At 38.1% G+C, this 72,089-nt stretch overlaps 2 protein-coding genes and 1 long non-coding RNA gene across 3 annotated transcripts; 2 read left to right on the top strand and 1 right to left on the bottom strand.

Moving 5' to 3' along the window:
* Window positions 1-21,125: 21,125 nt before the first annotated feature.
* Window positions 21,126-35,438, top strand: twf1b (twinfilin actin-binding protein 1b). Its single transcript, XM_065284971.2, has 9 exons — window positions 21,126-21,249; window positions 22,400-22,477; window positions 22,844-23,022; window positions 24,722-24,817; window positions 24,906-25,010; window positions 27,891-28,016; window positions 30,295-30,445; window positions 32,875-32,996; window positions 34,673-35,438. The coding sequence occupies exons 1-9, from the start codon at window positions 21,165-21,167 to the stop codon at window positions 34,838-34,840; spliced, it is 1,110 nt and encodes a 369-aa protein (XP_065141043.1). The 5' UTR covers window positions 21,126-21,164; the 3' UTR covers window positions 34,841-35,438.
* Window positions 35,439-37,517: 2,079 nt separating this feature from the next.
* On the top strand, window positions 37,518-44,919 carry pus7l (pseudouridine synthase 7 like). Its single transcript, XM_065284972.2, has 8 exons — window positions 37,518-38,576; window positions 38,665-38,824; window positions 41,612-41,807; window positions 41,885-41,983; window positions 42,879-42,960; window positions 43,103-43,398; window positions 43,488-43,541; window positions 43,615-44,919. The coding sequence occupies exons 1-8, from the start codon at window positions 37,817-37,819 to the stop codon at window positions 43,918-43,920; spliced, it is 1,953 nt and encodes a 650-aa protein (XP_065141044.2). The 5' UTR covers window positions 37,518-37,816; the 3' UTR covers window positions 43,921-44,919.
* Window positions 44,111-53,968, bottom strand: LOC135779125 (uncharacterized). The gene is made up of 3 exons (XR_010544691.1): window positions 52,992-53,968; window positions 46,183-46,351; window positions 44,111-44,236 (listed from the first exon to the last, which is right to left on the bottom strand). It is a non-coding gene; the product is annotated as an uncharacterized lncRNA (long non-coding RNA).
* Window positions 53,969-72,089: the final 18,121 nt, after the last annotated feature.

Raw genomic sequence — 72,089 nt, 5'->3', positions numbered from 1 at the left:
AGATGTCAAATAAATCTTTGGTGTCCCCAGAGTACGCATGTGAAGTTTAAGCTCAAAAAATATAACATGTTAAAATTGACACTTTGTAGGTGTGAGCAAAAATGTGCCGTTTTGGGTGTGTCTTCTTAAATGCAATTACTGATAACAATAATGGTGGTATTGTTGAAACTGAAACTCAATTGTGCTGTCAGTATTTTTATTTTTTAATTATTTTTCTCTTTGCACTAAATGGCCGTGCCGTGGTTGAATAGTGCAGATTAAGGATTGGAAATATTATAATAAGATCCCCTTCTGACATCACAAGGGGAGCCAAGTTTCAATTAGCAATTTTTTTCACTGCAGAGAATGGTTTACCAAAACTAATTTACTGGGTCGATCATTTTCAGATTTTCTTGGTGATAGAAGCACATGAAAAAAGTCAGAGTTTTCATCATATGTCCCCTTTAAAGGGTTAGTTAACCCCAAAATGACAATTTTATTATAAATCACTTACCCTTCTTCGATTGTCTTCAGAACACACTTTTAGATATTTTTTATGAAAACTGAGAAGCTTGTGACTGTACGTTGTGACTGCTTGTGACTATTCAGTAAAAATATCTAAAAATTCTTGAATTAAGATGCTTTTTCTTGGTGAGCAAAACAACCCAAGAAAATAAGTCTAGTTTTTAAAACAAAAAATCAAAATTAAGTGATTTTGTGCATAAAACAAGCAAAACAATCTGCATGGGGTAAGCAAAAAAATCTTGAAAATTTTTCTTATACACTAAATTCAAGAATTATTATTTTTTTGCTTGTTTTAAGTACAAATTTGATTACATTTGATATGTTTTGTCTAAAAACTAGACTTATTTTCTTAGGTCATTTGCTCATCAAGAAAATACATCTTGATTTAAGAATTTTTAGATATTTCTACTGAAAACAAGACAAAAATACTAAGTAAGAAAGTCATTTTTTGCAAAAAAAAATCTGCCAATGGGGTAAGCAAAAAAATCTTGAACATTTTTCTTATACACTAAATTCAAGATTTTTTTTTTTTTTTGCTTGTTTTAAGTACAAATTTGATTACATTTGGTATGTCTAAAAACTAGACTTATTTTCTTAGGTCATTTGCTCATCAAGAAAATACATCTTGATTTAAGAATTTTTAGATATTTCTACTAAAAACAAGACAAAAATACTAGGGGCCCCATCTAATCTACACAGATGCAACAGTCATTTTTGCAAATCATAAATTGTTACACTTAAAAATATTAATACACGAGATAAGGGGAATCATAGTGGTGAGCATTGTGGTGATAGTTTTTATTTATTGTGTGGCTGCGTTAAAAAATTCTCATGCAAATAACGATTAAAATATTTTCATAAGTTTGTTGTGTGGCTGTATTACGTTTGTTTCATGTAAATAATAATTAAAATGTTTTCATAAGAAACCTTAATGTATATGAACTTGATTTGTAAGAGTACTTTGGGGTTGGACCTTGCTTGCGTTTCTTGGGTTCGATTTCAAAGCCCCCAAACCCTTTCAGCTGTGAGGGTGGACGCAGCGATGTCCTCTGCTGGCGTCTGTGTAGAGGCAGATCCACCTCCCGTTACACGGCGTGCCCGATTAATGCTGGCGCAATGATGGGGATGCCAGCTGATGAGACAATTGTGGCTATTTCCTCTCACGCCTGTTTAACCGACGCTGATTTGGGCGGGTTTCTCCCATCCCCATACAAAACAACTTCTCTGTCTTTGACTGCTCTTACAAGAACGTGGGTCTCCTCGGCTGTAAACCGCTCCTGGCGTGCGCCTGGTAAATCCGTCATAATAATAGCAACCCGCCATGGAACTTGCGCCCTTGCGTTTAAAGGGAATGTTGGATAGCGTTCTGATTGGTTTATTTGACGTTACGCCCAAACCACACCTATGAATAATGAACCTACTTCAGACCAACCCCTTATTGATTTGCGCCCAGCGCATGAGTTATTTCTCACGCCGGGAAAATAGCAACAGCGCCCAAGATCTGCCCACAAACTCACTTGCGCGTTGCGCTTCGCACTTGCGTTTCGGATCGTTAAAATAGGGCCCTAAGTAAGAAAGTCATTTTTTGCACTGCACAACACTGCCATTTAGTGCAGAGAGAAAAAGAAAAAATAATTTGACAGCACATTTGAGTTTCAATTTTAACAATCCAGCATCATTGCGATCAGTGTTCGCATTTCATCAGCTCATTTGCATTTTAAAGGACACACCCAAAAATTAAAAAATTTTATGGGAATTTTAACATGCTATAATTAATTATCTGTGGGGTACTTTAATCTAAAACTTCACTAAGCACTCTGGGGACACCAAAGACTTATTTTACATCTTAAATTTTTTTTATAATATATGACCCCTTGAAATAGTACGGTAGGTTATTTTACTTATCTCTACATTTTAAAATTGGAAAAGAGGAAAAATTAGGCATATTTAATTTGAAGTTCTTAACATTTTCTAATTACTTTTATGTTGACTAACATCTCCGTATCATTTTCTCGCCCATATATTGCCACTTTACATTTCAAAGAAACTGAGATATACAGAATATATTTACCACTTGACTTGAGCCGTGCTTGTGGGTCATCAAGCTCATTTACAGCTTGTTCGGCGGATCTATGTGGGTGTGGGATATTTACAAGCCAGCCCAGTGCTGAATACTGTGCAAGTTATTGCCATCATTTCCCTCGAACATTAATGGCGCTCGCTGGATATCAGCCGTAACAAGAGCTAAATGATTGTCTCTAGATACAAATTCTCTCAGCGCCTTGTCATTTTATTGCATATCAAAATATCAAGAGCAGCCCCCACACGCGTCACATGGGCCAGCACTGTCTGTTCCTTACAGATTGAATCTGTTTTCTTGTATCTTCTTTCCCCACTCGCGATCGCAAATTGAGGCAGGAAATTGAGAAAGAGAGGAAAAGGGAAAATGAAAAGCACCTCGCTGCTGGACCTCCTGCATATTTCCTTTTGTTAAATGGTTTTTGGCTTCTCTCCGCGGGAAATATTCTCCTCTCCACTTGCTTCCAACACAGCTCATTAGACCTGAAGATGCCCATCGTCTGTCAAACCCACAGCAGCTCGAGAACTTCTGCATCCTCAACCTGTCCCTCCCTGGAGACAAAGGACCACTTCTGTGTTATCTTTCCAGTGCAGGTGTTTGTTATAACACAGTTATGATTTAATATTTTTGTTTTTTATAGAAAATCTTTTTGGGGTCCTATGAATCATTTTTAATGCACGGCGCAGAGCCGGATTGTGATCAAATCTTTTTGCTGTGGACTGAGTATTTCTTTTAGAAACCATTCAACTTCATAGATACAATGTAATTGTGAGACTCAAAGACTTAAGGTGACAAGGGTCACCTACTGTATAGACGGTTTATGGGACACACGCGCGTTGTCATGGTTACGTGCCTGCCCGAAGCACCTATTGTCCGATTTCCTTTGATGTGTAAGTGTGTATTAGTACATGTTAACGATATGCAAAAGGTACAAACCCCAAAGTAAACAATGGCATGAGTTATCATCTCCAACGTAAATCTCTTTTCTTGGATTACAACAAACACACGGATTGTAGGCAACAGTTTACTTCCTGGGTGGGTTGATGTGGACACGACGGTCATTATCATAATTCCTCCCACTTCAGGCTCACAGCCTGAAAGATAGCTCCTGTTTGCATCTTTTCCTACTCTCTTCCGAACGCGCTTTCTTAACTTTTCCATCGTCGAGCATCACATCTCAAATTCGCGCGTGTTGTTATTGCTGCAAGAACCGACAGCCGGTTGACGTCAAAGTACAGCGAGAATGATCCGAGAAATCATACGAAGTGAAATTTTGTCTCGCTTTCACCGCACTTTGACGTCATCCGTCTGTCAGTTCTAGCGTTCTGTGACGTCGTTGCCGTAAAGTTTCTCGCGAGATTTGTCAGGGGCGCTCCTCTCAAGCTTGCATTGCTGGTTTTTCCAGCGGCGTCCTCCCTGAGCTTCAACAGGAGGATGATTCGCCCTACTATGACCTTGTTTACCACCGAAATAACTTTGAAGCTGTTATATTAAGGTAAAATTACTGCATAGTGGGTCTTTAAAGCGGCCTTGTTTTTTACACACAAAACAGGAACACATGTTATATTGTGCACCATAAACACAATCAAAACTTCGAAAACACCGAAAAAAGGGACCTTTAACTTCCAGTCTTTGTTTGTTTATCGGTCTGGCTAGTAGCTAAACTGACCTCTAAACAAATACCGTGTAAAAATAAAAATAAAATGGTTTCCTAAAGACGAGGAAAGACAGCGAGCATGGATCACTGTGTGTGAAGAGAAATTTACCAGCCAAGAATTCAAGAATATGTAGCTTAAAGGCAGAGTTCACCCACAAATGAAAATAATGTCATTATTGACTCACCCTCATTCCGTTCCAAACTCGGAAGACCTCTGTTCATCTTCGGAACACAGTTTAAGATGTTTTAGATTTAGTCCGAGAGCTTTCTGACCCTCCATTTAAAAACATACAACGCTGCTGACGTGTTAACTGGTGCGCCCCAGCTTTTTTTTGCTCTTGAGCTTCGTTTACAAACTGAGGGAATTTAAAAAAAACGAATTTTCGCAAAACATGTCTGAGGATAGCATGTCAGCAGCGTCATACGTCTGCTAAACCAAAAACACCTTAAACTGTGTTTCCAAAGATAAACGGAGGTTTTACGAGTTTGGAACAACATGAATAACATTATTTTTAATTTTGGGTGAACTATCACTTTAAAGCCGACGTATGGTCCATTTTTTACAGTGCGCGTAACACATTTTTCGTCATCAGAAGAGTGCGCACATACAGTACAATACGTGCACCGATGTTTTTTTTTAAACCTCCGTACATTGTACACTGAAATAAAGTGTTTCCAAAATATAATATCAGAAAAGCCTGCGATGTTTCTGATAAAAGATGCATGATGTATGCAGTTACAAAATATTTTTTATTAATTACTTAACACTAATGCAGTATTTTTGCTTTGTCACTACACTGTAAAAAATGCAGCATGAAGTTAAAACAACTTTGTTTTGCAAGTCAATTAAATCTACTATTTTAAGTTTTGGCTTAAAAAAGTTCACATAACTTACAAAATCAAGTTGAAACTGTATAACTCAATTTTTTTATTTAAAGTAACAAAAATATATGTTAATTTGACAAAAATGCTGCTTTTTTACAGTGCACTGAGTAAAATTCATGTATACAATGTTTACCCCAGATTATAATCTGTTTTTTACATGTACTCAGACGTACACGCACAGCCTTGCAAAGGATAGTTTATTTGAATCGTACGTGTACAAAGACATTCGACGCATGTGCATTGCGACATACAATGCAATGCAGGCAACCTATGCGTTGATAGGTTCATTTATTGTTATTTATTTTGCTTGTTATCAGAAATAATTTACTCGAGAGGATTAGGGGCGAGTTTCAATATTGTTTTCTTTCTAATGATAATGTTTTTGTATGATTTACCTTGTACGATTTTTATGAATTAGCCAATAAAATACGTATGAAAATATTAGCACTTACATTTTTAAGTGTAATCAACTTGGAAGTCATTTCAACTTAAATGTTTTACATTGACTTGAGTGATGAGTTGCTGTTACTTATAAAATAAAGCTGAATTAGCTTAACTCATAGTTGATATTACTTAAAAATGTGCAATTTTTTTACAGTGAATAAACACAAAAAGTGTCTGTTTGCAAACAGAAATGTATCCATGTACTTTAAAAAGATAACTTTTGTTTTCAGGTGAAATAGCAAAAACCTGTCCACTATCTTTCAGACGAAAAGTTGATAATGCTTGCTGTTTTAGGAATATTATTGCCTTGTTTGTAAGCGATATGAAATGCACAAATCACGCAAAAATGAAATGCACAAATCTGTCATCAGCTGTGACCCTCACATGTAGACTTTGAACTTTAAACATTATTTGGTCAATCCATAATTCATTTTTACTGTTTTTTGGTTTATTCATAAAGGCTAAAAATGGTAACAGGCAGAATGTAGGACACCTGTCAGAGCCCGAGGCGTATAAAACACCGGTGTCTTCTGCTTCTAGTGTGGGCTAATCTTTGAACTCCCACTGAGTTTATTTAGCAATGTTGGTTCAGTGGTGCTAATTATGAATTTGTGAGGGCAACAGCATTTGTCGAGCACTAACTGAATCCTCCCGCTGAGCTCTTTCTCATCTCTGACTGCCATCAGAGCGACCCACATTCGTAGTGTCACACTGGCACACTCATGAATATACACAAAAAAAACTCTGAAACGCATTCTGCCCACCTGTGGTGCGAGTCTGTTCAGCGTCTAACACCTGGAGAGATCCGCCCCCCCAACCGATACTCTGGTACAAAAGATGTACGGCACACACATACACATCTGTATCTCAACTGGGATCTCTAACACAGAAACTGATTCATACTTAGGAAAAGATGAAAGATTTCCCATTTTTACTTTTTCTGTAGTAAAGCTGTGCTCAAAACAAGCAAAGAAAATATTTGATGTTCAGACTGATAGAGTCAGAAATGCCATCAGAGCTAGAGAGTGTCTTCTCCGATGCATATTAATATTGCTGCCGCCTTTGTTTCCTAATGATCGTGATTGTGTGACACTCAAGCTTTCGAACGGCCTGTTGGACTCAGGTGTTCTGGATCCACTTATGCCAATATCAGCTGAATCTCTAAACCCCCACAAGGCATCATTACCATACTAAAGCAATGAGAGACTGGCAGATTCAGCCATTCGGCCTCCACTGAGAGGCTACGAGCACCTTTGTGGACCTCATTCGTCATTAGATTACTGTCTGCTTTTGGATTCTCCAATCACAAACCCCCTCAGGCTTTAAAAGTAGCTTGTCTTAAAGGACAAATCACAAATAAGGTCGTATTTTCTCTTGAGAGTCGTACGTATCATGTGGAATGATATTAATTATGTGACCAGAATGATGATTTTTTTTTCACGCACGTATGCAAATTTACCACAGTGCACTTGTACACAACCCTAATTTCTCACACACATACAAATAAACAAATGATTGTAATGTTTTAATCTGGTTACATGACTTTTTAAGAGAATGTGTTTTGAATTAGATTTCTTTTAATTTATTGAAGTTCATGCCTGTCTGCCTCTCTACCCACACAACTACAGATATTTTTATCTTGTCTGTCTGTCTATCTCAGTCTGTTTCTTATATGCCTGCCTGTCTGTCTGTCTGTCTACCTATCTACCTAGCTCAGGTTATTTCTTGTCTGTCTGTCTGTCTGTCTTTTGGTCTGTCTGTCTACCTATCTACCTAGCGCAGGCTATTTTTTGTCTGTCTGTCTGTCTGTCTGTCTGTCTGTCTTTTGGTCTGTCTGTCTACCTATCTACCTAGCACAGGCTATTTTTTGTCTGTCTGTCTGTCTGTCTGTCTGTCTGTCTGTCTGTCTATTGGTATCTACCTAGCGCAGGCTTTTTCTTGTCTTGTCTTGTCCTGTCCTGTCCTGTCCTGTCCTGTCCTGTCCTGTCCTGTCCTGTCCTGTCCTGTCCTGTCCTGTCCTGTCCTGTCTACCTATCTACCTAGCTCAGGTTATTTCTTGTCTGTCTGTCTGTCTGTCTATTGGTCTGTCTGTCTGTCTACCTATCTACCTAGCTCAGGCTATTTTTTGTCTGTCTGTCTGTCTGTTTATTGGTCTGTCTGTCTGTCTGTCTACCTAGATACCTGTCTACCTATCTACCTAGGCTATGTCTTGTCTTGTCTTGTCTTGTCTTGTCTTGTCTTGTCTTGTCTTGTCTTGTCATGTCATGTCATGTCATGTCATGTCATGTCATGTCATGTCATGTCATGTCATGTCATGTCATGTCATGTCATGTCATGTCATGTCATGTCATGTCATGTCTTGTCTTGTCTTGTCTTGTCTTGTCTTGTCTTGTCTTGTCTTGTCTTGTCTTGTCTTGTCTTGTCTTGTCTTGTCTTGTCTGTCTGTCTGTCTGTCTGTCTGTCTGTCTGTCTACCTATCTACCTAGCTCAGGTTATTTCTTGTCTGTCTGTCCATCTGTCTATTGGTCTGTCTGTCTGTCTACCTATCTACCTAGCTCAGGCTATTTTTTGTCTATCTGTCTGTCTGTCTATTGGTCTGTCTGTCTGTCTACCTATATACCTGTCTACCTATCTACCTAGGCTATTTCTTGTCTTGTCTTGTCTTGTCTTTTCTTTTCTTGTCCTGTCTTGTCCTGTCTTGTCTTGTCCTGTCTTGTCCTGTCCTTTCCTGTCTGTCTGTCTGTCTACCTGGCTCAGGCTATTTCTTGTCTGTCTGTCTGTCTATTGGTCTGTCTGTCGGTTTACCTATCTACCTAGCTCAGGCTATTTCTTGTCTTGTCTTGTCTTGTCTTGTCTTGTCTTGTCTTGTCCTGTCTTGTCCTGTCTTGTCCTGTCTTGTCCTGTCTTGTCCTGTCCTGTCCTGTCTGTCTGTCTGTCTACCTGGCTCAGGCTATTTCTTGTCTGTCTGTCTGTCTATTGGTCTGTCTGTCGGTTTACCTATCTACCTAGCTCAGGCTATTTCTTGTCTTGTCTTGTCTTGTCTTGTCTTGTCTTGTCTTGTCTTGTCTTGTCCTGTCTTGTCCTGTCTTGTCCTGTCTTGTCCTGTCTTGTCCTGTCTTGTCCTGTCCTGTCCTGTCTGTCTGTCTGTCTACCTGGCTCAGGCTATTTCTTGTCTGTCTGTCTGTCTATTGGTCTGTCTGTCGGTTTACCTATCTACCTAGCTCAGGCTATTTCTTGTCTTGTCTTGTCTTGTCTTGTCTTGTCTTGTCTTGTCTTGTCTTGTCTTGTCTTGTCTTGTCTTGTCTTGTCCTGTCCTGTCCTGTCCTGTCCTGTCCTGTCCTGTCCTGTCCTGTCCTGTCCTGTCCTGTCCTGTCCTGTCCTGTCCTGTCTTGTCTTGTCTTGTCTTGTCCTGTCCTGTCCTGTCCTGTCCTGTCCTGTCCTGTCCTGTCCTGTCCTGTCTTGTCCTGTCTTGTCTTGTCCTGTCTTGTCCTGTCTTGTCCTGTCTTGTCTTGTCTTGTCCTGTCTTGTCCTGTCTTGTCCTGTCTTGTCCTGTCTTGTCTTGTCCTGTCTTGTCATGTCTTGTCCTGTCCTGTCCTGTCTGTCTGTCTGTCTACCTGGCTCAGGCTATTTCTTGTCTGTCTGTCTGTCTATTGGTCTGTCTGTCGGTTTACCTATCTACCTAGCTCAGGCTATTTCTTGTCTTGTCTTGTCTTGTCTTGTCTTGTCTTGTCTTGTCTTGTCTTGTCTTGTCTTGTCTTGTCTTGTCTTGTCTTGTCTTGTCTTGTCTTGTCTTGTCTTGTCTTGTCTTGTCTTGTCTCTCTATCTGTCTTTCTATCTATCTCTTGTCTGTCTGCCTGCCCTTTTGTTTGTGTATCTCAGTCTGTTTTTTATCTGTCTGCCTGCCTGCCTGCCTGCCTGTCTGTCTGTCTGTCTGTCTGTTTGTTTGTTTATCTCAGCCTATTTCTTATCTGTCTGTCTGTCTGTCTGTCTGTCTGTCTGTCTGCCTGCCTGCCTGCCTGCCTGTCTACCTACCTACCTCAGCTATTTCTTGTCTGTCTGTCTGTCTGTCTCTCTGTCCGTCCGTCTGTCTGTCTCTCTGTCTGTCGGTCTACCTACCTTCCTCTGGCTATTTCTTGTCTGCCTGTCTCTCTGTCTGTCTGTCTGTCTGTCTGTCTGTCTGTCTGTCTGTCTGTCTGTCTCTTGTCTGTCTGTCTGCCAACTTGCCTTTCTTATTTGTCTGTCTACCTACCTCAGCTATTTCTTGTCTGTCTCTCTGTCTGTCTACCTACCTTCCTCGGGCTATTTCTTGTCTACCTGTCTCTCTGTCTGTCTGTCTGTCTGTCTGTCTCTTGTCCGTCCGTCTGTCTGTCTGTCTGTCTTACTACCTTCCTCTGGCTATTTCTTGTCTGTCTGTCTCTCTGTCTGTCTGTCTGCCTGTCTGTCTCTTGTCTGTCTGTCTGCCAAGTTGCCTTTCTTATTTGTCTGTCTACCTACCTCAGCTATTTCTTGTCTGTCTGTCTGTCTGTCTACCTACCTCAGTCTTTTTCTTATCTGCCTGTCTGTCTCTCTGCCTGTCTGTCTGTCTATCTATCTGTCTATCTATCTACAGTACCTACCTACCTCAGTCTACTTTTTATCTGTCTGTCTACCTGCCTGCCTGGCTCTCTGCCCATCTATCTATCTATCTACCTCAGTAATTCTTTTTTTTCTGTTCGACATCCATCCATCTATCTTTTAAATGGAAAACAAAAGTAATAAATCCATTAAAAAAACTAACTTTAGTACACAATTTACTGTAGCAATAGTATAATTAAAGAGCTTTTTTAGCACTTAAGAACAAGGTCTGTACACTGCCATTGCCATGGATACATACATTATGTTCACGCATGTGCCAAAAACCTGCTCTGTATATTCCAGCATCTCTTTTTGAGAAGCATCAGGCATTCATGAGCAGCAATCATCTTCATACAATAAACCGCTCCTCTATAAATTTTGCCCCTCTGAGGGGCAAAATTTTAATATTCTCTGGGCCGGCTTGTAAGAATGTCATTAGCAAGCTGCGGGTGTCACGTTCCCAGGCCTCTAATCGTTTTTCAGCGGGTTGCTCTCCTAAAAGGTGTCCGTTCAGATGCTTCCATGCATCACTCTGATATCCACACCCCCTGGGCTCTTCATTAGGCCCTGCTTTCTGGACAGAAAATGTGTGAGGGCATGGGCTTGAATACGCAATGGGCCTTCTGAGCGCCTCAAAAACCGATTGGACGATGTGAACGGACATGCACAGCATTGGCTGAGATGGAAGAAATGTTGTCATTAACTGAGAGATGCATAAACCTGTTTGACGTGTACTTGGAAAGATACAAAAAAACACATAATTTCCGAAATAAACTGGTGTTTGAAAACTATTGATGTTGTTGAATCTGACTTAAGATTTTTGATAGATGATAAAAGGAGTTACTGATCAAAAGCCGTAGTACATGAAATAGCTGTGCATAATATCTGGGTGTGATGGCTAGCCTCACACAGGAAATTTTTAAAAAACTTTTTTATTTTCGACCAGTCTCTTAAATCTAAATAGAAAAAAAACTAAAGGAATGACTTACAAGTAATTTGATATATAGGACAAATTGTGGTATTTTATACCACGCAAGTGGTACAAGAAGCAACTAAATTGACCCCCATTCATAGTTTTGGAGAAAGACTGAATGGCGAATAGAGAGAAAAAAACGACAATAGAGGCGAGAACCAAACCAGCAACATGTTGTAATCCAGCTAAGCAGGCGTTTCTAATGGCTCTCTCAGTGAAAGATATTTACCGCCTCAAAATCCTTCTCACAATAGATCACTCCAAACAAATCCCTCTGCACCACTCCCAAAGACACACACACACAGAGAGAGAGAGAGAGAGAGAGAGAGAGAGAGAGAGAGAGAGAGAGATACACACCACTCTGTACCAGAGCTTGATAAATGGCAGTGTGTAAACCGAGGTGATGTTAATTGAATTCGTGAGAGTTATTCATGCTGAGAAAAGCATTTTAAACTGTTTGACTGATATTTTCACAGTCACATACACTTCTGTAAAAATAAGCCTGGAAATTAATATCAGTTAACACAGCCTTCTGAAACTCAGACGCACAAAGAGAAAATACACAAATGCAGATTCAATCTACAGTAAGTTCATGACGGTTTTTGTAGTTGAAAATAATAATATTTCAATGTACGTTTACATATTTCAAATCAAATTTAGCTAATTCAGCTCACAATATTGGGTCAGACTTACACTTCCAGGATAAAGGTACAAAAGCTGTCACTGGGGTGGTACCCTTTCAAATAGTACACCTATAAAGGGTGCAAATTAGTGGTACCTAAATGGTTATAGGGTGACCATACGTTCCACTTCCTGGACTGCATGGCTAGGATTTTGGGTGCGTCCTCCGGAAGTTGCATTTGTTGACCACCACACAGTGGCGGCTGGTGACTGCTCTTCCAAAGGGCACAAATTGAAAATATATGTTTGGTGTGTTTATGATAATACTGACGCTCACTGTCACAAAATACACGCAAGACACTCCCTTAACATTAAACTCTGGTTACGCATGAGATTATGCAAGTATTTGGCAAACGCAAACTTCTCGTTTATCATAAAACCTTTAGACGCGTCTGCAGCTGGCACTTATTTTGACAAGACACGTGATGCACATAGGTTCACTCGACGTGCAGAAACACATTTTGAAATTACGAACCACACACATGACGGGCTACATACATGTTGTGACGAACTTCACATGGAGCGCCCTCGAAAAAAAGAAGTCACCGGCCACTGCGACCGAATACGCCATCGAGGTTTATTATTCCAAAGCCCTATTCGGACGGGATTAGTTTTACAGGGGGGACCTCTGAGAAAACGGTGCTTCTCAGAGGTCCTCTGTGTTTTTAATCTCGTCCGAATCGGCCATGTCTGTGTTTTTCTCTGACGACCTCCGTAAGAATTCCAGAGCAATTTACCTGCTGTTTTTCGCCGAACTCAGAGGTCCTCTGTGAAATTTAATCCCGTCCGGATGCAAATGTCTGTGTTTGCCCGCTATATCTTTTGTAAACGCGGTTCATTTCGTGTTTTGGCCAACGTGATCTGCCGTAAGGTCTTACTTACGCACGTATATTGTATTTCCTCCCATTTATTCAGATATGGAAGTTTTTTTTAACATTCAGCGAAATAAAATAATTAAATCAAGACGAGCTGAATATCAAACACTGTTAAGACTGGCCACTGTAATATCAGTAACATTCAAACTTGTTCAACTCCGGAATGGTAATGTGAATTAATAAAGATAATAAATTGTTATTAATCATTATTTCTTTGGGTTTATTATAGGCAGCCACTTATATAAAACACGTAGGCTAACGTTACTTCAGTAGGATTTGTATATTTTATTTTGATTTGTTAAAATTAAATTAATAAATTGCATGTTCGGTAATAATTTTACATTTAAAGCAAAATATTAAACATTACAACCACGCGTATCCAGATTTTCTGCAATGCCCAAATGCATGAAACAGACACTTCCATCTCTGGAATAGCCTGAGAATTTTAATCCCGTCCGATTCGGTACATAAATTCACAGACGTCCTGGGGGACACGTGGAAACTTAAACGTCGTTTGGAAAACTAATTCCGTCCGAATAGTGCTCAAGTTCTATTTCAGAAAAGCAACCGTAATTTTATAATGTTTTTAACTTAAATGTGAAAACCTCGATGCTCCGGTCGACAAATGCGACTTCCGGAGGACGCAACCGAAATCCTGGCCAGGACGTGTCTAGGAAAAACGGCACGTATGGTCATATAAGGGGCCGCACCAATAACAATTTGGGACCATATTGTTTCTAAAGGGGGTCGCACACCGGACGCGCAGCTCAGCGCCGCGTCGAGTCGCGTCAAGGACAACTCGGAGGTATCATAAACCGGTATTGCACATTAAATAGCGCGAGCTTAGTCAGATAGCATCTACTTCAAAATGCAAAATATACGTTAGCAGCCAATGTTCATCGTTAATGATTTGGGACAAATGTGATGTTATGTAATGTTAAACTATGTGAGTGGCGCTCTGTGGCGCGGCAGGGATTTGAGCAACTTCCTGAGTCATAGCTAGGTGCCGCGGACAGGCGCCACCTGTCTGCGCCAGTGTGCATATACTCATAGAAAACAATGTGTTAGATTTTTTTAGAACGGCTCTGCACGGCGCTGAGCTGCGCGTCCGGTGTGCGACCCCCTAAGAGTGTAGGTAGTGGTCCTCAAATGGTTTTGGTTTCGATTTTACACTGGATATGATGTGATGACCCAGCACAGTACCAAAAAAGTCCAACAAATGTGCATAATTATTACAAAACACTATAATGGATTAATTTAAAAAAAGAATGAGGCCATGTCGTGCGTGACCTGTCCACGTTGCCATCTGGCTAATTTGGTTAGTGACAGATAAACTTGCACCGAAATTCCTTTGAGGCCGCATCAAAATAAAAGATATGGGAAGCATCTACTATTTTTATGAATCTAAATCTAGCCTATCTATTTACATTTCCATTTCCTCTTAGCATCAATTGTGTCAGTTGCCCACGACCCAGAACAGTCCTCCAGTCGAGACACACTGTGTTGGAGGTCATTAGGTGAGAGAGAGAGAGACTGGCGAGCTTTCTGTTTATTCAGCCGAAAAATAAAGGAAGAAATAACAGGTGAGATGTGTCCTAATGGAGAGTGCCTGTCACAGTCCCATATAATTCCCTGGTCTCCCACCACACCCAATTGTTGAAAAAGCCGACGTGAACAAAAGAATAATGACGGTGCTCACAAACGAGGATGCTTTTATCCTTTTTTTTTTCGTTTTGGTCCAGACAGATTGCTTTGTTATTGCTGCTATACATTAAAATTAAATTACACAATAATTGCAGCATATCAATGAGGTTTCTTTCCTCCTGGTCGACGGGATGCCCTCCCCCCTCGAATGAGTGATGGCTCTGCTGCATTTCGTGAATTGAGCAATAGATGGGGTGATTACAGATACATCCCCCTCCCCAAAAAATAAACATTAAGGAAACCAAAAGATATATTATGCTGTTCTTCAGAGTAGCTCTTAATGTATCCACGGTGTCATCCATTTTGTCAGTGGTACCACTGTAAAATATGAGTTTAATAAAATAGGCGGTGCAGCATTGGAGAACAGTTCTGATGTCATGAATTTTGATTTATTGTTAAGTTAATGTTGTAAAATGTTTGACTTTCGTAAGAGAGCGCGATGGACTGCTTTGTATAGCACAGATTGTCTGCACAAGGTCATGGAGTCTGGTGCCTGTTGGACCATGTGTCCAATGTCCCATGATGCTTAGTGCAGAGATGTGTGCCGGCTAGGCTTATAGCTCAATAATCTGGTGACTCATTCAGCAAGATCTAATTCGGGACAGAGATGTGAAATATCTCATGGCTATTGAGGAAAGTTGTCTGGTGGTGGTCGAAAAAAAAACTGTATATTTGTCTTGTTTTGTCATCATGCAGCATCCACCAAATCTTAAAAGAAACACACATCGTATGCGATTATAAATTCAAGAAGCTTTCCATGAAAACTGGATGTCATGCAGTGACCGTAAATCTTCTACTGTGTCACTGAAGGTCATGAAATTTTAAGCAGCAAGTGTTGGGAATGTCCATCTGGATATAGACTATAAACAAATAGGATAATGCCAAAGCCGCTACAATCTGAACATGGTGACAAATGGATACTAGTGTACTTTCAACAGTGATGAATTGGAGGAACATTCATCTGTTTTCCAAGCTGCCTTTTTGTGCAACTTAAACCACCCTCATTTAAAGGGATAGTTCATCCAAAAATAAAAATTCTGTCATCATTAACTCACTCTCATGTTGTTAGAAACTTGTATAAATTTATTTATTCTGATGAAAACAAAAGAAGATATTTTGAAGAATGTTTGTAACCAAACCGATCATGAGCCCCATTCACTTCCATAGTAGGAAAACAGAATATTATGGAAGTGAATGGGGCTCATGAACGGTTTGGTTACAAACATTTTTCAAAATATCTCTGTGTTTATCAGAATAAAGAAATTATAACCGATCATGAGCCCCATTCACTTCCATAGTAGGAAAAATAATACTGTGGACGTGAATAAGGGGCATAAGTGGTTTGGTTACAAACATTTTTTGAAATATCTCTGTGTTTATCAGAATAAAGAAGTTATAACCGATCATGAGCCCCATTCACTTCCATAGTAGGTACAATAATATTATAGAAGTGAATGGGGCTCATGACTGCTTTGGTTATAAACACTTCTTAAAATATCTTCATTCGTGTTCATCAGAATAAAGAAATTATAACCGATTATGAGCCCCATTCACTTCCATAGTAGGAAAAATTATACTATGGATGTAAATGGGGCTCATGAACGTTTTGGTTTCAAACATTCTCAAAATATCTTCCTTCGTGTTCATCAGAATAAAAAATTATAACCGATTATGAGCCCCATTCACTTCCATAGTAGGAAAAACAATACTATGGAAGTGAATGGGGCTCATGAACCGTTTGGTTACAAACATTTCTCAAAATATCTTCCTTCGTGTTCATCAGAATAAAGAAATTATAACCAATCATGAGCCCCATTCACTTCCATAGTAGAAAAACAGAATACTGTAGAAGTGAATGGGGCTCATAAACGTTTTGGTTACAAACATTTCTCAAAATATCTTCCATCGTGTTCATCAAAGAAATTTATACCGATTTGTTACCACATGATGACAAAATTTTCATTTTTGGGTGAACTATCCCTTTAATTTTTTTGTTTGGATAAGAGAATGAATGGAAAATCTAGTAGTGATGTTGTATTACATTTGATTAAAGAGAGCTTAACTTACTAAGCCATTATAGTTAAGTGTTATGCATCATTACAGTAGCTGTTTTATAAGCTCATGCATAATTGTGTACACTAATATCACAGTCATGAACAGAAATATCTTGGCTCTGTCTATTCCTTTCTCTATCGCATCCCACGCACACAACAACAAACAAAACCTACACATTTTTTTCTTATAAATGTTCTTTTCTCTACCATAGCCACACGCACATTAAAACAGATGAGACAGCTTGAGTTATAGCTTTCATATGTTTGCTGATATGGCCTTTCAGTTCTGGACAAACACCTGATGGCAGCTTTGGATAGGTCTATTTATTTTCCTATTATAGGAAGGCCAGACGATGTTTGTTGTGTGCGGTGGCTCTTTATATGTGGACTTGCAAGAAAATCACAGGTGTCTCAACTTTGTCATTACTTCCTGTACATTTAAGTCATGCAACCTTTCTGTTTAGTTTCAGAGGTGGTTTTAAAGTATAATTAAGATTCACTGTCTGTGTCAAAATTATACATTTAAATTACACAATAAACCTAAAAGATGAACCAGACTCTGTCTTAATCTATCTTGAGACTATATCGCAGGATTTATGTTTTATATTTGTAAAATATTCCTATTGTTTTAAGAATGGAGCCCATAGCATAACATTATGGCTCCATCTAGAGTTCAGGCAATGCATTGAATATAATGCTTATGTTCAGAATGAAATGGCTTAACACAATGTTTTCTTAATACCATTACTGTTTTTTTAACAGTACATTTTTAACACATAACCACATCATGTTGCATGTTAATGGTGTGATATACCTTAATCTTAACACCTTAAACTGTTTTAGTCATTATATGTTGTCCTAGTTCACATTATGGTTATGCCCAAAAAAATTAAATAAAAAAGCGTTATATGTAAACAAAAAAAATCCAGGCATTATGCTTTTCACAATTGTGAGCTGTGACTTTAATATCCTTTGTGTGTTTTGCATAACTAAACCATGACTGTACTGATGCCTCAACCCATAAGTATAGCCATATAAGGACTGAATACATGAATTATGAGTATTTTATTAATGAGTCATTAGATACATTTATGCAGAAAAGATTAAAGAATGCAATTAATAGTTCCTTACAATGTGTGATGAAATGCATTTTTGCTGAGCTGTATAACTCAATAATTGAACTAGCTTCTAAAAATAATGCTTTCTCTAAATAAGTTATCGCATGTGGCAGTACTGCTGACTCGATCTGGATTAAGGGCTTTGTCACCAGGGTGTGTGGTCCAGTAACCTGTAATTCAAGGGAAGGCCTGCATTTATCATGACTGTTGTACCGCCCCTCCCTAATTCATTTAACACTCACACACATCAACTGAATCAACACTAAGGTCTGGCAGTATATTTTTACAGTATGTCTGTGGGATGTGTGAAGCCCCACCCTGCATTTTGAGAAATTCCCAAGGAAAGTCAAATTTCCAAGCCTATTAGAAAACCTAACGCCAAAACAGTTTAGTGTTGTTTGCATACTAAGGCGATTAAAGGCAATACTCGATATGATCTTTTACTTAATACTCAATTCCCTACTGAAAAAATCCAGCTAAGACCAGCATAAGCTGGTGAGCTGGTTTTAGCTGGTCTCCCTTGGTTCAACTTGGTGTATCAAGCTAGACTGGCTGTGTTTTGGTCACTTTTTAAGCTGGTCTAGCTGTGTTTTGGTGACTTTTCAAGCTGATCTAGCTGTGTTTTGGTCACTTTTTAAGCTGGTCTAACTGTGTTTTCACTTTTTAAGATGACCCAGCTGTGTTTTGGTCACTTTCCAAGCTGGTCTAGCTCTGTTTTAGTCATTTTTTTCAAGCTGGTCTAGCAGTGTTTTTACCACTTTCTAAGATGGTCTAGCTGTGTTATGGTCACTTTCCAAGCTGATCTAGATGGGTTTTTGTCACATTTCAAGCTGACCCAGCTGTGTTTTGGTCACTTTCTAGGCTGGTCTAGCTGTGTTTTGGTCATTTTTTTAAGCTGGTCTGGCTGTGTTTCGGTCACATTTTAAGCTTGTCTAACTGTGTTTTCACTTTTTAAGATGACCCAGCTGTGTTATGGTCACTTTCCAAGCTGATCTAGCTGGGTTTTTGTCACATTTCAAGCTGGTCTAGCTTCATTTTGGTCACTTTCTAGGTTGGTCTAGCTGTGTTTTGGTCATTTTTTTTAAGCTGGTCTGGCTGTGTTTTGGTCACATTTTAAGCTTGTCTAACTGTGTTTTCACTTTTTAAGGTGGTCTAGCTGTGGTTTGGTCAGTTTTTAAACTGACCCAGCTGTGTTTTGGTCACTTTCTAGGCTGGTCTAGCTGTGTTTTAGTCACTTTTTAAGCTGGTCTAGCTGTGTTTTGGTCACTTTCTAAGCTGGTCTGTGTTTAAGTCACTCTTTCCAAGCTGGTCCAGCTGTGTTTTGGTCACTTTCTAAGCTGGTCTAGCTGTGTGTTAGTCACTTTTTTTTTCAAGCTGGTCTCACAATGTTTTGGTCACTTTTTAAGATGGTCTAGCTGTGTTTTAGTCACTTTTTAAGCTGGTCTAGCTGTGTTTTGGTCACTTTCTAAGCTGGTCTGTGTTTAAGTCACTCTTTCCAAGCTGGTCCAGCTGTGTTTTGGTCACTTTCTAAGCTGGTCTAGCTGTGTGTTAGTCACTTTTTTTTTCAAGCTGGTCTCACAATGTTTTGGTCACTTTTTAAGATGGTCTAGCTGTGTTTTGGTCATTTTTTAAGCTGGTCTAGCTGTGTTTTGGTCATTTTTTGAAGCTGATCTAGCTGTGTTTTGGTCACTTTTTAAGCTGGTCTAACTGTGTTTTCACTTTTTAAGATGACCCAGCTGTGTTTTGGTCACTTTCCAAGCTGGTCTAGCTGTGTTTTTACTACTTTCTAAGCTGGTCTAGCTGTGTTATGGTCATTTTCCAAGCTGATCTAGCTGGGTTTTTGTCACATTTCAAGCTGGTCTAGCTTCATTTTGGTCACCTTTTAAGCTGACCCAGCTGTGTTTTGGTCACTTTCTAGGCTGGTCTAGCTGTGTTTTGGTCATTTTTTTAAGCTGGTCTGGCTGTGTTTTGGTCACATTTTAAGCTTGTCTAACTGTGTTTTCACTTTTTAAGGTGGTCTAGCTGTGGTTTGGTCAGTTTTTAAGCTGACCCAGCTGTGTTTTGGTCACTTTCTAGGCTGGTCTAGCTGTGTTTTAGTCACTTTTTAAGCTGGTCTAGCTGTGTTTTGGTCACTTTCTAAGCTGGTCTGTGTTTAAGTCACTCTTTCCAAGCTGGTCCAGCTGTGTTTTGGTCACTTTCTAAGCTGGTCTAGCTGTGTGTTAGTCACTTTTTTTCAAGCTGGTCTCACAATGTTTTGGTCACTTTTTAAGATGGTCTAGCTGTGTTTTGGTCATTTTTTAAGCTGGTCTAGCTGTGTTTTAGTCATTTTTTTCAAGCTGGTCTAGCAGTGTTTTTACCACTTTCTAAGCTGGTCTAGCTGTGTTATGGTCACTTTCCAAGCTGATCTAGCTGGGTTTTTATCACATTTCAAGCTGGTCTAGCTTCATTTTGGTCACCTTTTAAGCTGACCCAGCTGTGTTGGTCACTTTCTAGGCTGGTCTAGCTGTGTTTTGGTCACATTTTAAGCTTGTCTAACTGTGTTTTCACTTTTTAAGGTGGTCTAGCTGTGGTTTGGTCAGTTTTTAAACTGACCCAGCTGTGTTTTGGTCACTTTCTAGGCTGGACTAGCTGTGTTTTAGTCAATTTTTTAAGCTGGTCTAGCTGTGTTTTGGTCACTTTCTAAGCTGGTCTGTGTTTAAGTCACTCTTTCCAAGCTGGTCCAGCTGTGTTTTGGTCACTTTCTAAGCTGGTCTAGCTGTGTGTTAGTCACTTTTTTTTCAAGCTGGTCTCACAATGTTTTGGTCACTTTTTAAGATGGTCTAGCTGTGTTTTGGTAATTTTTTAAGCTGGTCTAGTTGTGTTTTTGTCACTTTTCAAGCTGGTCTATAGCTATGTTTTGGTTACTTTTTAAGCTGGTCTAGTTGGACTTAGTTGGTCAGGCTGGAAAACCAGCTGACCCACCAGCTTGACCAGCTTTGCCAGGCTGGAAGGACCATCTTAAACCAGCTAGCCACCTTAAACCAGCTTGCTGGTCTTAGCTGGATTTTTCAGTAGGGATTGTCACTTTGGATGAAAGCATCTTCGAAATGCGTCATTGTAATACTAGTTTTGCAGTTGAATTATATTTTCATTAGTAATAATATAATATGAATTTGTATACATTGATTTAATCATATTATTTTAAATAAATTATATAAAATAAGAATTCCTTAACCTAAAAGCCTATATGTATAGGCTATGTTCACACTTATAACTAAAATGGCATGTAAAATGTTTCATTTGTTGTATAAAAATACAAAGAAAACAAGAAAACCGATTAAATCCTATTATTGTACTTTAATGTGTTTTTTTTTTTTCTTATTTACCCGAAGAAATAGATAAATAGTTTCTTAAGTATTTTGTCGACGTCAAACCGAGCCAATTTATGCATTTTTAAACGTATATGCAAAACATCTACATATTCATACTAGGCTACCTAAAAATAGCTTTAAAAAACGCACACGACTACACTGCGGTGCGTGTGCGGCACGGGGTGGGTGGAGCCACAGAGTGACGTCACATGACAGGCATCTCAAATGACTGTAGTTCAATCCTCGACTTCCGTGTTCTTTCACTACTACCATCAGCCGAGCAGAATGTCTCATCAAACCGGCATCCAAGGTAAAGTCCTTTACCATCTTTTATCGTCCATTCAGATAAAATCTCATTGCGTCGCTAAAACGCACGTTTCTTTATTTGATGGTTGTTTATAAACATAAACATTAATAAACCTGTTGTAGCGGTCGCTTCGGACTGCATTGTAGAGTTTTATTATTGGTTGTAAACAAGCCAAACACTGAATCAGTGACATGTGTACTTTGCGCTAATATGGTCTTGCCAATGAGAGAGTCAGAAAGTCTTGTCTGCATAAAGATTGCCGCCTAGGGCAATGCACAAGGAAGCAAGCAGGTTACAAAGGTCCCTTGGTAGTATAACTTAACTGTGTCACCCAGTGGCGTGTTTACCATTTTGGGGGCCCTAAGCAAAGTCCAAGGACCTGGGGCCCCCCATGCCCCAACATTAAGAAAAAAATTCTTGGTTTAAAAATACAAATAGTGCCCATTGTCTTATTCAAAAGAATAAAGAATCATTATCTGTCAAAAACATAAAGGTCTTGGTTTTACCGCAGTGGTTTCCAAACTTTTTCCAAAAGGCCTCCCTTTTGTACAGAAAAATATTTTTAAGCCTGTCTCAGATATATCCTTTGCTGGCAAATTCCTTATAGGATGTATTTAAAATGATGTAATTAATACAGTACTGCAACTTCAGTGTGTGATCTTAAAAAAAAAATAAGAAAAAAGCGGAATGCTTACCACGCAGACTTTTTATAACTCTGCAATCATTAAATAGAAAATCATTAAATAAGTTAACCGCTTGTGGACAGTAGGGGGCCCCCCAAGCCCGTGGGGCCCCAAGCAATTGCGTGGTTTGCGTGGTGGGTAAACACGCCACTGGTGTCAACTTTACTATTATGCAATGAACATTTGTTTACATTGGGTTTCTACTGCAGCCTTACAAAGACAAGATGCAGACAGTCATGCTGAAGTTGATGAAAGGTCACATTGCACACAGTGGATGTTAGATCTGCATTTATATTGGTGATTGTGGCACGATTCTTTGCCAGATTATATTTTAAGGACCTCCTAACAATGCCTCTTTAGATGTCTCGTTTTTATTCATCAGCCAAATTTCACTTCAGCTGTCCAGAGATGCTCAGCTTTGTTTCGGAGCAGAATAAATGCGCTCATTGTGTCCCGCTTTATGTTCCCAGCTACCGGGGAAGTGAAAGAAATCTTTGCAAAGGCCCGGAACGGAGAATATCGGCTGATCAAAGTAGTGATTGACAATGGTAAGCCGACTTTATAGGAGCTTAAAGGTATAGTTCACTGAAAAATCATTTACTCACCCACAAGTTGTTTCAACCTTGTAAAATTACTTTTTGTTCTGCTGAACACAAAGGAAGATATTTTGAAGAATGTTTGTATCTAAACTGATCTGGGGCACCATTGACTTCCATTGTAGGGAAAAATAATACTATGGAAGTGAATGGTGCCCCTGATCTTTTTTGGTTAATGAATTTATACAGGTTGAATCGTGTAAGTTAATGATAACAGATTTTCCTTTAACCTGCTAATATTTTGTGTTTTGATCATTTATATATAAATATAGTACAAAGTAAAACTAACTGAACAAATGTCATTGTAATTTTTTCCAGAAAAGCTGGTTCTTGGCGGAAGCAAGCGGGCTGCCAAGAAGTGGGATCAGGAATGGGACAGCTATGTTCTCCCTCTCGTAGAAGATGACATGCCCTCGTATCTTCTCTATAGACTGGACACCACCAATAACCAGGGATATGAGTGGATCTTTTTGGCCTGGTCTCCAGACCACTCTCCGGTGAGTGCTTTCATATAAGTCAGACATGTCTAACCCTTTGTATGCAGAAAACCTTTCCACATTAGATCGATCCACAAATACGCTGTACATTATCTCAGATATTGTATTGGCATTGATAAAGTCATTTAAAAAAAAATTTTTTATAAAGGAGTGTACTGTATGAAGAGCTCCGATGCAAAAGGCGCTAAACACCACCACCTATGTCAAAAATGAGATTTGTCACGAATGTCCCAGCATGTATTATATGTTCATCAATTACTCTCACTTCAAATCCGCTTGATCCCAGAATCCAATTTTTTTGCAAAGCTGTGGACATCCCTTGTGAGTACTTGAACCTGAATACCTGGATTTGGGTTATTTGATATGGAAATAATATTTATAATAAAAAAATAAAAATTTGTTTGTCATAGTACCTAGACAACTTTTTAGTTCTCATTATCGAAACATGACTTTGTAAATGCATATATTTAATGTAATATCTTGTTGCGGTAATGATATTTTTGATAATGATAATCTAAAAAAATGTAAATAATTCTATAGGAAATATTATATAAATCCTATAAAATAATAATTATAGTAAGTTCAGACCTTAATCTTATATGTGCAAAAAAATAGGCTTCAAGGGCTTTTTAAAAATTCTGATGCTGGACACCTTCTAAATCTGGATTTCGTGAGAATCACCAAATGTGGCAGCCATGTACATCACAGCGCCACATAATGTGTGTTTCAGTTTCTTAATTTTTACCATTTGAATGCTGACGTTGTTGTTTTTTAGTTGCATCTTGGGCTTGACTTTGCAACTGTTTACTATGTCTTGTCCAAAAAAGTGCAATTTCTATTTTTTTTGTGAAGGTTTTTGACCAAAAAGCTTGCATGCACTTAGAGGGTTTTGCAGTGAAAGACAGAGAAATTTGTTAAACATCAATAAAATGACTAAAGTGGCATTTGTGAAAATAGATAATTTCAATTACTGACTAATAACCTTTTTCATTGCCATTAAAATGAATTTACTGACACACCAAACACAAATTTAACAATGTGCCCGAATAGATTACATGCAAAGACGCGAATATATGCAAAATTGCGTGGGGCGATGTGAATGAATTGGGTGTTATTCACATTATACGCGTCTTTATGCAAGTTGAAAATGTGAAGTTGAAAATTTCAAGATGAAAAGCGAAAAATTTGCATGACACAAAGTTAAATTCCATGAGTTTCCTAGAGCGAAGAACGCGATGCTTCCCGTTAGGGTCTACAAGAAAACAAGTCAGATGCACTTAGAGGCTTTTGCATTTAAACTAAATTGAATTGACTATGAAGATTGTTGTGTGATATAGAATATTTTATTAACATAAGTGGTGTTAGTAAAGATATAAGATTATAAAATGATCTTTGTACAGTATGGCAAAAGCTCTGGCAGTTGACTTTTACACATTACCAGTGACCTGAGACAAACACAGACGTGGTTTTGTGCTAAAAATTTGCAATTCTAATTTCTCTCATTCAACAACCAGACAGAGACTGAAATGGCCAAAGTCACGATCACACAAATGAGTCGCTCTTTGATACTGCCCAGCTTTAAACAAGCAAATGTCATGGGTTTGAATCGCACTGAACACACATACTGATAAAGTGACTGGATAAAAGTGTCCGCCAAATGCATAAAACTAATGTTAAATGTGTTAACATCATCTTTTAGGTCAGACAAAAAATGTTATACGCTGCCACGAGGGCAACGCTGAAGAAAGAGTTTGGCGGTGGCCACATTAAAGAGGAGATTTTTGGCACAGTGAAGGTATGTCTTGCATAAAAGAAATCCCCCTAATGAATGGATCGCAGCCATAGTTTTTTTTTTTTCGACTAATGTGTGTCTCTCTGCCCAGGATGATGTGTCTCTGAACGGCTATAAAAAGTACCTCACCTCTCAGGCGGCGCCTTTGCCTCTGACGGCTGCAGAAGAGGAACTGAGGCAAATTAAACTCAATGAGGTAATGCTGACATCGGCGTAAACACAGCATGGGTGTTCACCTTTATTTAAATAGGTCGAAAGCCACATCAGTGCAGCAGTCCACGTCAGATCTTTTGTGTTCGGTAACTTCATGACCTCAGGCAAAAAGCAAGTATGTCATAAAACGAACCTGCAGCACGTTGTGTAGAAATAATCTGTGTTAAAGGTATCAAATCATAAACTCTTTCAAACCCTGGTCCATTTGGTTTTTAAGGGAACCTTTTTGTGTTCAAAATGAGATGCTAAGACGCATGCTACAGGTTTGATGTCTGGTCCGATATATCAGCTAATTTCCCTATTTTTCAACAACAGCTGCTTTGCAAAGCTTGCATCACATCAAACAGTTAGCACTCAAATGTGCTACGTAAACCATTGAGGACTGAAATGATCCTTTTTAACTATTCCAACCTTATCGTATGAACCCTTTAAGCGTTCGGATGAAACCTATTGATCCTTTGAAACAATCATTTGAAGTGCAGGATGCTTTAGTTCACTTTATTGACTTGCATTATTTTATTTAATTAAACCCATCACTCAATTTATGTTGATCCAATCTACTGGGAAAATTATGAAGAGTTAAGATGCTCACATTCAAACTTGTGTCCCGATTACAACACCAATGTGTGATGTGTTTTTACATTTTGATTTCTGGTTTTCATCTTTGCAGTGGGGTGATACCCTTAAAGATACCTTTTTGTACCTTTTATAGGTATACAACACATTGAAATGTTGTACCTTTTCGAGTACAATATAATACCCTTGTGTACCTTAAGGAACGATTTTGTACCAGGTAAATTTTAGGGGTACAAAACAGTTAACTGTTACACATTCGATCATTAAGGTACAGTAATGAACCCCAAAATGTACAACATTGTGTTATGTTTAGTATACCTGTAGTATAGTGTATATGACAATGTAGTTGCATCTTTAGTGACAACAGTGGATTTTTTGCCAAAAAAAGCTTGCATGCACTTAAAGGGTTTTGCAGCGAAAGACAGTCAAATTTGTATAATAACAATTTCGTTGCTTTTAAAGTGAACTTATTGAACATTAACATGAGCCTAAAAAAAATTCATTTACAAGATGCACTTGTCAGGTTTTGCATTTGAACTTGTAGGAGAGTGCAAACGTAAAGTAACGCTTTTTCGCTTTGGCTCTATCATTCAGAAAAATTAAGTTCGATTAATATTTTTTACACAATCAACACACATATCTCTGCTACAAATAAACACTTAAAATTCGTTTGTGGGACCTACCGTTATTGTACAATTACACCGAAATTGACAGGAGTGCAAATGTGACAACTTACCCCATAGGTGGGGTTCATTGTAACGAACTGAGGGTTTGTTGTAACACCTGCTAGAAAATTTAGTTTAAATAATAATTCAATAAATTTCTGTCTATAGACGGTTTCATCGGACGCACGTTTCGGTTTTTTAATGGTGTGGCTAGTTGCTAAACTGAACTCTTGAACAAATACCTCATCGAAAATAACAAATGGTTCGGTTTCCTAAGTAATCTACGTTTATTTTGCTTGTTATATAAATAAACTACCTTTAAAGTACTTTGTTGTTATTTTTTATTAGCGGAGTTTACCGGACCACGAAAGCCGCTTGTTTATGTTGTTACTGCTGAAACCGTCTATATACTAAATGTGAATATTGTTATATAAAAGATGGAGATCCACACATTCATTCATCTTACCATCCTTGTATTATACATCAATGAAAGGGGTGCACAATTAAGACAAAAAAAATCATAATTGTGAGTTATTTCCCCTGATATTGTATTAACGGTTATCATTTTGATGAATAGTATTTACATTGTTTTCATTATCATTGTAACCCTGAGGCTTAAGTGTAACACTGTGTGACAACTAACCCCGCTGTGTAAAAATGTTTTCAATCCCAGCTATCAGTTACAGAGTTGCTGTTTGAAGTGTTTCAAACTGGTGTTATGTTTTAGGTAACAAGACTGTGATTAAAATAATATAAGGTTGGATTTGGTGACTTACACACCCAACTCAGAAATACAAAAAACATAAGATGAAGAAATTTACTTTCAATGCCTCCAAAACACATCAAAACTTTTCACAAAATCACAGGAGATCATGTAAAGTAGCTGTGTTAACCCCGCGTTAGTTTGTGCCCCGCTCACCCTTATATGTCGTAAGCCTATTAGTGCTTCCTCAGTGATGTGGCTAATGTAGGTTTGTGGTCTTTTAAATCTTCCCTCTGCCCATTTTAAATCAAATGTACCACTATGATTTGTGACACAAAAGCTCTACTATTACCACAAACACCTAAAAATAGAGACGCTCAGCCCTTGCACGTGCAGTCTTTCATTTAAACAAAACTCCTTGAAGCAATTGCGGGAGTTTGTGCTGGCAGCGTACACAAGCTTAAACCATAAAAGGAAACACTTTGACTCTTCAACAGCTCATTGGTTATTTTAAAGTGATAGACTGCTAAAATCAACCAATGGGAGCGCTGGCTGCAAGCCTCGTGAAGCAGCTGTGGGAGGAAGATAATACCACACTAATCTACAACATGTATGAGAGAAAAGCAGCTTTGCGATGTTTCATTTTTATTAATTTGCAGAGAGCGAGAGAGCGGTTGCGTACATTCAGCAGATAGGCGGATGAATAGTTGTTCCCAATCCGGGATGAAAGAGAAGGAAGTGGAGTAAAGCAGATGGGAATGACCCCCTGTTGTGGTTGTAGGCCCATAAAACACATCATTAGTTCTCAATGCCCACACATTGTATCAATGATGTTTACGTTAAAACCTGAATGTTTAACCCTGTATTGAGCGCTGGTTAGTGTGCAAGTGATGTTAAACATTAGTTTGTGTCTTTGCAGATGCAGACAGACATCCATGTTGACACAAAGCAGCAGACACTTCAAGGTGTGGCGTTCCCGATGCAGAGGGAAGCTATTCAAGCCCTGGAGCAGTTCAGGGAGAAAAGACTCAACTATGTGCAACTGGTACCTCCTGCCTTTCTTCTCATCTCACTCACAATACCTCTATTCAAAAGCGTCTAATTCGGCTTTTGTATGCTTTACGTTGAATTCAGGACTTTGGTCCTAGAAAATTTCCATAAAATTGTCTTCGGTGTGAACGCAAACACATCCCGTAATGTTCTGGGATTGCTTGGGGAAAGAGGACGTAGTAGTATTGCCGTAACATTCACAGAAACCATTCTGTGTGAACAAGAGGCAAAAACAATGCCGTAAGGGGCGTGCCGTAGTGTCATTGCAACAAGAGGTTATGGTTCAGCTCTTTAACACAAGGATTTAAACACAGATCAGCATTCATGACGAGACATGTTGGCAAACTGGACTGAAGCAGATATAAGGGAGCACGTCACTAACCATGCTAAAGCTGAGATCATTCACCAGGATGACAGAACAGCGCATCACGCGCTCCTTATGATCTTGTCATAAACAAAAATGCATGCACGTAGTTACTTGAACAAGAAATCACGGATAATTAGCAAACTGTAGACGCTGTGGAAAAAAATTGACCAAGTGCAGGACTTTAAAGGCACACCATGGAACTTTTTGGCCACTGGGGGTGCTAGACATGTATTTTTCACGTCTAGCGCCCCTAGAGGCCGCATGCGCCACAGCACTGTCGCATAGGAAAAGAAGACAACTCTTTAGGTCACAAAGTGTGCCTTCCAGCATGTCATACGAATATAATTTCATGGGTTTTATTTTTTTCAAACGCCAAAAGATCGCGTAGCTCACGTTTACAAACCAGTTGTAATGGTGGTCGCTTGGTTAAAGTTTATTAAAAAATTGCCTTAAAGGGGAATCGAACCCGGATGGCCAGTGTCGTTGGTCCGTGACGCTACAACGCCACCACAGAGTAACATGATATAAGTCACCCTCTACACTCTTCAAGTAGCCTCCGGTAAAATGTACGCAAAAAAAAAATAGTGTTCGGGCGCCAGACAGGACTTATACATGCAATAGGGCCGGGACTCGATTAAAAAAATTAATCTAATTAATTAGAGGTTAATCGAAATTAATCACATTTTAATCACATATAAATATTTGACCTGAGAACATTGAGAAGTTATTTTTTCACATGGATTTTTAGTATACCATGAATAATGACTGAATACATAAGCTTAAGCAACAAAATATTGTTTATTTTTGTTCAACCAAGTCGTTGTACCCGGAGTCGGGCTAACCTCCACGCTAGCTGCTATATGTTTTGCATTGAGATGATACTTGAGGCTCGATGTGCTGCGGTGATATGTGAATTCCTTGTTGCATAGCTTACACACATCCATGCTCTTATCGACGCTTCCATCCGTTCGTTTTTTATAAAAAAATGTCCCATCCACGGGGCCAACCAAAGCGATCTCATCAGCTTCTTCGTTCATGTTCACTGTGGTTTGTTGTTGCCTGAAGTCATGAACGCTAGTTGGTGCTCCAGTATAATCGGTCCGCCGAAACTCATCCAATGAGAAATGTTCCGCGGTGCAAAAATAAGTGCGATTAAAATGCGTTAAAAATGTTGTGTAATTAATTAATCTTAATTAACGGGTTAAAGTCCCGGCCCTAATATGCAAGCAATATAACATTACTTACAAGTACAAAACCATGACGGCCAAGTCCGCATTGGTCAGGGACCCCTCCTTCTCCTTTAGTTCACGTCAGCGAGCGAACGCTGGCCCAATATTGATCCTCATCCTTCTTTTTATTCTGTCACTCTCCCGTTTACTCTTTCTGGTCTCCTCCGACAAAACCTTGGGTTTCTTTTCAGAACAGTTGCTGCTTCGGCCATGACAAAAAATCGCTCTCGCGTCCGAATTTGAGGAAGTGGAGGAAGTGACGTATGCCGTAAAGCAGATTTTTGTAGTTCTTTTTTGTGCTCGGGTTACTACCCGAAACCCCAAGTTTAAAAATTTGAGTAAAAGTGATACAGAACCCATCAGGCTACAGTATGGTAGACATGTCATTCAACATATTTTAAGTCGATGTACCATCACAAGGGTCTTGAAAATATATTATGAAGGTGTGTCACTTTAAATACATCACGTGTCTTTACGGGATGAACCAAAAAACAGTCCTGAACAAATCCCCAACACATTTTTCGTGTAACAGTCAAGCGTTCAGCTCAATGTGTGGACAATGTGTGTGGACCTCAGCAGACTCGGTTTATGATGAACATTACTGATGGAGTTATCGACGGAAACGTTGCTTTGATTAATTGTTTAAAAGGTATTGATTGTGCCCATCCCATTAACAGGAAATAGATTTTCCTAAAGAATCCATCAAGCTGTCTGGCACGACCCCTACGGAACTGAGAGATCTGCCTAAAAGGATTCCCAAAGACGCAGCTAGATATCACTTCTTCCTCTACAAGCACTCTCATGAAGGAGATTACCTTGAGTCCACAGGTAAGAGACCTGAAAACGAAAAATATTTTTATTGCACTGGTGTTTATTGGGCTAAATGCCCATAACTTAAATGTGATGACAGGACCCCTTTAAGCCCTGTGTCCACCAAAGCATTTAACCTTTTAAGACCCAAGCTTTGATTTGTCTAGTTTGGGGTTAGGAAGGACCAATACATTTAATAACCAAATATTGAACATGAAGCAGTGTAATTGTCCACGTTTGTATACAACTGGTTCAAGTTACACAGAATTAACTATTATGGTGCAAACAAACACGTATGTGGACATCCAGGTCTTAGGAAGTAAAACCCGTCTGAAACGCAAGGCGAATACTGACTGTGAGCACCTGGCATCGTTTCTTCAGCTGAGAGCTTTAGTTTTATGATACTTCTGTTTTGTTTATCAGTCGATGTATGATGCACCGGTTAGTTGCTGGCGTATTTTAAAAGCGTGGCGTTTCCATTAGAAATTTTCTCAAGTATCTGTCGGCCGAAAGAAAAAAGCTTTGGTGGACACAAGGCCTTATTCTGCAGAAGCAGGGGGTCTGTGGACTAAAGCTCTGGGTATAGTGTTCTTATACGCGTACGTGTACACGTTTGACGCATATACATTGCGACAATTTGCAATACCTCTCGTGGCCTACATACTCCTGTATAAACATGCCAACCTACGCATACAATGTACGCAGGGTTTAAAAAATCGGGCGGTGTGCTTAAAGTATGGAAAAAAATGGCTACAATTTGACCTTAAAACTGAATTACATTAATATTTCTTTTTTTGTGTGATTCTTTATTTATTGAACATTTTTTATTATAATTTTTTACAACAACATAGCCCAAGATCTGGCAAAAAAAAAACACGGCAGGTCAAAATATGGTATTACAAAACTGTATATTGCAGGATAGTTTCATTATTTTTTTCTTAAAAACATTCGCAAATATTTTCTGGATTTCAAAAACGTATTTGTGTCTTGTGAACAGTGTTTGGGGTAAGGCATTACAAGTAATGCACGTTATGTAATAATATTATTTTTTTTGAAGTAACAAGTAACGCAATACTTTATAAATGTACACATTAATATTTGAGTTACTTTTTAAAAAAATGTAGTACAAGACAAGTTACTTTTCAGTTTAATTAATTCAATTTAAAAATAAAATAATGTACCGAATTAAACTGAACATATTAACATAGATTTAGCACTCTGTGCGCCTGAGCGGGAACAGTTTGAGTCAAAAACGGAGATGGCAGGCCAGAGCTTGACATTTTTGCGATCATAAAAAGCACCTGCAAGGCCTGGAAGAGATCAAGCCTCAGCCAAGTAAGAAAAAGTAACGCAAAAGTAACTTAAAAGTAACGTAAGCATTACTTTCCATGAAAAGTAACTAAGTAACGCAATTAGTTACTTTTTTTCGGAGTAACCTAATATTGTAATGCATTACTTTTCAAAGTAACTTTCCCCAACACTGCTTCTGAATTAAAAAAAAATTGCATAACATATCAAACAAATGTAGATATATTTCTGATACAGAACAAAGTGGAGACAAATCCAAATGTTAAGATAATTAAGAATCTAAAGCAAGTTTATTATATATGTACAGTCCAAATCAGTTGATGATCGTGGCAGATTATATCCTTGCAATGAAAAAGGGGTGGAAAACACATTCTCATACTGTGTGAATATTTTTAATTTGGTCACAATAATTTTTTGATGTCCATGTCAAATAAACATTAAACAAAGTAACATTGGACAAACCATATGCTTTGAGTGTTTTCCATAAATGCAAATTTTTGCTAATTGTCCAATATTAGCAAAATTGCAGTTTGTATGCTCTGCACTTATGAGATTTTGAAACGAGAAGTAAAAAAAATATATATCGGTATCGGCAAATGTCATTCTAATAGGACGAACACACCAAACGCGAATTCAACATTTTGCGTGAGTAGATTACATACATAGTCAATGTAAAGACGTGAATAGACGCGTACTCTCACTGGGCAATATGAATGAAGTAAATTGCGCAGCGCAATTGCCACGAAAACACGCGCTATTCGCCTCAAGTGCGTCTTTGCGCAAGTTTAAAATATTCAACTCAAATTTGCATGACACAAAGGTAAATCCAATGAGTAATCTAGAGCGAGGACCGCAATGCTTTGCATTTGGTGTGTATGCAGCATAAGTTATCGAATATCGGTACCTGCACACAGATTTTCTATTGGTACATCCCTACTAGGGCTACAGAATAAATTGCATGCGATTGTCATGCGCATCTCGTAAGTAAAGCATTTACTACACAGAGCCATAGTTCACAGAAAAGCTGGGTAAGATCCCATTCATTATCACAGGTGATTCGTCCGCAATAGAGTCTGGGTCATTGGGTAACGTAACATTGACATCTTGGTTTATAAATATATGCGTTTTTGTGTCTGCAGTGTTCATCTACTCTATGCCTGGTTATAAATGCAGCATCAAAGAAAGAATGCTGTATTCAAGCTGCAAGAACCCTCTCATAGACACAGTGGAGAGAAACCTGGGCATTGAAATTGCGAAAAAGGTATCATGCTTTATGTCTTACCATTCTTTTGTAATATGATTATTAAGTATTTTACTATGCACAGAGCCCTGTGGATATGTAGAATATGAAGGTTGATTTAAAGGGACACTCCACTTTCGCAATATTATTACACAGTGCACGAAATAGTCACCTGCTATTGAAAGTTACTAAGGGGACTATTTTCGGCTGCTGCGTAATGTCATTGCTCCTCCTGCAGCCATGTTACGGCAGCAAAGTCCTTGATTAAGGGCTCGTTATAGTCGTGCGTAGCCGCGACAGCGTAGGTTCCGCGTCGGTTTTCATTTATACTTTTGCGGCGTCGTCCGCGTCGACGTGCAAACACACTGCCACTCCGCTGGTAGGCTGTAACCACGCATGTAACCACAGTAGCAGCGCAAACGTCAAAGAAGAAGAAGCTTAGCAAGTTAACCCACAAACGAAGAAGAAACAGCAACTTGTTGTGTATAATTTGAGAAGACCAGCAATGATGGAAGTAAATAAACCTCGACTTTTGATGCAGTTTGAGTTAAATCAATCCTCAACTTGGCTCATCTTTGTTTTCACCGTCACAAACAGAAATACCTATGACGCAGTTTTTTTTTTACCTGACGGTAGGGGTTCTGGTGGACCAATCACAGCGCTTGCAGTCCGCGTAGATCTGACGCACTGTTAACTGTTTTGTGAGGTGCGCGTCAGGCTACGCAGAGCTATGCACAGGCTACGGATAGCCTATGCCGTAGCTACGGCGTAGAACCTACGCACGACTATAAATCGGGCTTTATTACGCCAGAATGAGAGAATAGTTCCTAGCCATATCTGCATAGTAAATCAAAACTTTTAATTTTCCGTCAGTCTTACCGTGGGTTTACACCAGCCGCGTTTCAGGCGTCAAAATCGTGTCTACCACGCCTAGTTTGCCGCTTGAACAGTTTGAGTGTAATCGCTTCATTCGCGCGTGAAATTCTAGTCATCGAGACATTAACGTGGAAATTCGCGCAATGGGAAGCGCTTCTGCGACTTCTGTGCTTGCTTTCTGTAATCACGTCACTACTAGGCAAGCTCCTGATGGGTCATCGCGGCGCATTTTTCCGCCAAAGTTTATTAACTTGCCACGTCAACGTTAAATTCGCGCCATCTGTGCGAATGAGGCGGAATCGCGTCTACCGCGTCACGCTAAACGCCTCATTCGCGCCGCGAGACCTCCAGATGTGCGTCAACGCATCTTCACATTAACTTAACATTAAAATCACTCGCGCTTGACGCTTCTACCGTGGCTGGTGTAAATGCAGCATTAGTACATGATGTATCTACAGAAGAGTCAAATTTTAAATAGGAAAAATATTTTTGAGTGTGATGCTAATGGTCTAATCAGATTCAATGGATTATGCTAAGCTATGCTAAAAGTGGTAGCCCCAGACCCGGAGATCAGCTGAATGGATTCCAAAACGGTAAAAATCTAATATTTAACTCTAGGAAAGCTTGAAAATGAGCATATTTAAAAAAAAAAGTGGAGTGTAACTTTAAACGTTGGTGTCGAACCTACACTATTTTCAGCTGTGACCAAATATTATTTTGTGATGCATCAATATGTATTAAATTGTAACGTAATGAGAAAAGTTGTCTATGCCGTTCAGTGCAGGCGTGCCTTAAGCCTTTTGCAATTGTTATTTTCCCAGCTTGAGATTGACAATGGCGATGAACTCACTAGTGACTTTCTATACGAAGAGGTTCACCCCAAGCAGCATGCGCACAAGCAAGCTTTTGCCAAACCCAAAGGCCCAAGCGGAAAGAGAGGGGTTCGCAGAATCACACGGGCACCAGGCGAGGGCCCCGATGACGATTAAACCTCCTCCACCACTTATTCCAGGATCGACAGTGGTACTTAGTCCTTAAATCCAATTCCCAGTTTACCTTGAGTCACATAAACAACAGCCCTGTAGACTGATCTATGCACAAGATACAACACTAACCTGTGAATTTACATTTTGTAGCCCGCAATACAACATGCTACGATGAGGAAAGCAGGTTGCGGTACAGAGAATGTATTTACAAACGCCACCTGTGACGTTCCTTGTTGTAGTTTTAACACTATTACAATGTTTATTTGCATATTATAGACTGACTTGTTTATTTAGCCCATATTATATAGATAGATAGAGAGTGCAATATTGTTGAAAATAACTATGTTTGGTAGCGCTCGTATATTGAGTATCGTTTTAATGATGAAAACGTACTGCGGTATGATTTCCTATAAAAATATGTAGCCTAGCACTTCCAGTGATGTCCAGTAAAACTAAATTTTTGCTGAGGACGTTAATGTTTTATGGGAAATTGGCCATTTAGTCCAAGATTTATGTTTGGGAAACAAGCCTGGAAAGTTAAACTCTAGTCTCTGATCTGAGAGGTTAGTTATGTTTTATAAGTCACTATAAGCATTATTAATTAACTTTCTGATTGGTTAGGTTAAAAATCAAAGGTCTTTCCTAAGATGTGAGTAAATTTGTCAAATCAAAAGTAATTTCAACAGTATTTTCTCACCCTTGTAGTGATTTATATGAAGGATTTGCCAAGAAAAATGTGCTGAAAATGTTCCAATACCTTTTTTTCTTTTATATATAAATATATATGTTTTAAGTCTTAAAATCGTTGTGTGAATTTTAATGTAGGACTGTTAAATTATATAAAGAGTAAGTATGTAAATGAACCAATCGTGACAAATCTTAAGCAGTAATGCTGTCTGCATCTTAGCTATTTTTCACATTCTAGTAAAGAGTTAACCCACAGAGACGCTATTTTTATAAACCTGTACAGCTGTATGTTCAGATGATGTCTTGAACTGGGTGTCCATGGTTTGAAAGGTCGTCGTGTCTCTTCGAGCAAATGTTTTTGTCAGCTAATGGCCAGCTTCCATGTCATGCCGTTTACAGGTGCATTAATGTAAACAGTGCATGCCATTTACATTGATTGGATGCTTTTGAAACCACTTATAAGGGATGGGAACACTGTCAACATTTCTCCTATATGAAGGTATTATGAAGTCTTGAATGGAATTGTAGTCTTGTGTCTTTTTCTATGCATTGTATACAAATATGAGAGGGGGACATAGAAAAAATAAAAAGATTTAAAAATACAAGTTGCAATGTGATGTTGTCTGTTAACGCAATAGGTTTATATAATTGATAAATACTTGTGAGCCTGTGTGTGAAATCCAGGCTGAAGTCACATAATTATATTATAAGATTAGACGCATCAAAGTTTAATATTAACCATTATTTTCACTTTAATTTCACATTATTTCACACATGACTTTACTCAGTCAGATATTAAGGTCAATTTTGTGTAGCTGTCAAGATAAGATGTCAAATAAATCTTTTGGTGTCCTCAGAGCATGTATATAAAGTTTTAGCTCAAAATTCCATATAGATAATTTATTATAGCATGTTAAAATTGCCACTTTGTAGGTGTGAGCAAAAATGTTTTTTTGGACATTTTTGGATGTGTCCTTTAACATGCAAATGAGCTGATCTCTGCACTCAATGGTAGTGCTGTGGTTGGATAGTGCAGATTATTGGGTGAGTTTGAGCCCCTTCTGACATCACAAGGGGAGCTAAATTTTAATGATGTATTTTTTCCACATGCTTGCAGAAAATGGTTTAACCAAAAATAAGTTACTGTTTCTTTTTCACATTTTCTATGTTGATAGACATAGGGACTCATTTATAGCACTTTAATTGATGTATGTATCATTTTAAAAAATATTTGCATGTGTTTGTACATTTTTATATGTATATATAATTGATATTATATATAAATACTTAATATAAAAATATATATTTTTCTTAAAATTATACATGCACGTGTTTTTAAGATTATTAACAAAATAATAGTAAACTTTATAATTGTTAATATTATGAAATAAGACAAAATCTTAAACAAACTTGTATGTATAATTTTAAGAAAATATTTATATATAATATATTTAAATTATATTTAAATATAAAAATGTATATACACATGCAAATATTTCTTAAATTTACACATGCATGTGTATGATTTATATATATACATAATTATTATACACAGTACACGCACATACTGTATGACGTAAACAAAACTTTTATTCTGCAAACGATTAGTTGTGATCATTGTTATTATGCAGCCCTATGCTTAATACATAAAACTAAGTTTCATTAATATTTCTTCAGAATCATTAATTAAAATATTTTCTTGATTTCACAAACTTATTGTAGTCGTGTTTTGTTAATAGTTGAAATCTAAAGTTATATAACATAACCATAGAGAACACAAAATCTTTATGACTTGCAGCCTACAAATGCGACATTCGAAGGAAAAGCAGTCATCTTTTATTTGAGAAACAGCCAGTGTGTATCAAAAGTCTCCATTTAGACTTAAAGTTGTCATTATAACTGTCTTCCAACATTTACGAAAGACCCAAATATAATTTTCTAATAATATTCAACTGACATCTAAAAACGGTGCTGCGCCTTTAAGAAGACGCCGAGCTGTAGCACGTGCAGCGGAAGTACTGAAGCCAAACAAATGCCGAACGCGCGTGAGAACTGCACTGTTTTCTTACAGCGTGTATGTTTATTTTTTGCTGTTAATCCTATTTAAACCAACGTGATAGTATTAAATGTCTCATTATAACAAGAGTATTGTTTTAGAGTAATTTACGTGTAAACTTAGAGACGCGCTGTAGTTTGTTGGTTCGCTAGTTCGCGTGATCGGTTCACATTAAAATGTTTCCAATACTATTTAAATGCCAATAAAGTAATTTTTTTTTAGTTGAGGAGTTGAAAATGGAGAATGGGGATTTTTCGTGCTTTATTTCAGACCATGAAGGTTTCCATGGGACTATTAAAACCTCGCCCAAAGACTTTGTGGTTACTGAGATGGACATCAATGGGCAGCTCGTTACAAATCCTAACATTCAGGAGACGTACACAAAAAGACCGCATCAAGCTACAAATAAAGGAGGTGTTAAGTCAAAACAACTTGAACCCATTGACACTGACATTTTTAACCAGGACTGCTTTGATTTGAATGTTATCCTCGGTCTGTCTGTGAATAAAGAGTTGGAGAATTTCACTAACAAAATAAGACTGGGAACCAGTCTCAGTAATGGCGAACAGGAGAACATGGAGTTCTCATTGGGTACTTTTCCTGACAAGAACCTCAGAGCTGTTGTCCACAAAGCGGTACGACACACCTACCCCTTCCTTCAGACCGTCACAAACCAATCAGAGATTCGGGTACGAGAGGACCAGGACTTCAAGGAGCTCTCCAAATTATCCTCTGAAGGAGAGGCAGAGGACTTCTTCAGGTTCATGGATGCTAAAGTACCCGGCTCTGCGTTCACCTTCCTGCCCGATGAGAGCAAAGAGCACCGGACAACAGTTCACCATTTTGTCAGCAGACGCTTTGGAAAGCTCGTGGAGACGAAGAGCTTCACCGACCAGAAGAAGACCTCCATTACTGTGAGGCTTAGGGAGAAAAACAAGCAATCCAAGAAGAGAACGATAACAGACTGTCAAGTGGAAGATGTGACATTATACACAGGTGAGGAGAGACCGGTCATAAATAAACATCACATGGTTCTTATTAATCCAAACCTAAACTCAACTATAGTTGTCCTCTTTCCCTTCAGCTTTCACTCTGCAAAAAGACAACTTGGAGACTTTGGAGGCCATCAGCTACATGGCTGTGGTACTTGATGTGCTTCCATCTGATTTTACCTACGCAGGAATCAAAGACAAGAGGGCAGTCACCTACCAGGCCATGGTGGTGAAAAAGATCTCTCCAGAGCAGTAAATACATGATTTACAGATTACGGGTCGACCGATTATCAGCGCCGATATTAAGCATTTTTGGCACTCGCCACTCTGTGGCCTAGAGCAATGTCTGCACATTATGAAATTACATTCGCGAACAAGTGTTGGTAAACGTTGACCATCTACAAGCACCAGCGCTACTACCCAGCAGTCTCTCATGTCGCCATTTTCCAAAGCCGTGCCTTGCGTAGGGCTGTCACGATTATTAAATTATTTGACTGATGGTTAAATGACTAATAAATTGTTGCGATTATGACGATTAATTGCCTGTTTAAGGGCTTTGATAATTATGACAATTAATTGTCTGTTTTATTGCTTTGACATTTAATTCTCATAAATTTATTTTTTTTGTTCATGAAGTAATTTTCAAATATTGTTGTAATTATTTAAATTAAATATTTTGCATGGTTAACCTGGCAGTAAATATTAATACACATAACACATTTAAAAGTAATAATTTAATAAATATTTCTTTCAAAAACTGAAAATTCTTCATAAGAAATAAACACAATAAAGAATTTAAAAAATACCTGAAAATAAAAATGCAATCAAAACAAATGGACTATACCAGAACAGGCCTTAAATAATAACCAATCCTACTATTTGTGGTCATTTTAGTACTGTACCACGTCTGTAGTGGCTGCAACAAAAAAAAAATCTTTAAGAATGCATCCTTCACTTCCCTAAATTTGGAATTGCTGTTTTGAAAATTAATGTTTTTCCTGGCAATTCATACTGCTTATCAAAGTTTTGCAGCATTTCTTTAAATGCTGTTTTTCTACTGGATTGAATGGCTTTGCAATGTAATGCGTAGGGATGCACCGATAAATGCCGATATACACTAAAAATACGTGGCCGATAACTATTCTGAATTGCACAGCTGATATTATTCACAGCTATTTCATGTACTACGGCTTTTGATCAGTAAGTCCTTATTGATCTGAAATCACTGCTAGTTTGAGTCGTTTATAACATGCATTTGATAAAGCAACACTCGTCAAACGTAATCATTATACTAGGGGTGTAACGGTTCGTGTATTCGTATCGGACCGTTTCGGTTCAGGGCTTTCGGCACGGTGCACACGTGCACCGAAAGGCCAAATGCAATCTTTTATGTGCGCCTGTGCGGAACATAATAAGTGGGTTTCCACACGAACATATTAAGTGGCGGAAGTCTCCGCGTTCAGCGCAAGTCTTCTGTCAAACATATAACATAATTCGGCCCGCAGAAAGATTTTTATTTACTTAGTTGTATATTCGTTTGATTATTGATGTAAACGTTTACGTGTTGTGTCTAAAAGCGCATGTTAAATGCATGTCAACGTGCTGTTTTGTTCTTTCAAAAGTGCGTGAGAGGATGCACGTCTTTCGTTGCTACGCAATCATGAGACGCGCTTTTTGTGACAGCGAGAATAAGGAATGCTTGATCAGATTTTTCATCTGCACCTCACGTCAATCATATCATTGCCACAATGCGATCAGCTGGTCGGGACAGAGAAGAGCTGTAACCCAGGCTTACTCAGCTGCGGAGGGGTTCGTTAGTTTAAATCACAGCTTACATTGACAACACAAGCAATGATTAGGAGAAACGTGCAAAAGATCAAAGATGGCTATGTATGCAACTCACTAATCTCAAAATGAGTGTATAATAAGTATACAAATTCTTTATTATCATGAAACACCTGAAAAGGTTTGCAGAACAGCAATATAAATATATCATTAAGCCATTTCCTGGAGCTGCGTGTCATAGCTACGTGTGTAATGGTTCTTTGTCTGCAGCGCATATTGAGTTTCTGCACGAGAGCGCCCTCTGGCTTTTGGAGGTAGTGGCATTTCACTGTAATTCATTGAGAAGCATAGCAAGCATCATCTGCCAATATAGCGGTGCACCCCTAGTATCGCGTTACACTGTCATTTAATGAGCGCAATCTGCTACTGTCTAATTTATACAGGCGCTGCAGCCCCCCCTTGTGTTTTTTTTTTAGAGATGTGCAATCTAGGGATGCACCGATATGGAAATTTTGGCCGATAACTCTTTATATTTGGGGGCCGATAACCGATATATATAGGCCGATAAATATTCATATTAATTTCACACTGAAAAACTCCCAGACCGCGGACATCTTGTCTTTGTGCTAGACTAGCATACTCTTCTTGAGCCCGCAACACGTGTCATCTTCGTGCTATGTCACAGAAAACACCAATCAAAACTCCACATGGCCAGCAATGAGCAAGTGAAGTGGTTCAACAAACCCAAATAATCCATCATTTATCGGCTTTCATTTATCGGCCTAACTTTGCTATAAGACCAATAACCGATAATATTAAAAATAAGCAGTTATCGGCCGATATATATATAGTGCATCCCTAGTGCAATCATTGTGGTGATTTGTAAAAATGAGATGATTATTTAATCATCGTGACAGTCCTAGCCTTACGACAATAAAAACGAAAAGACACGGAGACATCACAGAAGCAGTTGTATATTGCATTGCCAAAGACATGCTTCTCATTAGCCTTGTTAAAAATGAGTGCGTATTTGTGTATTTATCGTGCTAATTGCTGATCATTTCCACAATAAATTTTTGGCCCCATATCGCCCAGCCCTAGTTATCGGTGTACTTGATCTGTAATGATCGGTACCGATTACGGTCTTGAAAAACGCATATCGGTTGACCCTCCTTATACAGATTTTGTCCGTTGACCACCCTGCACAAACATTAGCTGTTTGTTGTTGACTGTGCATATTTATTTTATTGTCAGGTTGCTGGAGAAGGTCTCGGAGTTTGAGAGGAGGGGAATTAAAATCTCGCGTGTACGTCCCGTGTCTGAACCCCTCAAAATCGGTAGACTGCAGGGAAATCATTTTGATCTTGTAATAAGAGACCTGAAGCCTCATGGGAAACGTGAACTTGCAGCGTTAGAAGAGCTTGTGCTAGAAGCGGTGGAAAATGTAAAGGTAAAGATTGATGTTTGTTCACCCGGGTTCACTAAATTCAACTTGCATCACGCAATTACACTCCTTATTTTTTACAGAACAGAGGCTTTGTGAATTATTACGGACCCCAGCGATTTGGTAGTGGATCATGCGTCCGAGCAGACCAAATAGGACTTGCACTTCTAAAGGAAGAAATGGTACATTATAATGCATTTCATGTCTGTTCACAAGCGCTTTTTTATCTAAATATCTGAATGGGTGATTCTCACGAAATCCAGATTTAGAAGATGTCCAGCATCAGAATTTTTAAAAAGCCCTTGAAGCCAATTATTTTTTTTTTTTTGCACATATAAGATTAAGGTCTGAACTTACTATAATTATTATTTTTTGAGGATTTAAAAAATATTTCCTATAGAATTATTAAAATTTTTTAGATTATCATTATCAAAAATGATCATTACCGCAACATGATATTACATTAAATATATGCATTTACAAACTCATGTTTTGGTAATGAGAACTAAAAACTTGTCTAGGTACAATGACAAACAAAATTTCAACTTTTATCTGGAGAGAAAAAATAAGAACTGCTTACCTGGTAGCCATCTTGAGTGTCACAGTCAATTATGTCCCTTACAACAATTTTTTTTTTAATGTTAGTTCATTGAGGGCTTAAACAATGATTGAAAATTGTTGCGGAGGATGAGAAAATTGGTCTTGGACACATTTATATTCCTGATTATTGTCTCTACATTTACCAATGATCACCAAACACCACATGTTTCTTTACTGTAAATGTTTATAGTATAACATGCACTGAAGCTTTTCATTTTTTTAGATTTTTTAATTATAAATATTTCCATGTCAAAGAACCCAAATCCAGTCATTGACACGTTGCAGTAATGACAATTTCCCCCCCAAAATTTGGAAAAACAAAAAATTGGTTTGTATGATGTCATGTGCAAAATAGTACATGAAGAGATGTTTGTAACTGTATGCTTCTTATTTTGATAGCATTTTCTTTTTATCAAAATGTTTCATGCCACCTCATAAGTCTAATTTCGCGAGAATCACCCGCATGCATTTGTACAGGAGACTTCGGTTAGGCTGTTTTTCACCCCAGAGGATGGCGATGACCTCCAAAACAAGGCAAAGCATCATTTTCTTCTCACAGGTTTGAGCTTGAAAATCAATTTTGTGCCTATAAATGACTTATTTTTAACATTTTGGTCATATTAGTTTAAATCTCTGTTATATAGAGATATGGATTATTGGACATTTTTAATCCCCCGGTAATATGTATTGTCTCTCCTCAGGGAATGCCAAGGAGAGCTTGGCACTGATGCCAGCTTACAAAGCTCGAGAGCGTCTCATGCTCCGGGCACTCCATCGATATGGGAGCGAACGGGAAGGATGCATACGTGCCTGGCTCAGTTTGCCCCACAGCATGAGACTTTTTTACCTCCATTCCTACTGTAGCCGAGTGTGGAACGAAGCGGCCTCATGCAGACTACAAAAACTGGGCTTCAAGGCTGTTTGTGGAGATCTGGTGTGGTCTGGATCTGAGAAAGGACAGAGAGACATAGCAGAAGAGGATCTGAATGCTACACAGGTTAGGTTATTAGATTCATGAGCACTATATTGTATTTTCTCACTGACCTCACAATTGCAATAATAGTTTTATTCTCTGCACTGCTGCAGGTTCACGTAGTGACGTCTGAAGAGGAGACGGATGGTGTTTTTTCATTGGACCAGGTGCTGTTTTCAACATTCTTCTTTTCTTGTAATGATCTCTGCTCCAATAACCAGTCTCTTATGTCGTTTCCAGGTCATCCTTCCAATACCAGGAAATAGTGTCAAGTACCCGGAAAATCTGCTGGGCCGGTGGTATCAAGACAGATTGGCTCAGGACGGCTTGGGGTCGTGCCGTTTCAGAGTGACGCCGCTTAAACTCAACAACCCTGGATGTTATCGTCGTCTACTTGCAAAGCCACAGAACGTCACTTACGGCTTGCAGACCACGAGTCAGTCGGACGAGCCTCATGCGCCCAGTCTGTCGATAGCCTTCGACTTGGATGCTTCCTGTTACGCTACTGTGTGTCTGAGGGAGATTATGAAAAGTAATCTTTCATAGTTTAATTATGTTTATGAAGGATGCACACAGACAGACTAAATAAGCATTTTCATTGAATGGTCAGAAAATGTTGTGCCACAAGGTGGCAGTGATGGGCTGTAAAAGTCAAATAATAAAAGTGTGTTGGTTGAAGTGTTTACTGTAGGGTTTTGTTGGACTTGTGATGCATCCCACATTGACCACATTGTTACTCCGTCTTCAAGCAGGCCATACATCTCCAGACACCACATTGTTATTTCATCTTTGAGCAGACCAGTGTGGTGGGATCTTGACCATCCGTCAGAGCTCATGAATATGAAGATGCTGCTTTCAAATACTGAAAGTAAAAAATATTTTTACAACAATTATTCTTTAACTTAATCCGTCTGATGTTACTTGAAATGATAGAGAATCAAGTAATTTTCAAAGATGGGCAGTTTATCACTGAACCATAAGACTAAATGTCTTTATTTTAATGAATTAGTTTAGTATGCAATTTAATGATGTACATAGAATTAGCATGCATTGCATTCCTCTAGTATTACAATCCTGAAATGCATTTAACTGCAAAAATAACACCCATATAAAGGTTATTTTACATAATATTTCAATAAATAAAGATGCTTGTATTAGGCAGAGTTTTAAGGCATAGTTCACCAAAAATTCTGTCATTATTTATTTACCCTGAAGTTAAGCCCAACCCTGTATAAATGTCTTTGTTTTGATGAACCCAAATGAAGATATTGTTAAAGTTCATAACAGATCTGGGCCACCATTCACTTCCATAGCATTATGTTTTTCTACAATGGAAGTCAATGGTGCCCCAGATCTGCTTGGTTGAAAACATTCTTTAAAATATCTTCCTTTGTGTCTAGCAGAACAAAGAAATTTAAACAGGTTTGAAACAACGTAAGGATTAGTAAATGACGTGACGTTAATTATTTTGTGTCCGTATGGTTGTATGTAAAAGGGTTAAAATTTCAAAATAAAATTACACATTTCTTTTAAACATTCTCTTTTTTGAGGACCAAGTCTAAAATTTTGAAAAAATATTTCGGGGATCATTGCAAAAATGTCAATTTGGTGTAACATATATTTATATAAAAAATGTAAGTATATTCATTAAAAAGTGGAATAAAATATCATTTTTTTTACATAATTTGTCAAAGATTATTTAGAAAACAGAGTTGTTTTCAGCATATGTCAGGACAAATATTACAAAAAGGCTTTACAATTAACAAACAACTAAATGAAAAAAATAAATAAATAAGATTATGCTTACATGCCATCAAAGTGGATAAAATATTTCATATTTCTCAATCACTGAAAAAAATGATTTATTCAATTTTACTCAATTTTTTTTAAGGTAAGTGGTTGCAATCAATGATAAGTAAAATAAAATATAAAACTTTTGTTTAAATGTAGCTTAAATAAATAGATTAGAACCACTTACCTTAAAAAAATTGAGTACATTCAATGAATATTTTTTTTTCAGTGTTCTTTGGGGCAATTGGCGGTTACACCATTTGACATTTTCAGGTCTATTCAGTCTTAACTTTCATAAAAATTGTGAAAATGTAATTTTATTGCATAAAATTAACATAAATACAATGTGCATTGAAATAAACCTGATGCATGCTTTTAAAAGTTTTTTTTTAAGATTTTTGAAATTCTCATCTTGCCAAAACGTTTTTGTCACTGACCCACATACATTGATACATTCTACACAAAAAAATGTAAGGGTGCATAATCGCCGAAGACAGTAACAGCATTTGCCAAAATTTTGTACATAAAGCACTGATTAGCTTTTAATTTTACATTGATATCTGCATTGTGCCACTAGAGGGTGCACACATTCTCTTTCCTGTTAGAAGTACATGAACACCATCATAAAAATTTTCTGTGAGGATTCAAGACCTGCTTGTGCTCACAGTTCGGTGGTCGGTGTAGCTGTAAATGTTTATAAAAACACAGGCTCTCATTCATAAGAAACATAAATACCCTTATGGCCTCTAACCCCCCTTTAAACCGGTGCATAACTCTGTCTCTCTTTCCCAAAAAATCTCTTCACTTTAGCTCAGTCTCACATTCTTTATCTTTGCAAGTCATTTAAAATTTACAATATTAAACACTAAAGAAAGAATAAAGTGAATAATTATCGGCCTGGGTTACCATGTTTCATTCCCATCTACATAATTATGAATTTCATATACAAAGTCCTCCCAGAAAGCAGTGGCTTGTGGGCCCCAAAAGATCTGGTAAGGAGGTCACTATTGTTTACACCTTGTTGTCAGCTATAGTAAGCAAGCGATGTGATGGGTAACCACAGTCTTCAATGAGTTCTGGATGTTGGAGCTGAAAAACGATGATCTCTTGACTTGTTTTCACAAGAATTCAGTTGTTGACATTGAAACCCAAGCGTCCTTTTCTCCACTTTTCCTCTTCATTTTGTCTGAAAGAGAGAATAAAAGATTCAAGTTAACTTTAGGACACTGAAGTATGACGATTTGTTTAAGCATTGTTAAAATAGTTTCAGTAAGCAATAAAGTACGAGAGACTATGCTTCTCGTGGCTGAAGGGCATCGTAAACCCTTCAGCTGCGACTTATTCACAGCATTAACCTCGAATACCTTAATGCTTTTTAAAAATGATTACCAAACAATACAAATATTAAAGCAAGCATGGATCGATGATAGATTTCATGAAGTAAAATCACTAAAAGCCTTTCTTTCACTGGAAAAAATACTTCCTGACCGACTGAACAGTTACCGAATGTTTCACATTTGTTTATGTTGATATACAGTGATACACACACGCACACACACACTGTAAAACAATCCAGCATGAAGTTAAAACAACTTGATTTTGCAACCTACTATTTTAAGTTTTCACTAATTGACATTAATAATAATTAGTTCATTAGTGTTAATTTGACAAAAATGCTGCATTTGTTACAGTGCATAATTGAAGTAATCGTATTATAATGGTATTTATAAAATTATTTTATATATATAAAATGAGATTAATTTTATAAATGCCGCTATAAAACGATAAGTTCCGGTCCTAATTCTTAATAAATGAAACTGTTAACTTAATAAATTTGATTAAATGAAATGGACAGTTAAGGGCTTCGCAATATCGAACTAGTTTTAAATAACTGAATAATTTCAGTTTTTACAAAGGTTATATATAGTTTTAACAAACTAATAAGTGCTAAAAACAAATGAGAAATAAAAAAAATGTAAATAAGTTTTGTTATACGATTTTTTCCCTTCTTTTGTCAAAAACTTGCCAGCCAGCATTTTTATGATATTCGCAAAAGTTAAATGCCTTGCAGAAATGTTTCTTTTTTTAAGTATATAAACATAAAAAAAGTTTTATTTTATCTTCCTTTGTTCGCTTTTATCAACTCTCAAATATGGGTAGGTTTCTTAACGAAATCAATTCCTCCAGAAAAATGCGATTATGCGATTGCATGGTTCAACACATAATCAGCCAAAGTCCGCAAATTTATACGGGGCCGCATTTTTTCAAATACGCAGCACTTTCGAAGCATAAATTGCAGATTTCCGTGTGCAAAATATGCAGGGTTGCATGATTTCATAATCCCTGTATTTTCATAGCAAAAATCACATATTAAAATGTTGCATTTACTTCACACAAGCACAGCCATGTCCCCTGTTGCCATGGGAACGTTATGAAGTGACGTGAACAGCATTGAAAAGCTGCAAACAATTTTTGCAAGTTCGCGCAATTTCATCTCATAAAATAGCATTAATATCCTGCATATTCCAACGCATTTTTTAAGAAACCGTGCCGCAAGATCAATGATTTTTGCCCACAAATCACTGCGTTTTTTCTGGAAGGAATGGAAAATACCAATTTTTAAGCAAAAGGTTCAGATAATTGCACTTTTGTTAAGGACTTTTGTTCGAGATCAGGTCCTCATTTATAAAGTGTCCGTAAAAATCCACGGCAAAGTCCATATTTATGTCTTTGTCTTTGACGTGGAAAAGTGCTTAGCGCCACGTCAGGGTCTGAGCAGACATACGCACTTTTGCTTATCCGATTGCTGCAGGTTTTTGGAAATTAAAGCCATTCTTGCTGCTCGTAAAAGATTTAAAGCGCTCTTTTATATGTCTATGACATTGATTAGGCATCATTTAAAGGCGGAGATCTGCATATAAGTTCAAGTTCATTTGCGATTTATAGATTTGAAAGGGGTACGTGCGTTTTCTGCGCGTACGCTGGGTTTATGAATCACAAGTACGCATTTTTGATATATGATCGTAAGATCAAATGTAGGATGGTCTTTACGTAGCATTTTATAAATTAGGCCCCAGATTCAGAGCGATGATCAAAACATACACAGAGTTTTTACTGTTTTGGATCAGTGGTTGTTTTAGTGTTTTGTAAGTTGGGTAAGAGCGCCACCTAGTGGATAATATGGATTTCTGTAAAAACTCGTCATTGGCAGGAAAGCGTTTTTTCTTTATTGACGAAATAACTCGGGGAAAGAGTCAAACATATTTTAGTTCAAATTGATTTGAAAAACTTAAAGCATTATTGTATCGCATATTGTTTATCGCATCTTTTATCGCACATCGAATATTTTCAATATTCATATACAGCATGTTATAATAAAAAAATTAGTGTCGCAATGCATTTAAAGACTTTCTGCTTTAATTCCTGCCTTTTCATTCAACATGACAGTGTCCTAATTCTCTAAGGGCTGGAGGAAAGTGGTGCACAAATACGTTCAGTGTTAGGACAAATACATTGATCTATGGAAACCACCAGCTAAATTATCAACGAGTGACAGAGGAAATGTGGCAACATTTCCAGTGATTGAACATTTTCAATGCAGGCAGATAGAGACCAGGCCAACTGAAATAAACATACAATCAATTCAGCACTTGTTTACAGACCCACAGTTTTTCTCCATTACATGCTTAAAGTCTCCAGGCGCTGTTTTCATGTTCCATCAGCGTGTTTTAAAATCAGCATTAAAGTGCACAAGGTGATTTCCAATGGGAATTTTTACGGGATGTTTTGAAATGAAAGGCTCCGGTAAAGACTATTGTGCGCTCTGCTATGATGAGGAGTTATTCGGGTGTCATGGTAATGGTAAGCTTGTTACTTTTAACGGTCAGAGCCTTAAGCGACGGCACTGAAGAATCTGCCAGAGTCAGCAAATCGCTCTGTGTGGGGCATACAGCAAGACTGAATGCACCATACACCTCCAAAAATGGGCATATGTCGTGAACCATCAACATATTTCTGGCAGGCTGCCCTCTTGTGGTGCCGATCAGTTATTACATTTTTATAACATTTCTGAAGAGATTCATTCATCCCTGAAGTGTAGCGTCAGATCTCGTATTTAAATAATTGAGCGAGCGGGACGCTGCCATTTGGCCTGGTGTGAAATTTGGTTGGCAGGGAAAGCGGCAGCTGGCATATGGAGGCTTTAACAGAATTAGGGAATAATAAATGTCTCTCAGCTCCACTCCATGACCATCAGTTATGAGCAAGAGACACTTCCATCCATCAATGACACCCAAAATGCAATGCAGTCTACGGTGGTCATACGCCCTTATTCTTGTCTTAAAGTGCCCATATTATGAAAAACTCACTTTTTCTGGGTTTTGGGGTGTAAGACAAACACTATGACGCTATGTGCCAAGTCCTTTAAAGCCATCAAATACCTTTGTGTAAGAAATTGTCACAAATACAAGTTGATTTTTGTAATTTTAGTTGATGTAAAGAACATTCTGTGAAAATATAACCTTGATATCTTTAATATTGACTAAGGTGGTGTCAAAGATTGAAATGAATGAATTCAAACATTTTAATGCTCCAAATCTCATCATTACATTAAAAGACTTTAACCTGGATCTCACAGACTAACCCATTTGCTTAAAACGTCTCTTACTAGGGAAACTTTAACAGTTTTACGCAGTATATTCACTTTTGGCTGAACTATGCCTTGAACAACGACTCTTTGTATCCTTGGGTATTTTCTCTCCTCTCCTATTTGTGTCCAGGCTCACATCCTCACACTGCTGCTGTGAAAAGACATCCATATGATGATATCGGAAAAATAAAGCTTTGCCGATTCACATTCAGACTCATCGGCGCTATGCCACATTAAACAGAGACTTTAAACTCAAGCATAAAATTCACTATGGACCAAATTCTGATCCAAAACAGCAATTAAAATATTCAATATTAAGTGTTTCTGGTTGCAATATATTATTAAACTTTTTTTTTTATTCACTATCTAATAAAAAAAAAGAAATGCACACAGCAGGTGTCCGACTTGACACCTCCATCTTCAACTACCTTGACTGGGCCGGGGCTCTCTACAGAGTCACGTGACGTGATTGATCTCAATAAAAGCACAATATTGTTTTAGCGCAATTTGAGCTTGTTGCAGATGATGTCAAGTTTAATTGTTGGTCAAAAAATGTGTTGTTTAATTGTAATTTTAGAGATATCTGTTTTTCTCAATTCAATTAGATAGCACGTTAGTCTTGCATGACTGAAATAAACATGGCTGCCTAGTGACGCGACTTCCCTTGTTACTTTTGAATTGGTACACTCTAAAAAATGCTGGGTTATTTTCAACCCAGCAGTGGGTCAAAAAAGGGACGAGCCCAGCCTGCTGAGTTGTTTTTAAGGTTAGTGGTTGCAAACAATTTCCTTATAAATGTTGAAAGTTAGTCAATGAAATGTGTTTATTTAAATATAGCTAAAATAAATTGATTGCAACCACTTACCTTAAAAAATTGAGTAAATTCAATTAATAATTTTTCATCAGTCATAAATAAATTTAAGAGGAAGTAGCATAGTTAAATAGGGCTGAAATTACAAAAAAATTTTATACTAGGGTAACTAAATAAAATTGATTAAGTTCAACTAAATTTTTTTTGTTTAAATGTAGCTTAAATAAATTAATTGCAACTGCTTACCTTAAAAAAATTGAGTAAATTGAATGAATCATTTTTATCAGTTTAATTTAACCCATGCTGGGTTGTTTCAACCCAAAATCCTGGTTTGTTTCAATCCAATGTTGGGTCAAATATACAAATTTTCTGGGTTAATTTTAACCCAGCTGCTGGGCTCATCCCTTTTTAACCCAACGCTGGGTTGAAAATAACCCAGTATTTTTTAGAGTGTAATGCTTTGATAGAAACAGGGCTCAAAATTAAGTTTACGCTTTTTAACCGTGAGTGAATTAAGAAAATCTCCATTGCATGGGTCATTGTTTCTCACAGCTTTATATCCATATGTTTTTTTGTTTTTTTTTGACGTAAATGTGGGCTCCACCATCTTTGAGCTTTCTTGTTTATGACTTCTGGTGAGCCACTAAAGCTAATGGTAGTCTATTGCAAAGGACACAAGTGTGCCGTTTTGACCGGCTGTTTAATGTTTATTATAAAATCCAGGAAGACCGACATAATTTGTGCAGTTAGGGGTTGCCATAATAGCTACTTCAAACAGAGTAAATCTCTACAAAACATTTGTTTTAACCATAATCCATGCACAAGAACTAAATGTGTATGTGGCACTCATGCAATCATGATCTGTATTTACACATCCATCCAGTAAAACCTTTTATAGAAACTACCAGTAAACAATAAATACAATAATTCTTTAAAAACAACTAATATTATGCTGAGATAACAAATATGCTGATGTATTTATTCTGCTACTATATATTATTAGTACAGAATATATACAACATAATCTGCTTAGTTAAAGGCGTTCTAAGCGAATCTGCGAGACGTTAGTTTTTGTTAACGTTTGAATTGTTTTCAAACAGACGGAGCGTAGCTAACTCCTCCCCCTCCCTTCCGTGCTTTCATGAACGCGGCCAACCCCCACCCCCAAATCCTTTTTGTCGTTTATTGGCTGGAACACTTTGTTTTGTTTTGTGGTGCTAGGTTTGGCCACTATGTTGATATTGCCGTTTGTGAAGCCTGGGCTGTCTACAGAGATCACGTTTTTTTACAGTTTGATCAGCGGACAGGCAGCAAGCAGATAGTGAGGAGATGTGTGCTGTATGTAACAAAAAATGTTTTATGGTCTAAAACGCGTCAATTCGCTTAGAGCGCCTTTAATGTTTATAATAGTTTGTAATGTGTTGAGCGTACTTTTGTTATGTTTTAAATGAAAAAGCAAATACTTTAAAAAGTAAGCTAATAATTTCATAAGCTAATGTCTCCACCTGGTGCGTAAGAAGCGATGTAATAATATTTTCATAAAAACGAAAACAATACTCAATACATGTAGCACTTTAACATGTTTATTATGGTTTGTTCAAATAACTTACAATGTGTTGAATGAGAAAGATACTGCTGACTGTGTCGGACCGCATGAAGCAGGACATGTCGCAATAAACAAGTCAATTAAAAATTGCAGTTTAAAAAAAACTCACAGCAGAGGGACAGTTGTGACATTTTAAACCATCCCCTGGAAAGTTAAAAACATGAAGTCTTGGTAAAATCCATGAACAAACACTCGACTGACTTTCCCATTGTAAAGATACTGGTATGTTTCTGTGCTTTTATATTAGCACATTAAAAACATCAACGACACGAAATGATTGAATATATCTTTATATATAAAGCCACTTCTTAATTTCATCCTCACACTGGTTCATACATGGCAGGTGTAGTAAATATTAACTGTTTAAATCATGTTTTATGTGCGCTCCCACTACACTGTTTTCTACCGGCTGGCTATTGAACCGGAAGTCTCGCACAAAGAAGGGAAATACGTCACATCACTTACTTCCGCGTTCAAGAAAAATGTGGATACCGTACAAGCTTATCGCAAAAATAAGTAATAGCAAACTGGTTGACTTCCTTACAGCCGCAATGTATAATATGATGTGCTGGTTATCTCTCAAGTCCATCACATTCTTTACCACAGAGGTTTTAAGATTAAAGTAATGACAGCAGCACAAAGAGCAAGTAAACTCGTATCTGGCCCACACAAGTCGTCGTCAGTTTCACTACAGATGTATCAGCTGATAAGATCTGTCCTCACTATGATTGGATCCATTTACAACTAAAGAGAAAACTCACCTGCTGCTATTGTTGAGCTGCTATCGGCTTTACCTCTGAGTGCCTGCAGTCAACGTACCTCCATCGTCCTTTTGTTGCGGCCTCTTTGATTCACGCAAGTATGGGAAGCCGATCTCCTCAAAAGAAGGACGAAACTGCGCCACTCGATTGATCCGCGCTGCGCGGACCAATTATACGCGCGGACCAATGGACAGAGCCGCGCGACTGTCTGGATAGCGCAGAGATGAGTTGTTTACTTGCGCCACCCGATGGATAGCGCAGCGCTGACCAGTTTCATCAGAGCAGCGCGACCCACTGGGAAGCGCAGCGCGACTCTGATGGAATAGACTCGATTTACCCACAATTCTCTGCTAGTATACAATTTATTTCCGGTTTAAATAACCATTTTGTTTATTTTGCCACAAGACAACTTAATTTACTAATGCATAAGTTAAAATAGCATCTAAAACACTTATCAGCTTGATTGGTATAATCGGGTAACCATAAATAACAATTTCTTCCTCTTGGTAGTTAATTTAATAGAGGTGACCACACGTCTGACGTAAATTATCTCTGTTTATTATTATTTTTTTATTTTGTGTTAAAGATATGCACGAATTCTACTATTCTGTTATTTGACATTAATAAAAATGATTACAATATGAATGGCAATGATCAACGATTTTTTTATCTACCTTGAGTGCTCGTTTTATATTTATAATATCTTATATGGTGTTCTGAGTCCGTTTAAACACACTTCTGATGCTGCTTTGCTTCGTCATTTGTATACTTTATGCATTGCAGTTACATTTATTTTATTATTTAATTTTTGTAATAATTTTTAATGATTTAATAATGACATTATAGCATTATGCAATTGTTTTGCATATATTTTTCTGGTAGTCCCAGCTGCATTTCTTGACATATCAGGAAATAAATGTGGGTTTGCAAGTTACTTTGGTTTGTTAGTCCCGCACTGATAAAGTGACATAAGCTGTATTTTTTAATAGCCTATCTCAACTGTTCCCAATAACCAAGCACTGCTATTTAGACCATTTTGCAAGTCGTAAACAATTGGTCGAAGCTCTTTGTGTTTCAGTTTTTTTACACGTTGGGATAAAATACAAAGAACATATAGAACTGAATCAAAAAGTTAAACAAACATCTTTAAGATATGTGTGAAATAAAGAAAACTGCTACAAACTGAGACAGGAATTTCTAGACCAGCGTTGTTAACATCTTGCAAAATGGTTTAAGTTGCTTCTATGAGAGAGGGAGTGGAATTCGTTGCCTGCCAATAAATAAACAGTCGAATAATGATACTTTTATTTTTTTATCTTTAATATTTAATAATGTTTTGACAGCACGAACACTGTTTTGTCCCACTAGCAGAGAATTCTGGGTAAATCGAGTCTATTCCATAAGAGTCGCTCTGCGCTTCCCAGTGGGTCGCGCTGCTCTGATGAAACTGGTCAGCGCAGCGCTATCCATCGGGTGGCGCAAGTAAACAACTCATCTCTGCGCTATCCAGACAGTCGCGCGGCTCTGTCCATTGGGCCGCGCGTTTAATTGGTCCGCGCAGCGCGGATCAATCGAGTGGCGCAGTTTCGTCCTTCTTTTGAGGAGATCGGCTTCCCATACGCAAGGACTACAAATGAGGTGTTTCTGAAAGAAAGATAGAAGCGTATAATTGGGAACATGCTGCAAGGCAGATTCATTCGTCCATTTGTATTTACACATTACACCGGGATGCATACGCGTGGCCTAGGCCGTACCGGTTGACTTACAAGAGCACTGCTACGATAAGAGTGCCACGGCGATTAAAGAGCTGAAGGTAAATGTTTGTTTGATGTGTGCAGACAGAGACAATGATATTCATTTTGTCTCTCTTTCTGAATTGGATCAGGTGCTAACAGGTTGACACCAGAATGATTGAATGTTCGGTTGGTCTAATTAAAGAGCAGTTATGATTTATAGGTTATATTTTATAGCCAGATTAGGGGTGGGCGATAAACCGGTAGACAAAATTAACCGGTAGAAATTTGTCAACCGGTAGAGATTTTGGACTATTGTTTCTATCGAGGTTACGTGCCCACGTCACGCTCCTGTGCGTGTGGTCGCGAAAACGTAACGTTTGTACACGTATTTAAGCACTGCAGTTTTAAAACAAGTTATTTTAAGCCATTGAAACACAGACAACAGATCTGTATGCGTGCGTTCTTTCTGTGTGTCAGGAGCGGACAAGTCGCGCAACCGCTGCTCTTTCTGTCTGTGAGGAGCGCGCAAGTCGCGCGACCTCTGCTTATTAAGCTCGTGAGCATTTTTCCCGCTTTATTGGCCTTAAATACACATATGCGTCAAAATTCCCGTCTTTGCAAGCATCATCATAAACACGACCAGTAAGGTCTTAAGAGAAAGTAAACAGCTAAAAGAGAAAGCGCATGTGTAACAGTGTATAGAGACAGAGCGCCGCGCGTCATAACCTGAAAACCACGCCCACCGGGGGGGAAAACAATCCAACCGTCTCCATTGACTTTGTATTGCGAGAGGCTGCCTCCTTGTCATTTCTGGCTTATAACAAAAAACAGAATAATGCCTAAAAGCTGCTGTGTGACAATATCTACAGCTAACAAGCCAAAGAACCCAGAAATAAGTTTTTATAAGCTGTCGAGCCGTAAAACCCTGTCTTTAAGGAGAATAAAGTGGATCGCCGACTACGTTTCCCCCTATTGGACGCAGTTCTACGAATAGTATTACTATGAAAAGTTGCCTGTTTCCATTTTTGTGTCTTTAAACGCTCGTTTTTGGGGTCGACAGCTTATAAAAACTTATTTACAGATTAAAATTAAAAACAGAATAATACATAAAAGCTGCTGTGTGACAAGGTGTACAGCTAAAAAGCCAAAAAACCCAGAAATAAGTTTTTTTTAAGCTGTCGACCTCATAAAACGAGCGTTTAAAGAAACAAAAGTGGAAACAGGCAACTTTTCATAGTACTTCTATTAGTAGAACTGCGTCCACTAGGGGGAAACGTAGCCGGCGATCCACTTTATTCTCCTTAAAAGCTGGGTTTTACGGCTCGACAGCTTATAAAAACTTATTTCTGGGTTCTTTGGCTTGTTAGCTGTACATATTGTCACACAGCAGCTTTTAGGCATTATTCTGTTTTTTGTTATAAGCCAGAAATGACAAGGAGGCAGCCTCTCGCAATACAAAGTCAATGGAGACGGTTGGATTGTTTTCCCCCCCGGTGGGCGTGGTTTTCAAATTTGCATATCGGCGCTCTGTCTCTATTGGATCCGGACTTTGGTCTTAAAGGGGAAGTTACCTAATTTTGCTCCTGTCTGTCACTCGTGTTAATCAAACAGCATTGAGAAAAAAATCTCTCACTGCTCCTGATTAAATCACTTTTCTACCTTAAATAAAAATATATATAGGCCTATACATACATGCATAATTATTTATTATCATTCTTATTGACTGTGTATCTTCAGAGAGCTTGAGTTTTGTTTGTTTTTATCTTCTTTCTATGCTTGTATATGTTTTTTGTGAGAATTATGAACATTTCTATGGTATTAAAGATTTAAACCTTATTAAAACATAAAAAACTCTACCGTGATACATATCGTTATCATGATATAAAATTAATCCTATCGTGATAGAAGATTTTGGTCATATCGCCCACCCCTAAGCCAGATGATAACTTTCACAGTACTGTGGTGGGATTGTTTGGCTTGGTGCGTTGCCTCAGAAATAAATAAGGGTTTGGAGGATAAGAAGATCCATGATATTCATCCATGTATGTTGACACCAAAACTGATGTCCTTTATCCAGAATGCATATGCCAGACGTCTGGGGATAAATAAAGCAAAAGCTTTGCGATGTTCTTGTCTGAAGTGATCTTAAGAGATGCGTTACCCCATGTGAACTTAAGAGAGATGTTACACTTCTGGGAGTGGGTACTGTTAGGACTATTATATGATGTTGACAGCTATAGGGGCACCTGGGTCTAGCAGTCACACTTTATACTCTAGTGACAATTCCTCACGGTGGGTTTATTTTTGGAAGTCAGTTTTTGAATACGCATATATCTTGGCTACAAAAAAAACATTTTAAGCCTGGAGCACTTTTTTACGTGTATTCGAACGTACGTGCACGGTCGAATGCACAGCCTTACACAGCATAGTATGTTTGCGCAGACGTTCGACGCAAATGCAATGCATCTCCTGGGCTACATACTAAATTTTCCTGTAGGCGCAAATGCGACCTACTCATAAAAAGTATGCACGTTCCAAAAATTCGGCAGTGCGCGCATACTATTCTGATGATGAAATTTGCATCACGCACACTGTACATGGACCCTCACATATGCTTAAAAACTGAACTATACGTCTAGCTTTACTAAGGACCCTAATGCTACGTACACGTATTACTATGAATTTAATGTATTTTACTGTATTACCTTTTTTTAAAGTCCTCTGTAATATGTAAGATGTCCTTGAGTGTCTAGAAAGGCGTCGGCCAAATAAAATGTATTATTATTATTATTATTATTATTACACACCAAACGTGGGGCATCGCGTTACCCGCTCTGTATTATTTGCGAGATTTAACTTAGTGTCATGCGAATTTTTCACTCAAGTTGAATATTCAAGTCACGTTTGAGGCATGCGTTAATAGCACGTGTTTTTGCGAACGTGCCGCCTATATCACGTCATTCACATCGCCCCACGCGAGGATGCGTCTGATCACGTCTTTGCATTGACTTAGTATGCAATCTACTCACGCAAATCATTTCATCAGTAAGGGGCGATTCACATTTTTGCACACTCAAATTCGTTATTTCAAATGTAGGCGTGCAGTATGTGCGCTCATAATGGAAGCGACGCACGCGCATTTCGACACGCTCGTTTTTTCAGGCGCGTCCGCCCCGCATCGAGTTAAAAACATTTCAACTTTTTAGAATGTCGCAAGCGCAGCGCAGGTCATGTGACTAAAACCAACAGACGGTTGCGTTTTCTGTTCCGATTTAGACGCGAAAACTGTGAACCGCCCCTAATAGAGCTTTTTCGCTGCGTTGAACGACTCAGCTCGGCACGATGCGGCTCACTTTCCTTATCCACTGCAGTTTATTGCCACTTCAAAGTGGGTGGGATTATCAGCTTTTCGTTAAAATTGTGCAATCTCTACTGCCATTTCATCACCATAAATATAATACAAACAAACATACAACACAGGAGCAATGGAGCATATCAATGTAATGGTGTTCTTGATTTTTTTGGCATGTGGATGTTTTTCCTTGCTAAAAAAAGAGTTTGGGAACTCGTACAACAATGCACAGGGCGTGGCTTAGCTAGGGGATCATGATCTTTGAGAAAATTCAAACACTGTTTGAAAACCACAGCTAGAGAAAACAAGCATTTGTGTAATTACTATACAGAGATACAGCGCTTGACAACTTCCTAGTTTGACAACCATCTGTTCTTATACCACATGCTCTTATTGTCTTATAGTTATAATGGATTTGGCTGGATATGCTGCAATAATATATCATCTTTCCCACCTCAGTCAGTAATAAAAAGCCTGATCCAATTTTAGTGTCCCAAGTACCTTCACAAAGCTTTCCATTTCGCCTGAATGATTATCTTCCTCTCCGTATCTCCTGTTTGGCCACCACCATGACCGTCCGAACAAAGGAATAAATGAATTACCCTCTAAAAAACACATTTATCTGGTGAGGTAATTGAATCTCTGCTTGGGCCCTCACACACTGCAGCTTTACCAGAGATTGTTATCTTCTGGGATGTGGATGGACCTCAAATGCTTATTGAGCGGTTTTACAGGAGAAAATCCTCCTATCTGATCCTGAATCTGACAGATACGGATGAATCCCTACATGCATTCTGTATTCTCCATTACCGACATATAAACATTGTGCGATCACACACTACTTTAAAAACACATATGACACATAACTGCATATGACAAGATTATTGCATATTGCATATGACATTGCAGCCAAGTTAAAGGTCTGGTTTTACATTTATACACCAACTAAGAAAGTACAATGCGATTGCTATGTTTTTGGACCATTTGTACATATTTTGCAAGGTGTCTAATTTGTACAACCACATCCATACATTTTTGTACGATTTGTCTTGGCCCCTCTGACGTTGGGGTTAGGGGCGGGGTTTCATTATTGTATTGCACAATTAACTTTGTACGAATTCATATGAATTAGCCAAATCATAAAATATGTACAAATTCTCATGAGATCAGGCTGATACTTTTATATAATATAAGATACTTTGAGGTACTACTATGAACTCTACAGTCCTTCCAGAAAAACGTGCAGGCAAAAATCCTTGATCTTGCTGCACATTTTCTTAAAAAATGCGATGGAATATTCAGGATTTTTATGCAATGAAATTGCAGGAACTTGTCAAAATTGGGTGAACTTGCAAAAACTTTTGCAGCTTTTCATTTATGTTCATGTCACGTAAATACGTCACTTCCTAACATTCCCATGACAACAGGGGACATGGCTGCGCATGTGTAAAGTAAATGCAACATTTTTCAACCTTCTGCTAAGATATATTGAATTTTTGCTACGAAAATGCGGGGATTATGAAATCATGCAAGCCTCGCACATTTTGCAAGCAGAAATCTGCAATTAATGTGCGAAAGTGCGGCGTATTTAAAAAATGCGGCCCTGCATAAATATGCGGACTTTGGCTGATTATGCATTGAATCATGCAATTGCCTAATCGCGTTTTTCTGGAGGGACTGTCAAAAATGTACTAGCTAGGGCTCATTTTTGACCAACCAACTCTTACATCACTATAGTTTCATGTCTTGAATCAATTTTCTTTTAATGTTTTTATTTTGTAAGCAGCCATGTAATGGATGACATAATGTCCAGTTAGCTGGTCATTATCTTATAACAAACCACTTCAGGGGACACAAGACCCCAACAGGGTGTATTTTGCAACATGATTGACTAACCTTACACTATCCCTTTACATGTTCAAGTTCGGTCTGGCTGAAAGCAATTTAACCATTTGATCTGTAATCTGAAGCCTCTTTAACTCTTTCACCGCCATTGCAGAGTTATCTCGTCAATTAAGAGAAAACATTTCCCTGCCAATGATGCTTTCCTGGCAAGTTTTTTACGGTAATCTATTATCCACTAGATGACGCTCTTACCCAAAAAATTAAGCGAAAACTAAAATATTTAATTAATTTTAAACTCCGTGTATGTTTTGATAATCGTTCTGTATCTGATCTCTAACAAACTTCCTTTACAAAAATGCAATTATTTCAGCTTTTTGCTCAAAATTTTGTACTTTTGAAAAAACTACCCATGTTTAAGAAGTTATAAAAAGAGAACAAATAAAGATATGAAAGATATTTTTTCCTGTTTTGTTTGTTTGTTTGTTTGTTTGAAAGCAGAGGGTCTGTTCTTTCATTTGATATATTTGTATGTTTAAGTATTTATAGAAGAAAATTTTCCTGAAATAAAACAAAAAATGCTGGCGGGCAAATATTTGAAAAAAGGCTAGCGGGGAATGAGTTAATGACACACGTTTGGCTATATGATGCATCTCACTGAGAGGCTGTTTACACTTGGCATTAACATGCGTTTTCGTCGATCGGATCACAAGTGGACGACGTTAATGCCAGGTGTAAACGGTGTTCAAAACGTTTTGAACGCGTCCACTTTCGACCACTTTCAACCACATCCAGAGGTAGTCGAAACCACTTTCGATCGGATCGCTTTGAAGTTGCGTAACGCATATGTGGTTGAATGTGTTCGAACAGCCACACGCGACCGCCTTCTCTCCGCCCGTTTATCTAATCTGAGGTATTAAACACAAGTTTTACGTCTTTTTTGACTTCTGGTGTGAACATACGGTGAACAGCACTATTTTTAGCCTTTCGTTGATAAACCTAAAGCGGCTGATCTCCGTAGTTTCATTTTGAAAGCGTGTGAAAGTTGCGCGATCCTATTTCATCAATTGCGCTGAAAATTCAGAGAAGGCTCTTACATACACACGTACAAAACACTGTGCAGCACGTTTACTTGCTAAACAAGCAGTGGACTACGACATAATATTAGTTTGCGTCCATATAAACTCATAATTACTCCCGCTCGCGTTTGAATGACAGCAGAGAGACTCGCCCACCGTCTCACGGACCGTCCCTTCACAGTATTCAGGACAGAAGGGGTTGAAAGTGGACAAAAGAGACGGATTTAAATACCAGGTGTAAACGTAATGTGTCTCTCTTGTCCACTTGTGATCCGATCGATGAAAACACATCTTAATACCAAGTGTAAACAGCCCCATAGACCTGAAAAGGACCACCTCCACAGCACATGCTATTAGCTATTAACACAAGCCCAGAGTATAGTCAGTTTTTTACGTGTACGCAAATGTACACGCACGGTTGAACGCACAGCCTTGCAAAGTATATGTCATTCGACTTGTAAGCACCTAAATCCAATGCATCTACATACTGCATGCACGCCATACGGTACACAGAGTTTAAAAAATATACGTTCAAAAATGGACTATACTCTGGCCTTTACGGCCTAATGGATCAATGAATTGACTTTCAGCACTCACAAAAGCAGAGACTGAAATTGTCCATATTCCCACGCCATAACCCAAGCATTTTGCAGGACAGCACGGGGTCCTGACGTAAAAGCATCTGCTCACACACCCAGAAACACAATAGGACGGCGATCTCATAACTAGGGGATGTGTTTGAAGTGGTACCGGCGGACCTCTATGAGATCTGTGTGAGAAAAGGTCCAAATGAGTCTCTGAGGAGAACAGCTGAAAACGGGGAATGCTTTGTACAAGATATAGGGATACACATGAAAAGTTAAATGACACAGTGCTATCCACAGAGGGAATAGGGAAATATGGACGCTACTTTATTGCACTGGATGTCAGGGATGAATTGAGGGAGGTTATGGGAGATAAAGAATATGGGTGTTAACCAACTCAATCCGGCCATATGATGTTGATGGTGGAAGTAATTTGGGATAGGGGTATCGTCTCAGTTTGAGGATGAGAAGAGGGGATGATTGAATGTTATGAGATTGTAAAGGGGGACAAGGCGGAGATGATTGAGGAGAGAGGGGAAGGGTTCAAGAGAGCAAAAACAATGCTTTATGGGATATAAGTAAGATTTGAAAGGTTAGATGATTAAGATAAATAGCTAACCATTAGTTAAGTCCATTAAAAGTAGTCTATTAAACCTGTCAATCATTTCTGAACCATACGAAAGCTTTGTGTGGTAAACAAACAGCATTTGTTATGGTGAGTCAACATGGATCAAGCATCAGTGGCAACAAATTTCTTGAGCTCATCACAACCGAATACGAAATGGCCAGTTTGAACATATGGATTTGACAGCTACAGTAACTTTTTGGGAGTTTGACAGCCCCTGGCCACAACAGAAAGCAAACCACATGGGTCTGGAAAAAATTGAGGATGAGTAAATGATGAACTGTCCCTTTAACTTCTTTAACTCTGGGACCCTGTACCGGGTCCAGAATTATCTTATTTTGACTTAATATAAAATATTCCTGTAATTTGTAATGGTCTATCATGGACCCAGTACCACATATGAGATACTGTTTGAAAGCTTAGAGTCTCTACTTTCTGCAGATATGCATCACTTTGAGATATTTTTTACTGTAAGAAAGTTATTAACACTTAATTTACACTATCACCCCCCCACAATTTTTTATATGATTTTAATATTCACGTATTTCATATTTTTCAAGTATGACCAACATAGGCAAGTCTTATATCAAATGAAAGCTCTCATTCTCAGGAATAAGGCTGCATCGTTATTTTTGTTCTATTATTATCACATATTCAACAATCGTCGAATGAATAATGAGGTAAAATATGGTCTTTTGTAAACATATGGGAAACTTGAGTGTGAACTGCCTCAGATAGCACATATAGCCACAAATGCTACACCATCTTTTATCTTAGGTCCTACTCTAAAGAATGAGTCCATTCACAGCATTTTCTTTGGTTTTGTTCATTAATAATCCCTTGCTATTTATTATATGTGCAAAACAAAAAATTAATATTTATATGAAAAATGTATTTTCACACCCTTTAGTAAAATGAGAATAACTTTTGAATGCGACATGCTAAAGAGTTCATTCTTTTTTTGGGTGTTTACTGTCTGCTGCTGCTAACAACCAGAACTGTCTGCAGTCTGCTAGAGCACACAGAACCAGAGTTATACACTATCAAAGACAGTGTTTACAACATAAAAAAAGACAATTTGGTGTTTCATCATATGAAAAACAACATAAATAACAATATTTGTCACAAACAGCAGCTTTTTATGTAACTTCAAAGGGTTTTCTTTAAAATGATATAAAGATATTGCATTTATTCCACTGTATGTGGTTATGGGAGCACTTCAAAGATTTTTAGGCAGAAATTTAATACAAAAAGGGTATTATTCCTCCCTTCAGTTGGAGTAAAATAACTTTTGCATTTATTATGATAGAGAAAAAATTCCTTTTTCCTCTGTAAGCTGGCAATTGCTGGAATCAAACAAAACTGTCTGTAGGTTTCGTTACCACTCAGGGCCAGAGTTATACACTTTTAAATATAGACTTTAGAAAAAAAACATCAAAAAGCGCCTAATTATTTTTGTGTTTATTAGAGGACTGACAACACATACAACCATGTTGACCACTTTTAACAGTGTTTTATGTAATTTCAAAGGGTTTCCTGTAAAATGATACCAAACTTTTGTATGTGCACCACTGCATGTGGTTATGGGAAGCTTTTGAAATTGGGTAGGCCAAATCCAGGCGGAAATCCCCAAAATAGCCTCAGAGTGTAAGAAGTTAAGGAGAAAGGCCGTTAAGTCAGCGTTAATTGCGGGGTACGAATTGACAGCCCTCATTGTGAAATGTGAAAGAATAAGACCACATAATCTCCGATAGTACGTCATACAATTTCCTCTTGTGGATGCAAACAGGCAAAGGCTTGAAACCGAAGGGCTTCAATGTTACGTTCTCATAAAACCGCCCCACAAGCTAATGAGCTCGACCCTCCTGTTTACGATCTGTGGCTGGACTGAAGTTTGTATGCATTACACCAGAGACGCAAAACCCACAATTAAAACCATTGCCTTTTAAATCGGTTCACGAACCGCAAGAAATCAGGAGATCAACAACAGATGCGTCGAAAACATGGGACTATCCAAAATTAAAACAAAGTTTAATTTTCAACAAAGTGAGTTTTTTCGTTTCTTTTGGGCGAGTTTAAGTATTGTTTTTAATTTAACATCAGGAGATTTGCTTAATTAGATTACAGTTTAGCAAGCGAGTGGCGTGTTTAATTTAGTTTGGGAAGATTGGATCATTATGTGGACCGCAGTAAATTAAACATGGAGGCAAATGACGGCCATTGAGAATCAAGCAGACATTGTAATTAAAAAACACTTACAGGAGTTATATAAGGTGAACTTTTGGATAAAAAAAACTTTTTGGTCACTAAAAATGGTATAAAATGGTTTCAGGGCATCATGGGCTTCAGTATTTGGAGTCGTCACCCTTAAACTCAGTTGAAGGGCATTAAAATGGCCAAACAATGAGTGGGATTGTACCAGCCGCTATAGTGGATTTGGAGAATTAGCATGTGATAGTGATTTAATGCTTAACACTTTCCTTTAGTAGTGCCTGTGAATGGACTGGCGGACTACACAAAAGCAGCTTCATGGATTTGTCATTAGCACACCATTACTGTTGCTTTTACTGGTGCTGTCAGAAGAAAAAGAAGAAAAACTCTTTATCTGAACCGAGACTGTATCTGCGCATACTGAAATACATGAGAGCTGTAAACTACTTTGGATGGAGAATTGGTCATGAAAAGAGAAAAAGGTCACAACATTTTTTATCCATGAATGCATCTTTGATGATTGTAACCATTGAATCTATAGTAGGAAAAAATAAGATGGAAGTGAATGGGTACTGTCAACTCTGTGCTTACCATCATTTATCAAAATATCTTCTTCATCTTTAATCACAATACTTCCATAATATTTGTTTTCCTACTATGGAATTCAGTTGTTACAGCAAGTGTGTGCTTACCATTATTTATAAAAATATCTTCTTTTGGGTTCATCAGAAAAAAAATACATATTTAGATCAACATGAGGATGAGAAAAAATGCAGTGCTCTTATGTAATATTAGTGCGCATTAAATTAAACCCGTCATTTCTCCCGCTCGTGTTTAAACGACCATCCCTTCAAAAGTGGACAAAAAAGACGGATTAAAACACCAAGGGCCCTATTTTAACGATCTGAAACGCAAGTGCGAAGCGCAAAATGCAAGTGACTTTGTGGGCGGATCTTGGGCGCTGTTGCTATTTTCCCGGCGGAAGAAATAACTCTTGCGCCAGGCGCAAATCAATAAGGGGTTGGTCTGAAGTAGGTTCATTATTCATAGGTGTGGTTTGGGCGTAACCTCAAATAAACCAATCAGAACGTCATCCAACATTTCCTTTAAACGCAAGTGCGCAAGTTCCATGGCGGGTTGCTATTATTATGACGGATTTACCAGGCGCACGCCAGGCGCGGTTCACAGCCGAGGAGACCCACGTTCTTGTAAGAGCAGTCAAAGGCAGAGACGTTGTTTTGTGTGGGGATGGGAGAAACCCGCCCAAATCGGCGTTGGTTAAACAGGTGTGGGAGGAAAAGCCACAATTGTCTCATCAGCTGGCATCCCCAGGACGTTGCGCCAAACGCTACAATGATGTCAGGAGACGGGGGAATCCCAAGCTTGCCAGCATAAATCGGGCAGGCCGTGTAACGGGAGGTGGATCTGCCTCTACACAGGACCTGACGCCAGCAGAGGACATCGCTGCGTCCACCCTCACCGCTGAAAGTGTTGAAGGCGGTTTGGGGGCTTTGAAATCGGACCCAAGAAACACAAGCAGTCCAACCCCAAAGTGCACTTACAAATCAAGTTCACATACATTAAGGTTTCTTTATGAAAACATTTTAATTATTATTTACATAAAATAAACATAATACAGCCACACAACAAATTTATGAAAATATTTTAATCGTTATTTGCATGAGAATTTTTTAACGCAACCACACAATAAAAAAAAACTATCACCACAATGCTCACCACAATGATTTCCCTTATCTCATGTGTTAATATTTTTTATTGTAACAATTTATGATTTGCAAAAATAACTGTTGCATCTGTGTAGATTGGAAAAGCAAAGTGTGTGCGCGTTTGTGCACGCTATACATTATGGTCAAGCATGCGCCCTTAAAATAGCATAATGAACAACGCGCAACGCACCATTGACTTTAAACTATTTTTTTTGGTCAGTGGCGCAATTGTTTTTTGAAACTGGAAAATAGCATCAGGGATGGTTTGCGCCGGAACACGCCTCCTTTTTTGCGCCAAACCGCCCAGGGAGCGCAAGTTCATTCCCTAGTTTGCCGACGTGCGTCTGTGGAGGGAATAAACCCGCTATGTGCCAGTGCAAAATACAAATGATACATGCGTCACTGACAAAGTCAATTGTGCTGGGTGCAAGATTGGGCCCCAAGTTTGAACGGGAATGTGTCTCTCTTGCAATATTTTACAAGGTGGCTAATTCATAAGAATTCGTACAAAGTGAGTTTGCACGATTATCATAAAAAAACAATAACGAAACCCAATCCCTAACCCCAACATCACTGGGCAAAAGCAAATCGTAAAAAAGGTACGAATGTGGCCGTATAAATGAATACGAATTAGCCTCCATCTTGGCCACCTGTGATCTGATTAACTCTTTCCGAACCATTGTCAATTAAGTGAAAACGCTTCCCTGCCAATGACGACTTTTTACGGCAATCCATATTTCCGCTATTATCCATCAGGTGGCACTCTTACACAACTTATAAAACACTGAAGCATCCATTAAGGCTAAACAGTAAAAACTCTGTGCATGTTTTGATCATCGCTCTTAATCTGATCTCTAACAAAAGCCCTTCTCAAAAATGCAATTATGTGAGGTGATAAAAGATAGGAAGATAGGATGAACAGGTTATTTTTGTTTGAAAGCAGGGAGTCTGTTCTTTCATTTTATATATTCGATGAGTTTTGTTGCAAAACGAGATAACTCATTTTTCAGAAATCTCGTTTTTTGGTTGTGCATTCCAATTAATATCAATTCAACTGCAGTTGGTTTGTTTTGATTTAAACCTTCATAACTTAAAAAATACAGCTAAGTAGCACCATAAAACAAAATAATAACATGATTACATAATAATAAACATGTTTTGACAAAAAATTATTATCTCGTTTTGCAATGAAATTCTTCATTTGTATGTTTATATATTTAAAAAAGAAAATTTTCTAAGGAAATACACTTTTGTGAAAATTATAAATAATGCTGCCGCTGGCTGGCAACTTTTTTTTAAACACTGGCGGGGAAAGATTTAACCAATATGCATCATCATTCTAGGTGTAAACAGGGCCACAATGCTACATTAAAATTTTTATCAGTATGTTCATTTCCTTAGATTAAAACTCACAGCCTTTATGAAGTACATTTCTTTTATTAATCCTTTCAATACTAATTGCATTCTGGAGTACAAACTGCGTTAAGGGGACGCAGCCCCTGCTGCTGAGTCTGCTGATGATAGCAGCATGTTTCTCTACTCAGACCTTTCACGACATGCAACTACATCCATGATCACAGCTTGAGCTTCACTCACAAGATCCGTTTTGGCTCCAGGCTTGGATTCAGATGTAAATGGAGGGTCAGTTATTTAGATGCAGTAAAGAGGATCTGTCTTTAATTAAACATACCCATCAAAGCTTTGCTGTGCTGTACCTGGTTATTGTTTCTGGGTTGTTTTCCTCTGCTTATTATTTCAGTTAAAACAGACCTCCAGTTTTATTTGTTTTTTTCTCTGTTGAGTTTTAATGTCTCATAAATGAGATCTAAGTATAGACTCTTTGAACACACACTGTGAAGTTGGGGTCACTCGAATGCATTAGAGAGGACTTTGATATCCCTGTGGCTAAATCTTTTAATTTATCTTTTTTTTGCAAACAAAAGCACTGCAATATTATTCTCTTAATATTCATAAAGAAATGTCTGAGATCAAGATTTTTATGCTAAAACCTTTATTGAATATTCACTCCACATTCAAGATCGATCCTTTAAAAATAGGTCTTAAAGGGATAGTTCACCCAAAAATGAAAATTATGTCATTATTTGTTGTTTTAAACCTGTATGAGTTTCGTTCTTTTAAGGGTGTAACGTATCGCATTTTGGGTCACGACCCACTGCTCGCATGCAAAACTTAAAAAGGAAAGCTTATCAATTGCACGTGTTTTTAAAAGCTTGCAAATATAAACGCTCAAGGAATTTTAAACAATTTAACTGCAAAAGGCGCTAAAGTTTGCAGTTTTCTGTATGCAAAGACGCACATGCGGTTGAATATGTCCGGTCAAACTCCAATCAAACGTGATCATCCCTATGCCCTTCAAAGATCAGAACTCTTAATGTGTAAAGAGTTGCGCTAATGTGTCTCATACTGTAGTCCATTAAAATACATTTGGAGAGTAAAGCACTGAAAAACAATGTACCGTTTTTATGTGGGGAGAATGTTTATGCTGCATCGCCCTCCGTCTGTGTGCGCGCGGGTTTAAGTGCACTCAAAAGTGCATACACGGAGAGACGCATTTCAAAAAGCAAGCAAACATAAAATCTTTCTGTTATTGACAGGTCCACAGTATTAGTTTTCCTAATAAAAACATTTGTTTATGTCTTATGTTTATGTATAGATTAGAGTCAGAAACCAGTCTTGTGCTTATTTGGTCTTAAAGAGACAGTAACCTCAATTCACCTACTTAAAGGAATATTCCATTTTCTTAAAAGAAAAAATCCAGATAATTTACTCACCACCATGTCATCCAAAATGTTGATGTCTTTCTTTGTTCAGTCGAGAAGAAATTATGTTTTTTGAGGAAAACATTGCAGGATTTTTCTCATTTTAATGGACTTTAGTAGAGCCCAACATTTAATACTTAACTCAACACTTAACAGTTTTTTTCAACGAAGTTTCAAAGGACTCTAAACGATCCCAAACGAGGCATAAGGGTCTTATCTAGCAAAACGATTGTCATTTTTGACAATAAAAATAACAAATATACACTTTTAAACCACAACTTCTCGTCTAAATAATTCTACGACATAATTCTTTGATATTCAAAACCATCGGTATCAACAGATGTCATTCTAAGTAATCGAATATCAGAAATTTTGTATCTGTGCATCCCTGTCATATAGGTTTTGGATCAACGTGACAAAATACCACCTATGTGTTCATTTCTGTGTGAACTCTCTCTTTGAAGAAATAAACGTATTCTGCTAAGTTTCTCAGGTTGTAACACATTTAGTTTGGAAGCTTTGCATTCCAGATCAGATCAATGCTAATTAAAGCAGATATAGTCATGCGTCTGTCCTGAAGTAATAGAATAACATTAACTGACTGCATTAGATGTCCGTACAGTGTAAATCATTCCCTTAATGTATTCATTTGCATAATCTTCAGCAAATTCCCCTGTGTGGGTGCTTGTCTTATCTGCATTAACCTTGTAAAGGGTTGTCAGCTCTTTGGACATGCTTAAACCCAACAAAGGCATTATCTGAAAAATGTAACTTTAATTTGGCTGACTAAGAAGATTGATGCAAACGTGTACCTACAGATTTAACGTTAGATTTGAATTGCAGCTGCCCATATTTTCCATAATTACAAATATTGCGGCAAAGCTGTATAGTTTGCACCGTAGACAAAGAATATGATTATAACTGGAGAAAAAGAAAAAGTATTCACATGGTGTATTAAACAAACAGTCATTTTACAGAAGTTGTGAATGAGCCAATTCTTGTGATTAAAGTTGATACAAATTTATCGGTATGGAAAAATATAGCCCTCTACAATTTAATTAATGTTAAAAAAAAGTTTTTATTAATAAATTATTACATGCATTAAGTGGCTGGACCAATGAGCTCTAACTGTTCAACGATAGATTATATACAAAGTCAATGCAAAGACGCGATTAGACGCGGCGATGCGATGCGAATGATATTGGCAGAAAACACGCGCTATTCGCCTCAGCGAAAAATTTGCATGACACGAAGTTAAATCCCGCGAGTAATCTAGAGCGAGTAACACGATGCCTCGTGTTTGGTGTGTATGTAGTATAATGCAGGGTTCACACCAGACGCGGTACAGGCGGCAAAGCGTGAGTGATTTACATGTTAAGTCAATGCAAAGATGCAATTAGGCATCCTGCGGCGCTCTAGGCACGATGCGGATGTCGCGTTCCGCACGAATTGAGCGTTGCTGCGGGAAACGCGCAAGTTGAAAAATCGGAACTTTGGTGGATATCCACGCCACGTTAACCAATCACAACCTTGCTGTAGTACTGACGCGATTACAGGAAGTGAGCAGAGTCTCAGCAGGGTCGCATAAGCCCCTCACATGACGCGAATTTCCGCATGAATGTCTCGAATGACTAGAATTTCATGTGCGAATGAAGAAAGTAAAATCAAATGTTTCTATGAAGGTATATTTGGTGCAAAACAACTGCACACCTGTGACAGTGGAATTTGTATTTGTAGAGATTATCCACACATGTGTATCAGTAAATTTGAAGTCACAGATGAAGAGTTGCAAACTTGTAGATTTTTTTTCTTTCCCTCAAATACAACACAACAGTTACACATTCACAAATCCTTCAGTGCAGCTGCACAAATCCCATTTTACAAATCACAGATTAAGAAACTCACAAGTTCACATTTTTTGCTACAATTGCTGCAGTAAATATGGTGCAAAACCTACTTGAACACCTGCATCAAAGTATGTGAAGTCACACACAAATTTTGTACATTCGCAAAATCAGTTTGTGCATCTGTGCGATGAGAGTTGCATGTGTGTAAAAAAAATTTTTCACAAATATTTTTTTATTTTTGAAATATTTTCTAGCACAAACACAAGTACATAAATACAACTGCTTGAATCTGCTGCTACGAGTTTCAAACACTCTTTTTCGTGTGCTCTCTGTTTTGCACCAAATATCTCGAGATAAATGGTGCGAAAGTGATTTGTATACCTGTAGGCTATGGGGAGCACTGTTCAGCACTGCCCACCAGGTGGCGCCCGACACTCACTGAAGCAGAGTTTATTAATTACCAGCAATGTTTCAGCAAGGTAAATCGCCTTTATCAAGGTATTATTTTCACCAAGTGGAGAACAATATAAATGGGAGTGCTAATTATACACACATGAAGGTAATTACATACAATATTCCAATGATTCATTAGTAAACAAAATATAAGTAGATTAAAAAATACAAGCAGCAAATACACACATAGGCCTACATTTAAGATACATGCTTTTTCTTCTAATATACTAATTTGGATGATTATTTCTGTCTTTTTGAATCGGGTAACTGAACAACTAAATTGTTTTTATTATTATCTAAACAGTTGTTCTGATTTCTTAACATTTACCCTGGATGCTAACCCAAATCAAATCAGCTTTTTAGACTTGTGGGCAGGCCCGGGGTGGGTAATCGGGAGAACCGGGAGAATTCCCGGTGGGCCGCTTCACTTTTGGGCCGGTCGAGTTTTTTTTTTTTTTTTTTTCACGTTAGTGAGTCTATCTTCTCTTAAATGAAACTTCACACGTTTCGCATTGACACTGCAGCGCGCAGCCTCTGCATGGGTTGTACCATGTGAAGGAGTTTTCCCCTCCCCTCCCATAGAGTTGGTTCGGTCCATAGCACGTCCAAGAAAACTTTTCTCCGGTAGTCTGGGCCGGCCCTACCGTAACAATACGCGTCTGAGAGGAGGAGGGCGTAAAAAACAGGTTGAAGAAAAAATCCATTGGAGGAGGATGCTGTTGCTGCCAAATGTGCCAAACTTACAGATTTATTTTCAAGAGGACAAACAAAAGTGACAACAGGTAACTTAAAGAGAAATAAGCCTAGTAATGATTAGCATTAGCAACGTAATTATTCGGCAAATACCGTTGTCAAACTATTT

Source organism: Paramisgurnus dabryanus, chromosome 1 (assembly GCF_030506205.2).
Source record: "Paramisgurnus dabryanus chromosome 1, PD_genome_1.1, whole genome shotgun sequence".
In the NCBI taxonomy this organism is placed as follows: Eukaryota; Metazoa; Chordata; class Actinopteri; order Cypriniformes; family Cobitidae; genus Paramisgurnus; species Paramisgurnus dabryanus.
This window is presented reverse-complemented; position numbering and strand designations above follow the sequence as displayed.

Excerpts from the sequence above, each read along its gene's own strand:
- twf1b (XM_065284971.2), top strand. The coding sequence starts at position 21,165 with ATGACTGTAGTTCAATCCTCGACTTCCGTGTTCTTTCACTACTACCAT. Across the intron at positions 25,011-27,890 it reads GGCAAATTAAACTCAATGAG|ATGCAGACAGACATCCATGT; the intron begins GTAATGCTGACA and ends GTGTCTTTGCAG. Across the intron at positions 28,017-30,294 it reads GACTCAACTATGTGCAACTG|GAAATAGATTTTCCTAAAGA; the intron begins GTACCTCCTGCC and ends TCCCATTAACAG.
- pus7l (XM_065284972.2), top strand. The coding sequence starts at position 37,817 with ATGGAGAATGGGGATTTTTCGTGCTTTATTTCAGACCATGAAGGTTTC. Across the intron at positions 38,825-41,611 it reads AAAAAGATCTCTCCAGAGCA|GTTGCTGGAGAAGGTCTCGG; the intron begins GTAAATACATGA and ends TTTTATTGTCAG. Across the intron at positions 43,399-43,487 it reads AGGATCTGAATGCTACACAG|GTTCACGTAGTGACGTCTGA; the intron begins GTTAGGTTATTA and ends GCACTGCTGCAG.